This window comes from Chenopodium album, chromosome 10, assembly GCF_948465745.1.
Source record: "Chenopodium album chromosome 10, dcCheAlbu1.1, whole genome shotgun sequence".
In the NCBI taxonomy this organism is placed as follows: domain Eukaryota; kingdom Viridiplantae; phylum Streptophyta; class Magnoliopsida; order Caryophyllales; family Amaranthaceae; genus Chenopodium; species Chenopodium album.
Window position 1 is genome coordinate 27,897,445 of NC_137843.1, and position 65,363 is coordinate 27,962,807.

A 65,363-nucleotide genomic window follows, 5' to 3' on the forward strand; every position below is an offset into this window, starting at 1 on the left:
TACCCCAAAGTTGCGTATAGTATGATCTGGAGGTAGTAGATTGTAATGAACTTAAGATTTTTTGGTGGTTGCATCATGTTTCTAAGTCAAAGCGCAATGTACTATGCAAAGTAATTGAAATTTAGTTAACATGAGTTACATGACACAATGTAGAGGCTGCTGAAATTATACTTTACCCAACCTCAAAATTATAAATTTTGCAGTTTTATGCTGTATTTCATATAATATAATATGTAGGATTCTTATATTGTTTGATTTTGAATATTCCAGGCAATGTTATCGGTTTGCTCCACTCATTCTTTAGCAACCTTCCACAAGAATGGCTTGAAGGAGCCCATGTAATCATAAAGCAACTCAGGCCAATAACTTCCGTGGCTATGCTTAGGATAGTTTTCCGTATAATGGGTCCATTGCTCCCAAGACTTGCAAATGCTCATACACTCTTTAACAAGGTACGGACTTTATGCACTATTGTATATCCTATTTTGTGTCATCACCTTTTCCTGTCCATAAAATGATATATCTTGCCTAGCAGGTGCTCCCTATGACCCTAAATATAGTTTTCTTTGATATTTATTTATTTATTTGTTTGTTTATTTTGAGTGTGATATTTATATATTATGCTTAATTGCTTTACACTTATAGAGTTGTAGGAAAAATTGTCAAAAATCCAAGTATGTCTCATTGCTCGTTTATTCCCAGTTAATTACTAATAAATCCCAAGTTCAAGAAAAAGTCATTCTCATTTTCCTCCCCTTCACCACCACAAACTCATGTTTTCTCTTTTCCTCTTGCCACCATAGCCACCAGGATACCATCTCCCCTTCTCTATTAGTCCCTGGCCAATAGGGCCCAACAACACATTCATTCCTGCTCCCGATCTACATCTGAATATCACTCATTTTTGCTGAAGAGAGGGTAATAGTTATGGAATGGTATTGAAAATATGCTACATGTGCTTTTCTCTTTTTTTTTTGCTCCAAATTTTGAAGAATACCATAAAGAATGAATGACAAGTTCTTTTTGCTTATCATTAATAATGATGAGACGATGATGTAGCAGTCATCCTTGATCTACAGCAAAGGATATACTCTTTATCCAATATGGCATCCCAAGCTAGGTGATATGTTTTTTAGTGCAAGGTTTTTTAGCTAGAAAAAAAATAAAATAAAAAAGAAAGAAAGAAAAATATTCGTATAGATTTCTGTGACCTGTTTTCTTAATTATCCTTTTAAGTTCTAACTTTTGGACGTATACGTCAATCTAATCTTGCAGACTCTCTCTCTTCTACTTGGTGCAATGGTGGATGTCTTTGGAAAGACAGCACAACCTTCCGTGCCTGCTCAGGCTTCAGAGATAATCGACCTGATTGACTTCCTGTAAGAATAGGGTTTCATTATTTTCACCAGAATACGGCTAATCAGAATTTATAGCAAATTTTTTGAAATGGTCAAAACTTATTTGTGAATTGAACTTATATGAATTTATCGAATTTTATTACAACATTTCTAGTTTTTGGAACTTATTGGAATATGGAACTTGTCATAATTTATATTTCCTGCAATTCTTTTTGTTAAGATGAAATGAACAATCTGTTGTAATGGTTGCTAACCTTACATTTGTCTTCCTAACCAGTTACTGCTCTTTTTGGTTTCAGGTACCATGTTGTGCATTACGAAGGGCAGGGTGGGCCAGTACAATCTGCAAGTAAACCTAGAGCAGAGGTTTTGGTACTGTTTGGTAGAGCATTGGAAAGTTTGCGACCGGATGTACAACACCTTCTATCACACCTAACAACAGATGTAAATACTTCCATCTATGCCTCTACTCATCCAAAGCTTGTCCAGAATCCTATGTCATGAGCTTTCTCTTACACTTCATGATTAGCCTTGTGCAAATTGTGACATTTTATCACCTATAACCATTTTCTGATACCTGCATTAGATACCTGATGCCAGCCCTCAAAACTTGTCCCATTCAAATCTGAACATGATACTGCCCTCATTCTTTGGCTGAGCTATTCTGTTATCTAATCTTACAGCGGTAATCCTTAAATGAGGTTGTGGATGGAATAAGGGAACCACCGCCTTTCTCAAATGAACGGTGTACATATGATAATGTACTTTAATGGTTCTTTTAATTTTATTTAATTTTTTTTTCTTTTTCTTTGGGAATATTAATCAATGTATATACATCTTTTATTCTATTAATAGCTAATCGCTTTTGGTAATATTCTTGCTTTATCTTTCCTCATCACATGATTTCTAGTTATAACTTGTTCCTTACTATATATGTATGTCACTCTAATGTGTAACAATTTTTAAAGAAGGGAGGAAGTAGAATTAATTTGGATATGTAGATTTTATTATTGTTTATTATTACTACATGTTCAGAATACCAATAAGCTTAATTGTAATGTGTACTTATAACTTATTGGACTCTACTGTCCTAGTCTCCTCAATCTATTTTCAACTAGTCAACATTAGTTTATAGATAACATAAGTGTAATGTGTAGCGTATAACTAGTTAGACTCTGCATCAAATTATTTACATTGAACTTATTTAAAATTATTACTAGTAGAATAGTAGATCTAATTAGACGATTGAATCCTTTTGAACTTGTATGGACTTTACTAGACTAAATTGGATTCTATTTGAAGGTTTTATGAGCTTTTAGCCATTAGAATTTTATAATCTTATAAAGAACAATGGTATAAATTAACAATTACATATTGAGTTAGTAGTAATATAATTATTACTCCTTTTGTTTCTATTTGTTCTTAGAGCGTAATCATCTATTATCCTATTGAATGGTCGTTATCAAATTTTGTACCAATCGTACTCTCTTCCAACTCACCCATAACAGCATAATCTTGTAGGTTGTCCACAATTTTTTGGGCATGAGAGTGGGGGATAGCTCAAGTGGTTAGAGCTTCCCTCCCGATTTCAGTAGATTCTGGAATCGATTCTCACACCCGCCCTTGTGGCTCTCTAAAGAAAAAAAAAATTGGGCATAGATTTTCTCACTTCTATTTTACTCTACTATACCCATTGCAATTATTAAGTAAATGATAACAAATAATTATAATAATTGTATTTAATTATTGTAAATTAGACATAATAATTATTTATTGATATGAAGTGCTTCCTAATCAAACGTTAATTAAGAAAAAATGAGAAAATGCTATAATAACATACAATATAATAATACAATAAAAAAAATTACAATATATTTTTTTTTAATTTTTATTTGACAAAGGATACAAATAGATTACATATTAATACTAAAGCAAATAGAATTAACCACAACTTCTCCAGCTATTAGATGAGCTCTCTGAACACGCTGACGATCCGCTTTATGAATATTACAAAACCGAAAGGTTGAGCCAAGATGTTTAATCTTACGAATGAGCCAAAGGTAAGCGACATTACCTTGCCCCTTCCCTTGAAGCAGGGTCACAAGATTATATGAATTTGTTTAAACCGTGAGAGACATAACCCTCGATCAAAAGCCCATTGAAGCTCATACATGCATGCCAATGCCTCCGCATGTAAAGCTGGGGAACAAACCCCGTATTTACTACCTCAACTAATCCGATCATCCAGCGGGTCATCGTTATCTAAGCACCATCCCATTCCAGCTTGTTGAGAATCTTTGAACCAAGAGTCATCTATTTGAAGTGAAAGTAAAGCACTCCCATAGGAGGTCAGGCCATGTTGAGCTATGTAAAACCCAGGCGGAGGAGAGGCACCACCATCAATCGCCACAATATTAGGGGTGCTTGCAGGGATGTCCAAGTTGACAAAGATTGAATGTGTATCCATGACCTCCTAAAACAGTGAATCAAAAGGCCGGGACGCAGAAGAATCCCTAAAGATTTTGGAATTACGACATAATCACAAGCTCCAAAGCATACCCATGAAGGTACCTAAGCGAGTACTAGAAGGTCCATCCTGATTAATAAAAAGTCGGATATAATCTTGGATCCAATTTGAGAGAGAAAGGTCTCCATTAAATTATGAGCGGGTGCCGAGGCATCCACCCCTCCAGACTGATTGTGCACTAAAGCACATTATGAAGAGATGATGTAAATCCTTTGGTTTTGAACGACAGAGGTCATAGAACACGTCTTGAATCGAAACCCCTCTGTGATTGAGTTCCACCTTGACTGCAAGAGCGCGGTGTAGCAGTTTCCATAAAAACAACTTCCATTTAGGTTGTAACTGGAGAAACAAAAGAACCTTCCAGAAAGAGTCAGAAGCAAAATGTGTGGAAGCAGGAGAAAGTTGTTGTTGAAGCATTGCATAACCAGTTTTAACCGAGTACCATCTCAATGGGGTACTCTCCGAATAACGAAAATCATCCTGAGTCGTATCAGGTTCCTCCATTGCAAGGATTGCTGAAGCATTCGCAGGAACAAATCAGTCGACTACTTTAGTAATATCCCACCCTATTGTGAGGATTGATGAAAAAAATGACCGTATGAGGAGCTGAAATTGGCAAAGGAATTCATGGTTTGAACTCAGGAATGCAACCATTGATCCACTTAGCTGACCTAGCTAGAGGGGACTGGCCATTACCAAATTTCCAATTACAACCCTGTTTCAAAAGAGTGTCTGCCATAAGCAACCCCCGAAGGCCATACGAATGACGACCAGAATAAATTGGCCGACTATTATGGTTGTTGGAAAGAAAAGTCGTTCGCGCACCGAAAACTTTAGAAACTAGCAACTGCAGATTGGTAAAGGATGACAAGCAGAGAATGCCCAAGCCACCCAACCCACGACGAAGATGCATGGTATCCTTATTAACACAATACATGCCTTTATTATCCGAATGCGCCCAAAAGAAGTGCATAAGCAAGGAATTACTTTTCCCAGTAACAGAGACCGACAGCTCATAGCAAGCAAGCACATGGGAAGCCATTGCAACAAGGATAGAGTTAATAAAAATTATTAACTTCTGCGATTGTGAAAGCCGGATAGCATTTAAACAATGAATTCTTCTAATAATTTTGTCGATGATGAATTGGAAGTGGTCTTTCTCTTTTCCGATGAAGTCGATTGGAGCCCCCAGGTGATGATCGAACGCTTGAACATGCTTCATTTGGAATATAGATTTGAACCCTGCCTGAGAAGAGGTACATATATTCGGGCTAAACTTAATCAAAGATTTTGATAGGTTTAGCTCTTCTCCAGAAATCTTAGTAAACCTTTGAATGATCTGCATGATATTAGTACAGGAAGAAGCCGTAGGCAGAAAAAAGATGAGAGCGTCATCCGCAAAGAATAAATGGGAGATAGTAGGGCTTGTTCTGGATATCTTGATTTCCTCAAAAAGCCTCAAATCCTGTAATGCAGCATACGAGAAAAAATATCCATGCAGAATAGGAAAAGATACGGTGTTTGAGGTAGTACCGTTAACCAGAGATTTGTAAAAAATCGTGGCGAGGCATTGTTGGATCATCTGTAACCAACGAGCCGAAAACCCATAGGCTTTTAAGACTTGTAAAAGAAAACTCCAGTGAACTCTGTCATAAGCTTTGCTCATATCAATTTTGATCGAAGCAAGCCAATTAGTGCCAGTTTTAGAACAAAATTGATTTTCTCCATTAGTTCATGGCTCAGCAAAATATTATCCATCATAACACGACCTTGAACAAAGGCGTGCTGAGAATCTGAGATGAGAAGAGGGAGATACTAGCCCAATATGGCCACCTAGCATTTAGAAGCGCATTTATACACTGTGTTACAAAGGCTAATCGGTCGTAAATTCCCTATCTCTGTTGGGGTACCAATCTTTGGAATCATAACAAGGAGGGACTGATTCCATTCCAATCAAGAGGTACTCCGTTTGAAAGAAACTTTGAATGCCTAGTACCACCGATTCTCCCACAACGTCCCAGTGAAATTTGAAAAATTCAACTGTAATTCCTTCTGGACGCGGAGACTTACAATTCCCTAAAGAAAACATGGCTATTCAAATTTCAGCAACCGTGAAGGGACGTTCCAAATTAGCGAGTTGAGAGGGATTGAAACGAGGAAGATCTAGTTCACACTGGACAATATCAATATCCGGATCATAAGGTGTAATACCCTAAATTTCTGAGCATATTTAATCAACGATTTTCTAGTATAAACTTTTAAATTTATAATTTATTTTCAAATATATATTTATTATTTTCTATTTTTGAATTTAGTATAAAAAATAAAATAAATAAATAGCTGATTTTGGATGATTTACAAAAACTGATTTTGAAAAAAAATAAAATTGAAGCTGGTCCTTTCGATAGGAAGTTACAACAAACTCAAATTGAATTGGGTCTTATCTTCTGAATATTCCAAATCAATTCAACCTAAGCTTTCTAATCTCTATATATACACCTAAATCTCAAAGCTGATATGCCGTGTAACACTATAAAATACGGAGTAATACCCATCCCTTTCAATTATGCCCAAGTAGTCATCCCCAACTGATCTTTCATCGGTAAGCCATGAGTTTTCTTACTGTGATTCTCTTGTATTGAATTGAGCTTGGAAAATTCGAAATGACGATTGAACCTTCTCTTGATTTCTTATTCTACCTACTCAATTTCAAGCTTGTTTAAAGGGAGTCCCGTTATGCAAGAACAATTGCATAACGAGGGGTAAGACTGTAATTGCACGTAATTTAGTAATTGATTTTAGAGTAGTACCATTGAGTGATCAATAGTATCATTGGGTGATCAAATAGTACCATTGAATATTTCAGTGGTACAATATGTATGCAATTTATGCATTCAGTGGTACTATATATGCATTCAGTGGTACTAACTACGTGCGTATATAGTATCACTAAATAACTAATGGTATTATATAAACTTTCAGTGGTACAATTAGAAATGGTCCCACACATCTTTTCTTTCTTCCTTTCTCTCTTTTCCATGTGACTTAATATTTTAGTATTTGTTATGCATTTGCAAATGCATAACAACACTACACTAGTATTTCCTCCTCAATTTCTTTAATCTTCTTGCTCCTCAATGAACATCTTGAAATTTATGAACTGGAAGTGTTTTTTTTTTTTGTAAGAAAATGGGTTGTTTTCTTTTCTGCCAAAGTAGAAACCTTTGAAGTGTTTTTGGAGTTTTGTGCGTGGGATTTGCAGGCTAAGAATTGAAAAGTTCGTTGTGGACCACTTATTTATTCAGTACTCTACATTTCTAAATTTATGATCATAGTTGACTTATAAATAAAACAAATTTTTCACCAAATGCCCCTGAGTTATTTTTTAATTCATCATATACCCACGAAATTGTTCAAATTCACCATATACCCATGAGTTTAATAAAAATGTCATTAAATTCCGAAATGACTAACGGACGTTAACTCCGTTAGTCATTAAGACTAAATTTGCCACATGGCAGCATTTTATTGGTTGATATTTTAATTTTTTTTAATTTTAAAATAACTATACATTTAATTATCAAAAAATTAAAATTAAAATAAAAAATAAAACCACCCACCATAGCCAGCCCCAACCACCACCTTGTCCTCGCCACTCCTCGTCGGTGCAGGTGTTAAGGGAGAAATCCGCGCCGGTGCCACGCGAACTCGACAACCAAGGCCACCAGCCGACACCCCTCCCATGAACCACCCACGCCCCAATCTTAAAACCACATCCTCTCTCCCTCGAAAACCCCTCTTTTCCCCACCGCCGACTTCCAAAAACTCCTCATCGCATCGACGACCAAACCGCTCCTCTCCCTTGTCATCTCCACCCCATGAACCACCACCCCGAAACTCCAAAATAAAAAGCACCCCAAAATCAAAACCCTAGATTTTGATTTTTAGGGTTTTGATTTTTGGGTTTAAGGGTTTCCACATAGTGGTTTTTGGCTAAGGAGGGCGGCTGCTACGTGGAGGAGGTTACTAGGCTGTCGGCGAAGGGTTTCAGCCGGAGTGGTTGCCGGATGTTTGGCTAAGGTGGAAAGACAGTGAGGGGTTTTTACAGTTAACGAGGAGGGAGGAGGTCGGGTATGGTGGTTCAGCTGGCACTATTGCAGGGTTGAGGGGACGGGAGGCGTCGGCGCGGTGAGGAGGGGGTCTAGGCGCTGGCAGCAGAGATGCTGGGCTGGGTGGCGGTTATGGAGCGGTGGTTGGGCTAAGGTGGCTGGCTAGTGGGGGTTAAAAGATGGTGTTTTTTTTTTAAAAAAAATGAGGTTTTTTTATTTTTAAAAAATGAGGTTTTTTTTAATACTCCGTAAGAATTAATTAATTAATTAAAAAAATACCAATAATATGATGCCACGTGGCATATTTAACCCTAATGACAAACAGAATTAAATACCGTTAGTAATTAAGGGCATTTAATGACATTTTTGTGAAACTCAAGTGAATATAGTGAATTTGAACAATTTCGTGGGTATATGGTGAATAAAAAAAATAAGTCAGGGGCATTTGGTGAAAAATCCGTAAATAAAATTCTTCTTATTTCTCCAAACTTAATTATCAATACAACATATTACAAGAAGTTTCTTAATTACCCACATTCTAGTGTAATACTACTAACTTCGTATCTGCTATATGAGTCATACTGACTTAGTATTGTAGACGGAGGCTACTAGGTGAACGTTTTGGAGGTTAATTACCTTGAGTATTTACGCACCACCAAGGTAATTTTCAATGTCCATCATCTTTAGAATCCCGTTAGGAAATTGTTTTAAATTATTGTGTGCCAACTATGTGCTTATGTGACTATATGTAATGAGTGTGTTATCGTATGATATTATGAAATTATATCTTATACTAGTTTCTATATTTTGTGTACTGACGCGGGTGAAACCTAGGTCGTTGATTTCTAAGTATCCCCGATCAAAACCAAATTTATAAAACCAAACCCAACCCTAAGTATAAGGGTAAGTCTGGGTCGAACCCAAGTGAATGTGGTACAAGCTAAAGTCTCAAGTTAAGCTATTCCGAAGCCTAGGTAAGGGTTGGTCTAAGCAAACTAAACAACACTATTAAATGAACACAAGAACGATATTAAAGATGCTAGGGAATTAGGATCCACATGCACTCATGACAATCATACTAATTAGGCTAGAATTCAACCAATCAAACAATGTAAGAGAAGGTAACAAATGCAATCAAAATCACTTAAAGAGCTATTTCCTAGGGTCAAGCTAGATGTCTCTACAAATGACTTCAAAGGAAAATCGCAAAACAAAATCAATCGATAATAATAGCTTCCAAATCAATTTATCAATGAAAACTATTATGCAATCTAGCTTGATAGTTAAGGTTTATCGCTCCTCAAGATATCAAACACATGCACAAATTTCACCAACCAATTTAATCACAATGATGATTGACCGGATAAAGTCGTATCACCTAGTAAAAAATAATGCCTAAGTCCTCTAACTATGTAGATAGGGAAGAAGGGCCTAACTACAGGGAAACGAATCAATTTATTCCTAATTAAATTAAATAATCTAAATTATTAATTAAACTAATTATTTATAGGTATGTAAAGAACTAAACTATGAAGATTAAAGTTTTAGGAGAAAAATCAAGTAATAAAAGCCTAGGGTATAGGTTCACCAATAAATAATATTACAGGGTAAAACACATTAATCAATCATCAATGCATTAATTAATCTGATCATAAAGGGATTTCGCTACGTATTACAATCACAGAATTAATCCACCGGTATTAAATCGCATCTTTCGAATCTTGACTTAACCATTTATAAATTAACCTGCCTATTGAAACTAAGCCTAAACATTAATTCTCATCTGTCGAATCTCGAATCAATATTGCAAAACTCATACAATTAAACAAGGCCTAATCTAATTGCATAGCACTAAATCAATCAATAGGAAATTAATCAAGCATTGACATCAACAATAATAAATTACCCCTTCATATTATTTATGGATCCCCACAACCCTAGAAAATAATCTACTCACACATAATTAAATCTAAACAAATCAAAGCAATTAAGCAAAACATGATGAACAAAAGCAAATAAATTACTAAAATAGAAAGGGAAGAAATTGTTACCAAAGTTAACGGAAATAATGAATTGAATTAAACCAATAGTTGTAGAGAGAGAAACAAGAGAGAAGTTTAAGCTTAAGAGAAGATTAAACTAATGAAAGAGAGATAATTGTATCAAAACAACTAAAACGTATTTATATAAAACATAAAAATCCTAATTAAAATCTAAGTAAGAAAATCGCCGGAATCAAGCTTCAAGACACGCGCCCGGTCAGGCGCAATCTCGCCTGGACGGGCCCGCCTTTTCTCCATGCGATGCGTCTCTGATATGTCTATTATGTATAGTGTTTTACCCCCGTCCCTTGGTCATAATTAGTAGTGTTTTTGGCTCTTTAGAGCCACTTTTATTACTAATTGGTGTTTTCTAGTGTTTTCGTAGTTTTGGTTGAGTTTTGTAGGAAATTGCATCTTTGGAGCTTTTTCCCGGGATTATTGCGGTACAACTACGAGCATTTGAAGGCATGACCGATTGCATTTGAACACCGAGTATTCAAGACCCGAAGTGGAGATTCGAATTGGGCTAAGAATGAAGCCCAATCCAAGTCCAGCATATAGCCGGGCCCGATCGGGCGAGCTTTTCTGAGGAGAAGTTTAAGCATCGGGCGGTGCCTTGCCCGACCGGGCGCGTGTTTCTGAGGAGAAGTTTAAGCATCGTTTAAGTTGTTTTAACTTAGGATTTTCGAGCTTAGTATAGATACGCTTTTGTTAAGCGAGTTTATTATTCTTTTCTCCCTTCCCTTACTCTCTCTCTCTTTCTCTCTCTAACTTTTCTCTATCTCTCTCCTCTTAAACTCTAGTATTATTTTCTCTCTCTACAACTCTTTGTTAAATTCCATCTCTTGTTTCCTTCAACTTTGGTAACGATTTCTTCTCCTTTAATCTTAGTTATTTATTCTCTCTCTTTCATCATGACTTGTTTAATTGCTTTGTTTAGTTTATATTTAATTATGCGTGAGTAGTTTTCTTTCTAGGGTTATGGGGATCCATAAATAATATGAAGGGGCAATTTATTATTGTTAATTGTCAATGCTTGATTAATTTCCTATTGATTGATTTAATGTTATGCGGTTAGATTTGGCCAGATTTAATTCGTATGAATTTAGCAATATTGATTCGAGATTCGAGAGATGAGAATTGATGTTTAGGCTTAGTTTCAATAGGCAGACTAATTTATAAATGGTTAGGTCGAGATTCGAGAGATGAGATTTAATACCGGTATATTAACTATGTGATTGTAATACGTAGCGAAAGGCCTTTATGATCTGATTAATTGATGCATTGATGATTGATTGTTATGTTTTACCCTGGAATATTATTTATTGGTGAACCTATGTCCTAGGTCTTTTACCATTTGATTTCACCCTATTCATATTCTTCGTAGTATAGTTCCTTTAAATTACAACTTTTGGTTACTTAATAATTTAGATTATAATAATTAATTAGGAATAGAAAAACTTGTTTCCCTGTGGATTTGACCCTACTTCCCATCTATTATTAGTTAGCGGTTTTAGGAATTACTTTTGATTAGGTGATACGACTTTAGCCTTTCAAAATTTTGCACCGTTGCCGGGGAAACGGTTTTATTTTTATTTCTGATTGTCTTTATAGTCTAGATTATTCTCTTTCGTCCCAGAGAACGTAAGTTCTTTGGGACAGTACTCATATTTGTCGTCTAGTTCTTTGTTTATGCCCAGGTGTTCCAGATCAGGTTACATTCCTTTCGATCCTGAGATCGAGCGCTCTTTTCATAGACAAAAGAATTTATACAGACAAATACTGGCAAATTCTGGTGGTAATATTCCTAGCGGCCCTCCATCTGATTCAAGTGATTCAGAAGTACCTTCAGATTCAGAATCAAATATGACGGCACCTAAGAAGCTCAGTGATTATTCGCAGCCGATGCTTACAGATTTTCCACATCTTACTCCCACTCCGGCTCTTGATGGGGTACAATTCGAGATTAAACCCCAATTTATCACGATGATAGAAAGGAAGCAATTCAGTGGAGCTAAGGGTGAAGACCCAAATCTTCATATTGCGGACTATTGTCAATATTGTAATACCATCAGGAAAGCTGGGGTCACACAGGACCAAATCAGGGAGATTCTCTTTCCTTTTTCTTTATGTGGAAAAGCCAAATTAGGTATAATGGATTAAATAGAATTGCACTTGGTATAACTAACTGGGAGACTCTTATTTTAAATTTCTATAATAAATATTACCCTGCAGAGAGGACAGCTTTGCTAAGAAGCGCAATTCAAAACTTTGCCCAAGAGCCAGATGAAACTTTGTATGAGGCTTGGGAAAGATTTAAAGATCTGCAGAGGGAGTGTCCCCACCATAATTTGGCACAGTGGCAGTTAATCCAAGCCTTTTATAATGGGATTGGAAATTCATCTAGAACAATATTGGATTCTGCAGCTAGTGGGAGGTTTATGAACCTTAATGTTGATGATGCAGGTCAAGTTATCGAAGATATGGCAATCCACAATTCCCAATATGGGAATCCTAGAGGCTTTGATAACAAAGGGAAACATAGTGTCGACTCTGTATCCTTTTTACAAGCTCAATTAACCTCTATTTGTCAAAAATTAGATAATCTTAGTACTGCAAATATAGCTAATGTTTCTACAATTAATAATAATGCTAATGAGGCTTTCTGTGAAAATTGTGGAATTGTAGGTCATTGGGAGCAAGATTGCAAGAGTTCCGTGGAGCAAGTCAATGCCTTTCAAGCTTATAGGCAGAATGACCCATACTCCAACACTTACAATCCTGGGTTTCGGAATCATCCATATCTTTCTTACCGGAGCACCAATGTTCAAAATCCGCTACCTCCACAACAATCACAGGCGCCACAACAACCACAGCAGAAATATTACCACCCCAATGCTGGCCAGAAGAACCAACCACAACAACCCTCCTCATCTTCCGACTCTGCTTTGGTAGAAATTAGAGCGATGCTGGCTAGTATGCAAAAGCACATGGAGAGTAGAGATGCTCAAATTGATTCGATCATAGCACATAACAAAATAGTGGATAATCAAATTGCGCAGATTTCTTCTACTCTACAAGCCCGTCAACAGGGAGCCCTGCCAGCACAGCCAACCAGGCCTACGGATCAAGCTTTCGCAATCACTCTAAGGAGTGGTTCACACTATGAAGGGCCCCCTTTGCCTAGAGATGATGAACCTGTTTTAATGAATAATGCTAATCTTGATTCCATTAAACCTAACAATGTTGCTAATAGCCCTTCAAGGCTAAAAGGTTGTACTAATATTTCTGATGTTACATTGTAGGGTAAATCTCCAGGGAAGGTTGCAATTCAAGATAAGAGTAATGATGTTCAAAAGCCAACTATCAAACTACCATTCCCCAATCAACATTTGAAAGTTAAAGTGGATAAGCAGTTTGGTAATTTCTTGGAGATGGTGAAAGATTTGCAGGTAACAGTTCCTTTCACAGAATTAATTACACAAATTCCTGCATATGCAAAATTCATGAAGGAAATATTGACTAGAAAGAGATCTATTAGTGAGGTAGAGACAGTCGCTTTTATTGCAGAATGTAGTGCCGTACTACAAAATAAATCTCTACCTAAACTAAAAGACCCTGGTAGTTTTTCTATTCCTTGTCATATTGGTAATTTGAAGATTGATAATGCATTATGTGATCTGGGTGCTAGTGTTAGTGTCATGCCATTGTCTGTGTGTTCAAAGCTAAATATGGGTAAATTAAAATCTACTAATATTACTCTGCAAATGGCCGACCGTTCTTTTAAATACCCCTAGGTATTTTAGAGGATGTTCCCGTTAGAGTAGGTAAATTTTTTATACCTGTTGACTTTGTTGTTCTTGATATGGCTGAGGATTTGCAAACTCCAATCATTTTGGGTAGACTATTCCTTAATACTGCGGGAGCAATTATAGATGTACAAGGTGGCAAATTGACACTATCAGTAGGGGATGACAATATAGTTTTTAATTTGAATAATTCCCCTAAAAGCGCCATGATTGAGGAGAAGTGTTTAAGCATTGATGTGATTGAAAACAATTGTTCTAATGAGCCCCAAGTTCTTGTTAAAGATCCCTTGGTGGCGGTATCTTGTGTTGCATCTTCTACAAGTAAAACTAAGACATGGAAGGAAGAAGTGGATGTAATAGAACGAGCTCTATATTATGAAGGGCTTGGTTTTGATGATGAGGACGAGGAGCAAGGTGAACAGGTTGCGATAATTGAGCCCTTAATGCGAGTCCCACCTAATCAAGTAGTAGTGGCTCGGTCGAGTGGGGAACCAAGGCAATTTGAGCCTAAGGAGGTGCCCCTTGCAATTAATGATAAGAACCTCCAATAAAAGCTACGGAAGATCTGCCGGACCGGGCGAAGTCTAGCTCGATCGGGCGCGAGAAGAAGAAAGATTGTGGCCTTAATTTCGCCCGATCGGGCGAACCCCTGCCCGATCGAGCGGGAGAAGAGGTCCGTATACGACAAATTTCGCCCGATCGGGCGAGATGGCGCCCGACCGGGCGCGTGAAAGAACTTTATTGAGGATACAAAATCACCCGATCGGGCGAAGAGCCGCCCGATCGGGCGCGAGGTTAACGAGTTTATGTCCTTATTTTCGCCCGATCGGGTGAACGGCCGCCCGACCGAGCGCGCCATACCCCCCCTTTCCCGCTTTATTTTATTTTATTTTTTTTCCTTTTTCTTTCCTTTTTCTTTTTCTCTTTTCCCTCTTCACCTTGTCTCTTTCTTAAAACCAGATGACGTTTAGCCATGCTAGGCTAATTCCTAAGCCAATGAGGACATTGTTTGATTCTGGCTTGGGGGAGTTTTCGGATTGAGGTATGGTTTCTTTGTTTTATTTCTTTCTAGTATAGTTTTATTGCTTTCCTTTATGAAAAATAAAAAATAAAAAAAAATTGAAAAAAAAATCAAAAATCCAAAAATACGTTCCAATGAATTGTAAATCATGCTTCCTTGTGCCCCATACTTGAAAAAATTTGTTTTGATTCTTGGTATATGACGATGAGCATTGTGGATTTTTTTATCATGATTTGAATTTTGATTGCTTAGATATCTTAACATGCGTCAATTTTGTCCAACTACTTGTGAATATAGTGCTTGACTAGTTGATTTGGTTAGGAATGTGTGATAGTTCCTGGTATGTCAATGAATCTGAGTATTGACTTGTGACTATGAGTAATGTTTGTATAATTCACTATTATGCACAATGTGGAGGACGAAGGCCATTCTTTTAGGTAGCCTTCAGACGATATTAGATACATTTGTTCCCTTCTTGCTACCCATGTTGGTGCTTGTGCCCTTTTGTTGTTTATTAGCCACATTACAAGCCTTTTTAGCCCCATTGGTTACTAGTCCCAAGCTTGGCTTAGGGGAGCTTTTAGTTAGTGAGGTGAGGGAGTTGTAGTGTGCATATAATTTGCACAATGTGGGAACATAAGATGAGTAATTTGTTCTTTGGTTTTGTGATTGGAAAACATAAGAATTTGTGTTTCAAAGTTAAATTCCAATGTGAGATAAAAAGAAAAAAAAGAGCAAAAAAGAAAAAAAAATGTTTCAATGATCAAGTGTTCTATGTGAGGGTTATTCAAAAGAAAATAAAGAAAAAAAAAGAAATGAGTTCAAAGTTTGTTTATTCACTCTAGTTCTTTAATATCATATTTTTATGAGTGAAGTTGTAAGTGACGGTGATTTTGTGAAATGTTGATTTGGTTGTTTTGTGAATTTTTGTGGATTTGAGTTGTGTTGGAGATGTTTGGTCATTATTTATTTTTGACCTTGGGTTTTATTAGGATATGGCTTCCTTAAGCATGGCTTTGCTTCCACATTTCTTCCTAAATATTTCCTACCCTTTACCCAAGCCTTACATTACAAGCTTTGAAGACCTTTCGACCTTTGTGCATAGAATTGTGTAGATGTGAAAGTAGTTGTTTTTCAATGCAAGGGATGACTTGATGTATTCCGAGTCGACTATTTAAGTGAGTGCTAATCTCTTTAAACACACGAGTGTTGTGAGTTTGGGAGGGAATTGTTCACAATAAAGGGGTGGTTGGAGAGCGATCGAGTACATCTTTTACTCGCCACATAAATGAGAGTTGAGTGTGTGAGCACTAGTCTCGAATTCTATATGCTCTTGTGGTTTGCTCTATTTGACAATTGTTAGGGAGGACAAGTGATTGGATGGATGAGATTGGTTGATGTTGAAGCATGTTTATTATATTTGCCTTGAATTGTTTGTGCTTGATTTTGACTACTTGGGGTGAGGCATGCATTTATTTATTCATTGATGAGATCTTTACTTAGGGACAAGCAAAGGTTTGGCTTGGGGGAGTTTGATATGTCTATTATGTATAGTGTTTTACCCTCGTCCTTTGGTCATAATTAGTAGTGTTTTTGGCTCTTTAGAGCCACTTTTATTACTAATTGGTGTTTTCTAGTGTTTTCGTAGTTTTGGTTGAGTTTTGTAGGAAATTGCATCTTTAGAGCTTTTTCCCGGGATTATTACGGTACAACTACGAGCATTTGAAGGCATGACCGATTGCATTTGGACACCGAGTATTCAAGACCCGAAGTGGAGATTCGAATTGGGCCAAGAATGAAGCCCAATCCAAGTCCAGCATATAGCCGGGCCCGATCGGGCGGATGCCCAGAACGAGTGGGCAAAGAAAAAGGCGGGCCAGATCGGGCGGTGCCTCGCCCGATCGGGCGGTGCCTCGCCCGATCGGGCGCGTGTTTCTGAGGAGAAGTTTAAGCATCGTTTAAGTTGTTTTAACTTAGGATTTTCGAGCTTAGTATAGATACGCTTTTGTTAAGCGAGTTTATTATTCTTTTCTCCCTTCCCTTACTCTCTCTCTCTCTTTCTCTCTCTAACTTTTCTCTCTTTCTCTCCTCTTAAACTCTAGTATTATTTTCTCTCTCTACAACTCTTTGTTTAATTCCATCTCTTGTTTCCTTCAACTTTGGTAACGATTTCTTCTCCTTTAATCTCAGTTATTTATTCTCTCTCTTTCATCATGACTTGTTTAATTGCTTTGTTTAGTTTATATTTAATTATGTGTGAATAGTTTTCTTTCTAGGGTTATGGGGATCCATAAATAATATGAAGGGGCAATATTGTTAATTGTCAATGCTTGATTAATTTCCTATTGATTGATTTAATGCTATGCGGTTAGATTTGGCCAGATTTAATTCGTATGAGTTTCGCACTATTGATTCGAGATTCGAGAGATGAGAATTGATGTTTAGGCTTAGTTTCAATAGGCAGACTAATTTATAAATGGTTAGGTCGAGATTCGAGAGATGAGATTTAATATCGGTAAATTAACTCTGTGATTGTAATACGTAGCGAAAGGCCTTTATGATCTTATTAATTGATGCATTGATGATTGATTGTTATGTTTTACCCTGGAATATTATTTATTAGTGAACCTATGCCCTAGGTCTTTTATCATTTGATTTCTCCCTATTCATATTCTTCGTAGTATAGTTCCTTTAAATAACAACTTTTGGTTACTTAATAATTTAGATTATAATAATTAATTAGGAATAGAAAAACTTGTTTCCCTGTGGATTCGACCCTACTTCTCTATCTATTATTAGTTAGCGGTTTTAGGAATTACTTTTGATTAGGTGATACGACTTTAGCCTATCAGTCTCTCGCGCCCGGTCGGGCGCGAGACAGGGCAAGGGTTGCTGCGACTTAGTTCTTCCACCCTGCCCGGTCGGGCGCGCCTCAGGGCGAGGGCCTACCCTACCGGGCGGTGATACTTGGGCTAATTTGGACTAATGATTGGCCTTCAACTCTTTAGCCCAATCCGGATTTCCTCTTTGGGGCTTGAATCACTCGATCCATAGCCCCGACTTCTCATATGTTGAGCCCTTAATCACCGGTTTGATGACTCCAACCGGCCTTGGGCTGCGAAAGGTGGTCGTACCCCTCCAATGCTGGTAGTTGCTCCAAATAATCCCGAGAAAATGCTCCAACTGTGCAATTTCCTACAAAATGCTACCAAAACTACGAAGACACTAGAAAGCACACATTAGCAATAAAAGTGGCTCTAAAGAGCCAGAAATACTCCTAATTATGACCAAGGGACGGGGGTAAATCACTATATAAAATTGACATATCAAACTCCCCCAAGCCAAACCTTTGCTTCTCCCAAAGCAAAGAGCTCATCAATGAACAAATAAAACATACTTCACCCCAAATCGATCAAAAAGAAGCATAACCAATTCAAGGCAAATTGAACAAGTATGCATCAAAACCAACCAATCAAATCCATCCAATCACTCATCCTCCCTAACAATTGTCAAATAGAGAAAACCACAAGAGCATATAGAATTCAAGACTAGTGCTCACGCACTCAACTCTCATTTATGTGGCGGATATAAATTAAAATGTATCCGATCGCTCTCCATCCCAACCCCTTTATGTGAACAATGCCCTCCCAACTCACGCACTCGTGTGTTTAAAAAGACAAGCACTCAACCTAATAGTCGACTTGAAATATATCAAATCATTCTTTGCATTGATAAACAACTAATTTCACATTCACACAACTCTATGCACAAAGGTCGGAAGGTCTTTAAAGCTTGAAATGTAAGGCTAGGGTAGAGGGTAGGATAAATTTGAGAAAATGCGAGAGTAAAACCATGCTTAAGGGAGCCATAATCCTAATAAAACTAAGGCCAAAAATAAATAATGACCATATCATCTCCAACAAAACTCAACTCCACCAAAAATTCGCCAAACAATAATCCAATCATAACAAACATTCCCAACACTTACAATTTCGCTCATAACAATATAATAAAGTAAAACTTGAGTGAATAAACAAACTTTGAATTCTTTTTTTGTTTCAACTTGAACTTGAATTTTTTTCTTTTGAGTTTTTCTTTAAAACCCTTTTTTTCTTTCTTGAGCAACCAACAATTAGAACACTTGAACATTGAAATATTTTTTTTTTGTTTTTGCTCTTTTTTTCTTTCCTTTGAAGTTCACTTCTTTTTTTTTTCCTCTTTTTTCTTTCTTGAACTTCTTTTCTTTTCTTTTTTTTCACTATCATGCTTTATTTTTTCTCAAGAATTTCAACTTTCAAAAGTGTCAAAAACAAAACACAATCAAGAACAAAATAACTTCTTATAACCACCCGAATTATGCAAATAATAAGCACACTACAAACTCCCTCACCACACTTACTAATAGCTCCCCCAAGCCAAGCTTGGAACTAGTAACCAATGGGGCAAAAATCGGCTTGTAATGTGGCTAAAAAACAACAAATAGTCAAGGCAACAACATGGGTAGCAAGAAGGGAACAAATGTATCTAATTTCATCTGAAGGCCACCTAAAAGAACAAATGCCTTCGTCCTCCTCAATGTGCATAATAATGAGTCATACAAACATTACTTAAAGTTGCAAACCAATACTCAAATTCAATGACATACCATGAACTAGCACACAATTCCTTACCAAATCAACTAGTCAAGCACTATATTCATAAGTAGTTGGACAAAATTGACTCATGTTAAGGCATCCAAGCAATCAAACATCAAATCATAGCTAGCCTATCCACAATACTCATCATCATATACCAAGAATCAAAACAATTTTCATATGTATGGGGCATAGGGAAGCATGATTTATCATTCATTGGAACGTATTTTTGTATTTTTTTTTATTTTTTTTATTTTTCTAGTTTTTTTTTTGTATTTTTCAATTTTTTTCAAAGCAATAAAATCTATACTAGAAAGCAATAAAAACTATACTAAACACACCAAAAATAAAAGAAAAAGAAGAAGAAAGATATCAATATCCAAAAATCTCCCCCAAGCTAAGATCAGACAATGTCCTCATTGGCTCGGGAATTAGCCCAGCACGGCTAATCCTCGTCCTCATTCACCGGGTCAAATCCTCTACCGCTGCCACCTGCACCACCAGAAGAACTACCACCAAAATAGTTAGGGTTATAAGTCCCCCCCAGAGGCCCCCCAAAAGAAATGTCTTGGCCATATCCATGAAAGGCCGAATAGTCCGTATAAATGCCATGGGAGGTCGGATCGACGTATCCCTGAGGTGGTGCCTGAAACCAATCGGGGTAGAGAGCATCATCGGGAATAGCATCCCGACGAGCATAGTCATCAAACATGGGATATAAAGCTCTACCTTGGTTTCTTTCAATGTACCCTAACTGTTGGTCTATAGAACCAACCATCTGCCTAAGCTCCCTATAAGACCCCTTAATACGGCCTATGTCCTGTCCTATACTCTGCAAGTCCCAAACGGTCTCGGGATCGTGCATAGGGAGGTGGAGGTGCATGATGTGGTATGTGAATCGGTGATGGTGGTGCCATATGCTCGGGCTGTGGCACATGGGAAGATGGTGGTGGTGGTGACGCTCACCCCTGGGCATGGGCAACTAAAAGATCATAGGTATACGTCTCTTGCCTAAGGGGAAAAGCGGTCAACTAAGGGCTAGGTAGGGGATTTGCTATTATAACACACCAATGGGGGATTTGCTGACAATCTAGCTCAATCTAATCCAAACTCTGTAAATACCTAGTGGTCATATAAGTATCCCCCCTAAAGTTAGTGAAACCCTCAACCCTAGTCTCACTAAACCCGACTTTTTTAACCGCTATCCTAGTAATAAGGCCTCCTAATCGAATAGGGGTCCTAGTGGTGGTACTAGAGGTGGCATGTCGACTCAAATGGTGTATAATGTACCTACCGATGTTCAATTTACCAAAACCAAACACATAGTGACCTATTATATCTAGTTCATTGGTTTGAGCGTTATGCGGTTCATACCTACCTAAAAAACAAGCGCTCGCAAATCTTTGCCAGATTTTACGGACGGGATGGTGAATAGGTCGGGCACTAGCATGTTGGGAGTTTGGGGCCGGTAAACCAGTTAGAACACGATAAATATCTTCCATTTTGTAATTTTCATGCCAAGTGGTGGGGAGTTCCGATTCCAATTCAAAAAAATTGCAAAATTCAATATAAGTTAAACTAATATTTCTATTGTTCAACCTAAATTGAAAATTAGGACCATTTTTAGTATTAACAACATTCAAAGAAGATAGGAATTCACATGTTAGTTCACGATATGTAGGATAATGCATATCAACAAATTTTTCTCAATCCTATATCATTCATGAATCGTCTAACATGATCATACAAACCTAGAGATTCAAGAGAGGGTCGGTGAAGCCACCGAGAAGGAATTACCTCGCGCTCATAGAGCTTGATGAGCCGTTCCCGTTGGGTTGGTGTTGTAATACGGATCGTCAGCCATTCCTCGAGTTGTAATTCCGGGTCATATGCTTGGCTTGAGCTTGAACCACGCCCCCCTTGAGTTCTTGACCTCTTTGATGCCATTGTTAAGAATATTGAGTTTGAAAAAAACTTGTTCAAAAGTGAACAAAATTGGTATAGAAATGTAGAGGGTGAAGAGAGGAGAATGAATATGTAAAAATATTTGGATTTGGATGAGAAATGGAGGGAAGATCTTAGAGAGAAGGTAGAGGTTTTTGAGTTTTTAGAGAGAGAAAGAATAGAGGAAAGGGAAATAAGGAGGAAAGAAAGAAGAAAGAAGAGGAAGGAGGAAGGAGAAAAGGGGCGGCTGATGTCGCGCCCGGTCGGACGGCTGCTCGCCCAGTCGGGTGATCTAACTTTGAATATGTTGCCGCTCTTGCGCCCGGTCGGGCGCCATCTCGCTCGATCGGGAGAGCCAACCCTTAAAAAATTTTCGACTCTCGCGCCTGGTCGGGAGAACAAAGTGGTCCATACTCGTCAACTCTCACGCCCGATCGGGCGCGCCTTCGCCCGGTAGGGCGAAATACATGAAATTTATCTTCTTCTCGCGCCCAGTCGGGCGGTGATTCGCCCAGTTGGGCGAGAATTCTTCTTTTCTTGGCTTCCTCTCCCGCCCAGTTGGGCGCACTACAGCAAAGAGGGTCCGATTTTTTTTTTTCTTCTTTACTCCAAATTTGGTTAACTCTTTTCTCCAAACCTGTATAAAAACTATGAACCTCATTAAATTCCCTCCACTCTCCTCTCACAAGAAAAAGAGAGAAATAAAACTAAACTAAAAAGCGAGAAAATATGGGTTGCCTCCCGCAAACCGCTGGTTTATCTAGGTCCCGCACGACCTTCTTACCATATGTTTATCAAGATGGGACATGATCGATTAGGTGAAGTAATTCAACTGCACCAATTGTAGCCCCCTCGTGGTATAGCTTGAGTCTTTGACCATTTACCTTAAATACACTACCATGATCATTGTATAATTCCACAGAATCGAACTTATTTTCCCTTTTTACTATAAAAGGACCCGACCACCTTGACCTCAACTTTCCTGGGAAAAGTTTAAGTCTAGAGTTGAATAACAAAACCTTATCACCCTCTTTGAACTCTCTTGGAAGGATCATCTTGTCATGCCATCTCTTGGTCTTTTCCTTATAGACGCGTGCACTATCATAGGCCATCAACCTCAACTCATCTAATGATTAAGTTGTAGGAGCCTCTTTTCTCCCACTAGCTTAGCATCCAAATTGAGCTCTTTAATAGCCCAATATGCCTTGTACTCTAATTCCACTAGGAGGTGACATGCTTTACCATACACAAGCCTAAAGGGAGTAGTACCAATTGGGGTCTTAAATGCGGTTCTAATTATCCAACTTATCACTCCAATCTTTCCTAGATTTTGCTACCACCTTCTCTAGAATGGCCTTGATCTCACGGTTAGAAACTTCAACTTGGCCACTAGTTTGGGGATGGTAAGCTAAACTTGTCATATGGTATACACCATACTTCTTGAGAAGGGTGTCTAACTTCCGCTCATGAAAGTGAGATCCTCCATCACTAATTATCGCTCTAGGTACTCCAAATTTGGGAAAGATATATGGTTTTCTTGAAAAGCCTATGGACCACCTTGGCATCATTGGTAGGTGTGGCAATGGCTTCAACCCACTTGGATACATAATCAACGGTGATAAGTATATATCGATTCCCTCGTGAAGAAGGAAAAGGTACCATGTAATCAACACCCCAAACATCGAAAATTTCAACTTTTAATATACCTGTTTGAGGCATCTCATACCGCCGCGAGATGTTGCCAGTCCTCTGGCAAGAGTCACAAGCTTGCACAAAAGAGTTAACATCCTTGAACATGGTAGGACAGTAGAATCCCGACTCATTGATCTTAGCCACCATTTTGGTGAGACCATGATGTCCTCCATAAGGTGAGTTGTGACATCTATTAAGAACACCGTGAACTTCCCATTTGGGAACACACCTGCGAAATAATCCATCTGCACGCTCATGAAGCAAAAAAGGATCATCCTAAAAATAATGTTTAACATCAGAAAGGAATTTCTTTTTCTATTGGTAGGAGAAGTCAGGAGGTAGAGTACCTCCCGCCAAATAATTTGCAGAATCGGCATACCAAGGATGTTGCTCTACGACTGCATACAAGTGGTCATCAGGGAAAGAATCATGTATAGGAAGAGAATCCTTACCTTCATCATACCTAATTCGTGACAAGTGGTCTGCCACAACGTTCTCTGCACCTTTCTTATCTTTATTCTCCACATCAAAGTCTTGGAGCAAGATAACCCAATGGAGGAGCCTAGGCTTTGATTCTGCCTTGGCTATCAAATATTTCAAAGCTGCATGGTCAGTAAAAACAATAACTTTAGAACCAACTAGATATGATCTAAATTTTTCTAAAGCATAAATCACAGCAAGAAACTCTTTCTCCGTAGTGGCATAATTAACTTGGGCTTCATCCAAAGTTTTGCTTGCATAGTAGATAGCATGCAAAACCTTGTTCTTTCTCTGTCCTAGCACGGCTCCTAATGCAAAGTCACTGGCATCACACATGATCTCGAAAGGGAGATCCCAATCGGGAGCACATATGATAGGTGTCGATATCAAAGCCTGCTTAATCCTGTTAAAAGCCTCAAGACACTCATCAGTAAAAATAAATGGGGCATCCTTGAGTAAAAGCTGAGTTAGTGGTTTAGCAATTTTAGAAAAATCTTTGATAAAGCGATGATAAAACCCCGCATGAGCTAAAAAACTTCTAACCCCCTTAACATTAACTAGAGGAGGTAATTGTTCAATCACAGAAACTTTAGCTTTATCAACCTGTATACCCTTATTAGATACAATATGACCAAGAACTACTCCCTCAGTCACCATATAAAGTGACACTTTTCCCAATTTAAAATCAAATTGCATTCTTCACATCTTTTCAAAATTTTAGTGAGGTTAATGAGACATGCATCAAATGAAGAACCATACACTCTAAAATCATCCATAAAGACTTCCATGATAGACTCTATGAAATCAGAAAAGATACTCATCATGCAACGTTGAAAGGTGGCAGGGGTATTACACAAACCAAAGGGCATTCTACGATAAGCAAAAGTACCATAAGGGCATGTAAATGTAGTCTTTTCTTGACCTTCAAGGTGAATTGGAATTTGGAAAAATCCCGAATACCCATCCAAATAGCAAAAGAACTTATGATTAGCTAACCTCTTAAGCATTTGATCAATAAAGGGGAGAAGGAAATGATCTTTTTTAGTGGCGATATTTAATCTACAATAGTCTATGCACATACGCCACCCTGTAACAATTCTAGTAGGAATTAATTTATTTTTGTCATTTTTTATAACAATCATCCCACCTTTTTTAGGAACCACCTAAATAGGACTTACCCACTTTGAGTCAGAAATAGGATAGATAATACCTGCATCAAGTAATTTCATAACCTCTTTCTTGACTACTTCTTGCATATTGGGGTTCAACCTCCTCTACGATTGAATGCATGGCTTATAGTTGTCCTCTAGATGTATCCTATGCATACAAAAATCAGGGCTAATACCCTTGAGATCATCAATACTGTACCCTATTGCCCTTTTGTGGGTTCGAATAAACTCTAGAAGTTGGGAAGTTTGTGGGTCATCAAGTGCAGCACTAATGATCACAGGGTATAATTCCTGCTCATCAAGAAAAACGTATTTTAAATGAGAAGGGAGAGGTTTTAGTACAGGTTTCTTGACCTCTGCAGGTTTTGATTCCTGAACTAATTTTACTACCTTCTTGCTCTTTATAGGATCAAGTTCTTCAATTGCGAGAGCTTTTTCTATGGCGTCCACCTCTGTACTCCAAATACTCGCATTACCTGTAGTTAATTTCCCACAAAGAATTTCCTCCAAGGGATCTCTTGCAAGTACCTTTGGTAAGATTTTTTCACAAATATCATCGATTATATCAATCACATCAATTAAACAACAGTTTTCCTCTAGCATAGGTCCTTTCAAAACCTTCCCTAAATTAAAAGTGATATTATCATCTCCAATAGAAAGGGTTAGTTTTTCATTTTTCACATCAATTATGGCTCCTGCAATGTGGAGGAAAGGCCTACCTAATATAATGGGAATTTGTGTATCCTCAGCCTCGTCTAAAACAACAAAATCTACAGGGTAAAAAATTTACCAACTCTGACAGGAACGTCCTCTAAAGTACCTAAGGGGTATTTAACAGAATGGTCTGCCATCTGTAAAGTAATGTTAATAACTTTCAAATCACCCACATTAAGTTTAGAACACACAGAAGATAGCATAACACTAACACTAGCACCCAAATCACATAATGCTTTATCTTTGAAGGCATTACCAATATGACAAGGGATAGAAAAACTACCAGGATCCTTTAATTTAGGAGGGAATTTATTTTTCAATAAAGCACTACATTCCTCTGTAAAAGCTACAGTTTCTACCTCATCAAAGGCCCTTTTCTTAGTCAAAATATCTTTCATAAATTTAGCATACGCAGGAATCTGAGTGATTAAATCAGTGAAAGGAACTGTTACTTGCAAATTTTTCACAACCTCCAAAAACTTACCAAATTGCTTATCAAACTTACTCTTCAAATTTCTATTTGGGAATGGAAGTTTGATGACTGGGCCCTGCACATATCCACCTTTATCCCGAGATTTACCCTGCAAAGAAACATTAGAAGGATTAGTTTTCATTTGTAGCCCTGCATGGTTAGTAGCATTAGCATTTGGTACAAGAGAATCAGGATTAGCAATAGGTTCATTATCCTTGGGCATAGGAGGCCCATCATAATGTGAACAACTCCTTAGAATCATTGCATTAACATGATCCGTAGGGTGGATTGGTTGCGATGGAAGGGCTCCCTGCTGACGGGTTTGTAGGGTAGATGAAACCTGCGCAATTTGATTATCCATAATTTTATTATGATCTAGAATCGAATTAATTTGTGCATCCCTACTCTCCATGTGCTTTTGCATACTTGATAGCATCGCTCTAATTTCTGACAAAGCAGGGTCAGAAGATGAGGAGGGTTGTGATTGGGTTTTCTGGCCAGAGTTAGGATGGCAATATTTTTGCTGTGGTGGTGGTTGTTGTTGTGGTTGTTGTGGAGGTGGAGGATTTTGTACATTGGTACTTTGGTAGGAAAGATATGGATGGTTCCGGAGGCCAGGATTATAAGTGTTAGAGTATGGGTTATTTTGCCTATAGGTTTGGAAGGCATTAACTTGCTCCATGGAACTCCTACAATCTTGCTCCCAATGTCCTACAATTCCACAATTTTCACTAAAAGCTTCATTAGTATTATTGACACCAGAAACATTAGCTACAGAATTAGGAATAACAGTACTAAGATTATCTAATTTCTGGCAAATAGATGTTAATTGAGCCTGCACAAAGGATACAGAATCAACATTATGTTTTCTTTATTAGCAAACCCTCTAGGATTCCTATATTGGGAATCATGAATTTCCATATCTTCGATAACTTGACCTACATTATCAACATTAAGATTCATAAACCTCCCACTAGCTGCAGAATCTAGAATTGTTCTAGATGTGTTTACAAGCCCAATGTAAAAAGCTTGAATCAACTGCCACTGTGCTAAATTATGGTGGGGGCCTTCTCTCTACAGATCCTTGAACCTTTCCCAAGCCTCGATCATATAAAGTTTCATCTGGCTCTTGGGTAAAGTTTTGAATTGCACTCCTTAGTAAAGCTATTCTTTCTGCAGGGTAATACTTATTATAAAAATTTAAAGCAAGAGTTTCCCAGTTAGTAATACCAAGTGCAATTCTATTCAAACCATTAAACCACAATTTAGCTTTTCCACATAAAGAAAAGGGAAAAAAGATCTCCCTGATTTGGTCTTGCGTGACCCCAGCTTGCCTAATGGTATTGTAATACTGACATAAATCTACAATGTGAAGATTAGGGTATTCACCCTTAGCTCCACTGAATTGCTTTCTCTCGATCATCGTGATGAATTGGGGCTTGATCTCGAATTGCACTCCATCAAGAGCCGGAGTAGGAGTGAGATGTGGAAAATCCATCAGGGGCGGCGGCGAATAATCGCTAAGCTTGCGAGCTGGAGGAGGTGGTGGTGGTGCCATCTCTGATTCAGGTTCTGAAGAAACTTCCGAATCGCTAGAATCAAATGAGGGTTCCAAAGGTGGATTACCTTCAGAAGTGTCTCGTACCTGAATTAGCCATGAATCCCCCAATTAGCCATGAATTATCACTCATACATGCTTCACCATATCCCTAACAAGTAATCTACTCACTACACATTGCAAATTTGAATAACAAAACTAAACTAATCACCAATTTCATCATCAACATTATATTCAAAATATACTCAAGCTATCAAAGATCAAATCAAATAAACAACAAGTAATTCAATCAAATATCAAGAATCAAAAGCTAAAATTGCATTAAATAGTAAAGAATTCTTACAAAAACTTTGATCAAAATCAAAGAGGAAGAAGATTGAAAGTAGCGTTCATCAAATTCACCAAGTTTCTCTCTCTAGAATCTAAGAACAAAAGTTTCCCCAATTTGAGCTTCTCTCTCTAAAATTCTAATAAAAATCTAATTCTAAGCTAATTCTCTCTCCAAAAATGAAGAAATTCTATATATAGTAAAACTAACAAAGGAAGAGTTAGTTAAACGTCCAAAAAGAACCCCAATAGGCGCGCCCTCTCCTCTACATGCGCGATCTCAATGAAATGGGTACGGAACAGGGGGAGGAAGGCTGCACGCTCGTGCCACTCTCTTGCGCGGCTGCGCTACAGACCTGCGCCGCCGCGCCACCCTCGTGCGCGCCCGCGTCTGGGAGCAGGGCACCTCCTTCTCGTGCGATCGTTGATGCTCCCATGCGTTCCACTTGATACATGTTGGGGGTGACAGTCTCCAAAGGTCTTCACGATGGGTTCAACATCGATTTTGATGTCCACGCAGCTGAGAGCGCGGCCTTGAAGACTTGGCTTTTGCACTCCTTCACCTTGAGCTTCAAGGGGAGGAACCGGCTTGCACCTTAAGCTTTGAAAATCCCGAGAGAAGGTCATTTGGATCCTTAGACGTCACCAATTTCCTAAAATCAAAGAAAGGCAAACAAATAAAAGAGAAAAAGCAAAATAAACCAAGAAATGTAAGAAAATAGGAAAACAATTAAAGAAAACACAAAGTAGAGAAATATCAAGTAAAACTAAAGAAAAAGAGATAAATAAGACATAAAAACAATGAAAATTCATCTTACAAGAGGCTAAATGAGTGCCATAAACGACACTCATCATGTACCAGTATAGGTATTTTCAAAAATCTGATTAATCAATATTGTATGAGTTTTTAATATGATTAAAATCTTGGGAATTGGATTATTGATATCATTGAATTGATGGTCTCCAAGGCCTATTGTGAAATGAGTTGTAACTGTTATGTCGTGTATAATGACTATGTTCTAATCATACTGGAATTGAAATATTGTTACTAGGGATTAAATTGATTTGTGCAATGCGTATGTGCAATGTGATCGGACAATTTAATCTATTAAAATGTACATTAAATCTAAGAAGGGAAATGAAACCCGAAAGGGTGAAGAAAAGGTTGCCCACTAGTAGTTATGGTTGGAATTGATGTTGGTTGAACATGAAATATTATGCAAGCATGTGAGTATCATATTTAAAGCATGATACATGTTGAATTTATGTGAATCATGGAAGTATGTTTTATTTTTGAGTATCAAGGAAGCATGAAAATAATAAGCAAGGCTTATGTATGTTTAAAAGAGCTATAATTAGAATTATTGAACATGATTCATGAATTTTATTCTCACCCATTTATTGTTGGTGTTGAGTCAAGGAAGTTAGTTTATTTATTTGCTCACTCAAGTAAGTTGAGATCGAGTCAAGAAAGTTTATTAGTACATTCTATGTACCAAGGTAGTAATTGTGCAATTTTGTGCACAAAACTAGACAAGAAACCTTAATTAAAATAAACAGTATGTGCTCACTAACTAATTCAAGAATTAATTGGAAGAATGTGTTGATTATTATTATTTTCATTCTTGATTGATTGGTTGGAGTGTTCACATGTTAAATTGATAAATCACGTAAAGTGTAAGAGGATACGCACCAAAACTCTTGGAACGTATATACTTTGAGTATGAACATATGGGGGGGAGTTATGGGGTTTTATATTTAACCATAACTTCTATAGGGGTACGGGATGCTATACTTTATTTTATTATTATTATTTATGCACTGGAATTCCGTCACCAAGGTGTGACATAGTTGGTGCCAATTGGGGTAGTTTCCTGGAAACTCCATTTTTAATGGGCTATATTTTTAAGGAAGGAAACCCGTTCGATCGTAATCTAAAGATATTAATTAATAATTAATATTGTTGGTTATGAGTCAAAGGTAAGTTGACTGTGATTGTATGGCAAGCATGTTTTATTACTATTCTTATTAATAGGATATTCATGTTAGTGTGGTTCATATGTACTCACCTTTTGCTGATTTGTACTTTTGTGTTTGTGTTTGACTTTCCTTTGGTTGGCCTTACTATGACCCATCTATATGGTGAGTATACGGTTGAAATAAAGGGGAAGTGACAGGTACTTGAAGCATGAAGAGCATGATGGGAAAGAGTGTCGAGAGTTACTTGTTATGCCTTCCTAGTTTTATGTTTTGAATTATTTTATTATGGACTAACCTTTATGTGTTATTTAAAGTTGGATATTTAAAAGAGCCACGTTTGGAATGGTTCTAACTTGTGATTTAATTATTTTTATTTTGTTTTGAGGTTGTGAACTCAAGTTTTATTTTGAAATTTGGTTTTTAATTTAGACTTCCGCTGTGTGACTTTGAAAAATAGTCTTAGCCGTAATCACGGTTGCGGTAATATTTTGGTTATTTCCTTAAAATAGTTTTAATTAGAATAAAAAGAGTAATTTAAAATAAGGGAATTTCCGGGGTATTACATAAAGTGTTGTGTGACAATTTGATTTTGGTTTAGTATTATAATGTTTATGAAACTGTATTATGTATAAAATGTTTTCGAACTAAAATTATTTATTTTACGGGAAGGAGTTGGAATTACTCATTTTATCTGTTTTTGGGAGTTTTCTCTCTTTTCTTGTTTCTGATTTATTTTGCAGGTTGGTAAGAGGGTACTCGGTTACATGTGAGGAGACGATAGATTAATTGCATAGCTAAGACAAATTAGTTTAATTCCAAACTTATTTATTTTCCATTAATTAATATATGTTTTTAAATAATTTGCAGTTATGATGTAATGACTATTTTATTTTGCCACCACCTAGACCACTTAGTTTATTAAATTGTATTTTGTTTTTATTTGCATTTATTTTCTACGGAAAATAAGTGTAGTAGTAACACTCCCACAGATCGATGGTTGGGTTTGAAATTTTAAAAGATTACTCTTATTGTTTTAAAAAGACTCAAATTTTGGGGGTGTTACATAAGGAGGCATGCAATCAAATTTAAAGGTTTTCTTAAGAGATAGCACAACAACACGCTGAACATCCGTCTGCCCATGTTGGAGAACTCCAAGATCATTAATTAAAGAACAAATCTCATTTTTCTTCTGCCTACTCTTGACCTTTGAGAACAATAGTCTAGATGGGCAATCACCTTTCAGTATCCAGTTTTTCTTGCACCGTTAGTTGTCTCCAAAATTATAGCTGCAACAAAATACACTCTTTTGAAGTCACTATATTTTTCATGTAGAGAGAGGAATCAGTAACTGAGTGAAGTGACTCTCCCTCATTAAAAAGATCCTTTGAGAAATTTTTCCAATCAATACCCCAAAATTTCTTATTTTTGAGAGACCAATTCCTGCCTAGTGACTTTACATGTTCCAGATTCTTCGAAAGGATGAACATTGGTGAGCTAGAGATGTTTGTTAGCCAAGTAGTGAGGACAAAGTCATGTATCTCTTGAAAATTTAGGCACCAGATATCCAGTTGATAAGGACGATTCGACTGCATTATAACGGAGAGTCATAAAAAAATAGCAGCATGATCAGAAATGAGAATTGGTTGATTGAGTAATCGACTATCTGGATGGTTATGAAACCAATAAGAGGTCATGTAAGCCCGATCCAAACGTTGTTGTTTAGGGTAAAAATACCCCAAATACGTGGTCTAGTCCCATAGAGACACGTGGCCTAAATTTAGAGGCAACACGTGTCCCTATAGGAAGATGACACGGTCAAGCATAAGAGCACCTGAAAAAAGAGAACGAAGGCCTCCTTACATCAGGAGGCCTAAGATCCTAGACAACCGCAAAATGGCGCCCCAAGGGAACACGTGCCCTCTCCTGATTGCGCCGCCAATCAGAGCACGTTATCCTACGTCACTAACCCTAAAGGGGCACAATTTCCCACCCCTATAAATACCCTAATCATTTATGATAGGAGGGGTGGATTGTGACATAACATTCAATAGTGCATAAAAACAACGCCAACTTCTCTCTACTTTCTCTCTCTAGCTTTCTGATTTTCGGTTACTAAATTAACCGTCGAAGGCGAATATTCTGGCAACGGAATATTCGTATTTTGCAGGTGTCCGAGCCACTCTGTCCGAGGAGCGCGACCAATATCCCAAAGGATTCCAAAAGAAACCCCAGAACATTTGGCGCCGTCTGTGGGGATACTCATCTGTTATGGCAATAGATGGTCAGACACCTAACACAGGTCCTGGTCCTGGTGAGGACGGACATGTAGAAGATATAATCGCAACAATCAATTCTAGTGATCCTTTGACCGCTTCATTTCATGAGGCGAAGGATCCTCCGATGACTGCTGGTTCACTTAAGCTCGCCTTGAGTAAACTCCGAAGGGAGCTTAAAGGTAAGATGTCTTCTTCTTCTTGGCCGCCGCCCAGAAGGGGAGGAGAGGGCACTCAAAATAAGACCCAGAGCAAGGTGATCAATGCTGAAGATGCTGGGAATACCCCATTCCGCTGACATGAACGTTCACCGAGGGTGCCGCGGACGGATATGTCTAGGCTCCTCGAGAAAACGCAGTCGGCTGGGGGAAGACCAGATAGCCTCAGAAGGAGATAACTGAGTCGGCTTGGCATTGGAAGGATGCAAGGGAGTACATTCGGCATAAGCAACGTGAACGAATAGCCTATTCGGACACCGCCTCTACACCAACTATGCCGAATGATTTCTCAAACCATACCCCCTCCAAGCATACCAGCTTAGCCAATACCAGTAGAAGTCAAGATCATCGTACTCAAACTCCAATTCCAGTTCAACTGTTTTAGTATCAGACCCCTCAGAATTTCAATGCAATTCTACCGCCTAATCCCCCTATCTTCGGACAGTACGGGCATTATGGCCAGTCGTTCGACCAGGCTACATACCTGGCCGGACCGGCCGCATAACCTCATCCCATTGATTGGCAAATGCGTTTATTGAATCTCGGTGACAAGCCGCCTCCGTTTTCTCAGGAAGTTCTTAACTCTCCTCAACCAGCTAAGGTCAAGAGTGTACTTGTGGGTGCCTATGATGGTACGGGAAACCCCGAATAGCACGTCTCTTCGTAAAGAAATCTGATGTATTTAAAAAGTGTGGATGATGCCACATGGTGCAGATGCTTCCCGGCCACCCTTAAGGGCGTGGCGCAGGATTGGTTTAATAGCCTGATAGCCGGATGCATCAATTGTTTTACCACTCTCAGTCTATTGTTTGTTGGAAACTTCTCGTACAATATTCCCCCAAGGAAGACTAGTCTTAACTTGGCTATGATCGTCCAAGGGAAAAATGAGGGGTTACGTTCGTATGAGCAAAGGTTCAATCAAGAGAAAGCCCAAATTCATAATCTGCTGCATGAAATGGCCTACTCTGAATTTCTCCGAGGATTAAGGCATAATGGTTTTAAGTTTGATCTAGTCAGAAAAAAGGTGTGGACGTACGTAGGCGTGCTACGGGAGGCCGAAGCCTACATTGAAGCATTAGATTTTTGTTCCCTCACTAAAGCAAAACAACCAGCCAAGGGGGCTGAGAAGAAGCAACCTTCTCAGCAAGACTCGGCCGGGAAATAAAAACAAGGAAATAACAAGCGAAAGGAAGACTGGGTGGCCGACTGCCAGCAGAAAAAATCAAAGAAGGCCAAGACGTACAAACCTCAGTATGAGTTCAACAAGGATTGTTACTCAATCCTGATGGAAATCAAAGATAAATTTGAGTTCAAGAAGCCCCAACCACTAAGAGGCTCGGCCTAGTACCGCAACAAAAACAAGTACTGTCATTACTACAAGGATGTGGGACATGACATGAATGAGTGCATCAATTTGAAAAGATTGCTGGATAAACTGGCCGAGAAGGGCATGTTGAATTCGTACGTCTTGAAGTCAAAATTCACGTACACTCGGACAGACAACAAATCCGAGAAGAAAAAGCAAAATGACAAAGAAGATGATGGGAACATCTCTGATTCTGGTTTTGTGGTCGTCATCTCAGGCGGCTTTGCCGCAGGCGGCCCTACCATGAAGGGAATCAAGCAGGATACTTGGAAGTTGGGAAATGTGATGCACACCGAGGGGGTGAAGGACAAGCCCTTCCCGGAAGTGAGGGTTTGCGAAGCGGACCGAGGCGAGATAAAATCCCCTCACAATGACCTTATGGTGTTTATCATGAAAGTAGCTAACTTGAAGGTCGGTCGGGTGCTAGTTGATATTGGTAGCTCGTCTGACATAATCAGGTTAGGACGTTGGAAAAATTTGAAGTTTCCAGAAGATTCCCTCCAGGATATCTCCCATCCACTTGTTGGATGTGGTGGGAGTATCACTCACCCATTCGGACGAATTGATTTGCTCGTCCGATTTGGGAAGAAGGGAGAGGGAAGAGACATGGTCTTTCGCTTCCCGGTGGTCAAAGAGCTTACAGGCTACAACGTCATTCTCGGCTATTCGACTTTAACAGCAGCCAAGGCAGTAATTGTACCTCACTTAATGCTGATGAAGTTTGAGCGGATGGACGGAAAAATTAGTACCATTCATGGTAACCAAAAAATGGCTAAGGAATACAATCAACTCGCCGTGAAGCCAATAGCAAGAGGACGACCACGATCGTCCGGGCCAAATTCAGATGAAGGGTTACTCCAAGCACAGCAGATCGGCCAGAAGCGCATCAAGAAATTAAAGAGTAGGCATAGCAGCTAATGGTCGTCGGCCGGCCAGAGAAGTTAAGGCCACAGCCGGCTGGCGATCACACGGACATAGTGCTCGACCCGGATTAGCCTGATCGGACGGTCAAGGTTGGTACTATGGCTGTGGGCTTGCTTGGGATGGCCTGATAAAGCTGCAGAGAGAATTTAAGGATGTTTTTGCATTTGAATTACATGAGATGCCGGGCATAGACACAAGTCTGGCCATCCATAGGTTGGCGGTGAATCCAATGATGAAGCATGTCCGGCAGAAGAAGAAAAATCATAGAAAAGAAAGAAATTTGGCGGCCGCAGCAGAACTAAAGAAGCTGCTGGACGCCAGTTTCATTCGGCAATGTTACTACCCCAATTGGGTAGCAAATGTAGTCCTTGTGAAAAAGCTGAATGAAACATGGAAAATGTGCGTGGAATATACCGACCTCAATAAGGCATGTTCGAAGGATAGTTTCCCCTGCCAAAGATTGACCAGCTGGTCGATTCAATGACCGGACATGCCCTTATGAGTTTTATGGACACATACTCTGGATTCCACCATATCCCCTTGTGGGAAGAATATCAGGAAAAAACTGCGTTTGTGACCGAGCAGGGTCTGTACTGCTACAAAGTCATGTCATTCGGCCTTAAGAATGCCCTCGCTACCTTTCAGGGACTTGTGAATATGGTCTTTAGAGATCAGATCGGGCGGAACATGGAAGCCTATATTGATGATATGATTGTCAAATCAAAGCAGTCGGCCGACCATCTGAATGATCTCCGAGAAACCTTTACCGAACTCAGGCGGCACAAGATGATGTTAAATCCAAAAAGGTGTGTTTTTAGTGTTGAGTCCGGCAAATTTCTCAGATTTTCGATCGATCAACGTGGAATTGAGGCCAACCCTGAGAAGATTCAGGCTGTTTTAAACATGAAGTCGCCGAGAACAATCAAAGAAGTGCAAAGACTGGCCGGCTGTTTAGCTGCGCTCGACCGATTTCTGTCTAGGTCAGGGGATAAGTGTCGATACTTCTTTTAGAAAATCAAGAAAAAAGCCACGTTTGAGTGGACGGGAGAGGCCGAGGAAGCCTTCGTACAACTAAACAACCATCTGCATACACTCCCTTGGCTCATCAGCCCACTCAAGGATGAAAAGCTATATATGTATCTTGCCATTTCAGAACATTCCTTAAGTGTCGTCCTACTTGCTGAAAGGGACAGCCATCAGATCCCTATATACTTCATTAGCCACGTACTACATAACACCAAGATTAGGTATTCCCCCCATTAAGATTTTCGTCTTAGCATTGTTCATGGCGTCAAAGAAGCTACGACCATATTTTCTAGCCTATTCAATCGTGGTCTACACAGACCAGTAGCTTAAGAAGCCATTTGCAACTTTGGAAGCCAGCGGTCGGATGCTTAAGTGGGCCTTAGAACTGAGAGGTTTCGACATCACGTTCGAGCCCAGGAAAGCGATTAAGGGGCAAGCCTTTACTGATTTTTTGGCTGAAATGACTCGAGCGGATTTGTAGTCGGTAGGGGACCAAATCTGGAAGGTTTATGTTGATGGTAGTGCAACAGCAACTGGATGCGGCGCTGGTATCATATGTCAGTCCTCCAAAGGGGACAAGTTTGAGTACGCTATGTGTAGACACCTAAAAATGTCTCCACAAAACCAAACCCGATGATGAACAACCTTTCACCATCATTAATGGTCGGGTTGAGTATTTAATCTTAGAATGCTTAAATCCATATACAATCCCAATACATTTCATAAAATAACCCAATTCCTAGCCCATTTCCCCAAACCATAACTTATTTTCCTCTTTTCGTGGCTTTAAACCCAAAATAATTCATTTCGTGTCCCTTAAAATCATTTATTTCGTGTCCTTTTATAAAAACGTTTAGACCAGTTTATTTTGGTCCATAATATGGGTCTAATGATTTCATAGTTGGATGGATCTTGAAAAGAGCTTTCCAACGATATCTTATAAGTCCAAATCCGAGTTATAACGAATAAGTTATGGTCAAAATACTAAACTGAGCCTAAACCGAACCTAAGCCCACCTTACCTACGACCCAATGATCATGTGGAGGGTCCAAAGGATTTAATCCCACTCCTAAACTAATAAGGATTAATTGTAAGTTTCTATAAGTTTCTAAAAGATCTTAATTATCCTTTATGAAAAGATAAGATTAAAAAGTTTGAAGTTGAATGAAACTCCTGTTTTTGAAAGTCCTAATTTTATTCAAATTGAAAGAAATTCAAAGATAGTCAGATATGATTTTTGTACCTCGTAGTTTTTATCTAAATATTAGATGGTTGGATAGCTCTTGAAATTATCTTTTTAAATGATAGATTATAATATTAATTCCGAGCTATAACGAAAAAGATATAAAAGAAATATGAAACTCTATCCAAACTGACACCGTCCCACTATTTCGGCCATATCTTTTATTCTACAAAAGATTTTAATCTTATTCTAATTGGGTTAGAAAGTAGACTTCAATCCTTTCCAATAACTTATTATTTATCTTATTCCGATTTATGGACCAAAAGATATGATAAAAACAAAAACCGTAAAAATTGCTGCCTATCGCAAGAGTTTTAATCCAATTCGAATTTGGATCTTCTCTTGTTTCTTCGACCCTTTTTTTTCTTTATAAATAGAGGTCATATTACCCCTTTTTCAATCATCAACAAGCTTGATCACAAAAAATCATTCTCTCTCTCGTTACACCAAAAATCATTCTCTCTCTCCTTACACCAAAAATCATTCTCTTCTCCCTCTTTAGCCTAAACACTAGCCTCCCTATTTTTCCACCATACATCCCTTAAGCACTCCAAGGAGTTCATACTTGACCCGAGGTTCCGTCCTTAAACCAAGGCGTGAAGGGTATAATTAACTGAGGGTTTGGACCAAATCAACTCTACTTTTTTTTTAATTTAATTGTTTCAATTTGATTTATATATTTATTGAAGTTACTAACAGTTTATTCATAATTTAGCGATTCAAGGAAACGCAGAAAGTGAGTAATTAATCACTTAATTACTCTTATTTTATTCTTGTTGCTAGTATCATGATTAGATTTATTATGATTTGATTTGACTAACAATTTATTGTTGAATTGCTTTCAATATTAATGTTGATTTTTATTATATTTGTTGATCACTATATCACAATTTTCAAGGGAATATGTAATCGAAAATCACGCCTAATAAGATAATTTGGACAACCGGTTTAGGTTCCTTTTTAATCTTGCTGTTTAATCAAGTGATCACAAATATTTTAGAATTATATGTTAATATTCAACCATTTTAGCATAATAATAGTTTGGAGCGAATTGAATATTTTGTTTGTATGCCTTTGAGATCGCAGGAATCACTTTTCACTATAAGAATCGAGTAGAGGCCAATACGGGCGAATATGACTCCATGACTCACTTCATACCATCATCCCCGGTCCTCCTTTCGTGGTTACGAACCATATGGAGTTAGTAATCTCATGGATTATGAATGGGGTGTAACCTTCACGGGACAATCGTTGTTGCCTTTCGTTGTCCCTTTATCGTGGTTGCCTTTAATGATCCGTGAACGGTTTACAAGTTCCTTAAAAACTTGTTGGCGGCTCCCTACTTTTCTTGTCCCTAATCGCATTATATCAATTCCTACTTCCTATGAGTGCCAAGCATATTCACACATGCTTAACGTAAGCGCACTTCGAACGACGCCTACACTATGAGATTGAAGTTTCAAGCCTCCAACAATGAGGCTGAGTATGAAGCTCTGCTGGCCGGCCTTAGAATGTGTAAGGCGGCAGGGGCAACAAAAACTGATGCAAGTTCGGACTCTCATCTGATAGTCAGCTAAATGAATGGTGATTATGAAGCCAGGGAGCCGGCTATGATGAAATATCTACAGATGGTAAAAAAATGAGGCCGAGGGCCTAGAGAATTTATCTTTACAACAAGTTCCCCGTTCAAATTATCATCAAGCGGACGCGCTCTTCAAGTTAGCATCCTCGGCATCATGTGATACTCCCAAATCGGTATTTTGGGAAGTAAAGGAAAAGAAGAGTATTGATGCCAAGCCCATACAAATTATTGATAGAAGCTCCACATGGATGGACGGAGTCACCTCCTACCTAAGGGATGTGATACATCCGACCGATCCAAAAGAGAGTTGGCTAATGAAGAAGAGGGCGGCCTGGTTCGAGATGAAGAGTGGGGAATATTTAAAAAAGCTTTTGTGAAACTGTATCTGAAGTTTATCTCCCCTGAAAGAGGGTATGATGTGCTGGACAACCTCCACCAAGGGCAATGCGGGTCGCACATTAGAGGGCGAGCCTTAGCTGAGAAAGTTACCCACCTGGCGTTTTACTGGCCGAGTATGAATGCGGACGCCATGCAAATGGTAAGAAATGTGATAAGTGCTAGAGATTTGCAACCCTAATTCACTGCCTGGCAAATAGCCTGTCGGCCATAAGTAGTACACTCCCCTTTACAAAATGGGGCATGACCATCTTAGGGCCGTATACACCAGCGTCCGGTCAAAGGTGATATGTATTAGTAGCCGTGGACTACTTCACAAAGTGGGTTGAAGCTGAGGCCATCAGAGGAATCAAGTGGACGGACGTATCAACCTTCATCTGGAAAAATATCATTACTCATTTTGGGGTACCACAGTCTAAGGTATTCGATAATGGACCACAATTTGAAACGCGTCAACTCAAGGGCTGGCTGAGTGACCAGGGCATCACTCACTGTTTTGCCTCGGTCGGCTGCCCCAAGCCAACAGCCAAGTTAAGGCCTATAACAAGCTGATCTCTAACGGCATCAAGCGTAAGCTTGAGAAAGCACGCGGCCTGTGGGCAGATGAGTTAGTCTACGTGCTATGGTCCATACGTACAACGACAAAAAGTTCAACAGGAGAAACCCCCTTCTTTCTAGTGTATGGTGTCGAATCAGTGCTCCCAATTGAGATGTACGAGCCTACTCTCCGAGTAATGTTATATGATGAATTGGCCAATTGGGAGGCCATGAAGACTGCCCTGGAATTTATTCCCGAAGGCAGGGGCAATGCGGCACTCAGACACGAAATCTATCGTCTAAGGATGACAAGGGCATACAACCGCTGAGTGTTTAAGCGGCCGCTAAAGATGGGGGATTTGGTCTTAAGAAAGATGGAAGCGGTAGGTCGAGCCAATGAAGATGAAAAGTTAACCCCGAACTGTGAAGGGCCTATCGAGTCAAGGAAGAAGTGTGAGATAGAACTTACCGTCTCGAAGCCTTAGATGGTCGTGCTATTCCTCGTACATGGAATACGGACAACTTGAAAAAATACCATGTTTAAAAGCTTATCAGCCAAATGTTGCATCTAAGTCTGAATGACTAAGTAGTGTAACCGAGCCTTAATGGCTAAGCAATGTAATTAAGCCGAACGGCCAGAAACAATGTAAAAAATTGACAATTATCAATGAGAAGTCAAGCATTGTTAGTAAAGTTCTTTGTTATTTACTGTTATGAATGTCTATATTGTTAAGCTCAAATGTTGAATGAAAGTAACAACAAGGTGGCTCACAACAATGCTGATCGGCCACCCAAAAATAGACAAAGCAGCAGCCTGAAAAGAGACACCGATGCTGCTTACAACATAGCAGCTCGGTAGCCTCAAAATAGGGCATAGAGTGGAGGCCGAGTAGAAACTCACCAAGAGCATGTCAAAAACAAACCTGCTTGGCCACACCTAGTCGAACAATGATGAACTATACATCGACCGAGTAAATGCTAAGCAAGGGCTTCCCTAGCAAGGCAACTCGGTCAATTCCCAACGGCCGAGTGGAATGTTAAGCAAGGGGTTCCCTAGCTAGGCTACTCGGCCATGAACTATACATCGGCCGAGTAAAATGTTGAGCAAAGGCTTCCCTAGCTAAACAGCTCGGCCATGAAGTCCAAACGGACGATCAAACGTCCGGCCTACGCCAAATGGACCGTCCGTACTAAGAAAGTCCTCCAAAGATGCCGACTACAAAGTGTAGCAAGGGCATAATTTCTTCAACCACTCGGCCACTTAGCTTAAAAGGTCAATCTTATCATTCGGCCCCACCAGGCCAAAGTAAAGAAAAAACAAGAAGTTCTAAATCTGCCTAAGGTATGTATTACCCATTTAGGATGGAGACTTCCCTAGGCGTATGAGCCTTGTACAAGCAAGTTGAGAGAACACTTGAAATTCTTGGATACGTCTGAGCGATAGCTTTAACGGACGACTCAAACAAAGCCAGTAAAGAGACCATATACTTAATATTGACTCGGCGTTCACCTAGTCCAAGGGCAATCATTATATGATTTGATTAACTTACTAGCTGTCATACCCTTCAAGGTATAAAATCTATTAAGTTAATCAAACCACTCGGAATATGGACTAGGCAAACGCCAAAAAAGGGGCATACCCCCAGTGTTCGTACAAAAAGCAATAAAAAGCATAAATAAATAAGATTTGCAAATTGCTAAGTATGAAAATGCATAAACTGCTCAGAAGGCGGCAAAATTAAATAAATTAAAACCGCTTAGAAGGCGGCAAAATATCTTTACAACCCACTCAAAACAGGCGGCAATGAGAAGCAAAAAATGTTTAGCAAAAACAGAAAAAGATAGAAGACATAACGCTTAAAGTTGCAGGGGAGGGCTCTTCACTTGGCCGCCTCCTTGGCACCGCCACCAGCATTGGCCGACTCATCAACGTTGGCCGCATTGTCAAATACTGCACCATATCTATTTTAGAAAAACAAACATCTATGTTCATACTGCAATTATCTAATATACCCTTATTAACACTTGTTTATGTAGTTATCCTTACAATCACATGGGCACTTGCACTTATGATGCAATATTAAAATAACAAAGGAAGTATATAAGTATACAAGGTTGAATGAAATGGAAATATGTATATAAACCATTTAAAAGCACCTTCTTAATGATTAATAAGCACAATATTAAAATAACAAAGGAAGTATATATATATATATATATATATATATATATATATATATATATATATATATATATATATATATATATATATATATATATATATATATATATATATATATATATATAAACCGCAAACTATTGGGTGCGTCCACCTGTACCCAAGTGTTTGTGCGTCCACCCACACTCAAACCATATCAGACAATGACAATGAAGACAACGATGACGATGACAACAATGGTGGATGACGACAATGACGATATCGGCGATTGAAATCCTAGATTGTGGTGGCTCGTAGCAGGGGAGGGGTGGTGGCTCGTAGCAGGACATCAACAGGGGAAGGTTCGTGGTGGCTCGTAGCACGGAAACAGCAGGTTAGGGTGGTGGCTGGTTGGGTCTTGAGTTGAGGTTAGGGTGGTGGCTGGTTGGGTGTTGAGTTGAGGTTAGGGTGGTGGCTGGTTTGGTGTGGCGTGAGGTTAGGGTGGTGGGTTAGGGTGAGTGAGGTTAGGGTCGTGGTTTGTTGGCTCTTGGGCGGTGGCGTGAGAAACAATGGCATGAGAAACAAAGAGAAACAATTGCGTGAAAAACAAAGAGAAAGGAAAAAAGAGGAGAGAGGAAAGGGAGAAAGAGGAGAGAAAAAGAAATAAATATAGTAGTATCATATTAGCCAACATAACTCATATCAGCCATCAAAATGTACATATCAGCCAATTGAGGTATGATATCAGTCAATATTAGGGACATATGAGGTATTAATAAAAACGTATCAGTCAACACAAGAAGCATATCAGCCAACAAGAGTAAAATATCAGCAAACAGAAGGTACTTATCAGCCAAGGGACGGAACATATCATCCAACAAAAGAAGCATATCAACCAACAAAAGGATAAAATCAGTAAACAAAAGGTACAAATAAGTCAACAGAAGGAACATATCAGCCAACAAATAAAGCATATTAACCAACAAATAGATGAAATCAACAAACAAAAGCAACAGGTAAGCCAACAAAATAAACATATCAACCAACAAAATAAAACATATAAGCCAACAATTAAAATATACATATCATCCAACAAAATAAATATATCAGCCAACTAAAGAAACATGTAAGCCAAATGATGTCTGATATCATTCAAAAAAAAAATTAAAAAAAAAAAAAAAAAACATTTCAACCAGCAAAAGGAATATATTAGCCAACATAAAAATCGTATCAGCCAACACATGAAACATATCAGCCAACAAATAAAATATATCAGTCAAGCATCCTACACCAAACAATTCGTGCGTTCGTACGCACGCAATACCTTCTCTAAAAAAATTGTTTGTGTAAGTTATCAAAACAAATATGTAGTACGCTCATACAATAACTACTTATTTAGAATAGTAACATATAAATCGCTTTTTTTATTAATTAATTTTTTTATGGTAGAGTGCTCCTAGTGGGGATTGAACTCCAACCTAAAGTTCAAAAGACTTCGGCCTTGTTTAGTAAAGAGATTTTTGGAGAGATTTTAGCTTATTTTGCCCTATTAGAGATTTGACTATTTTAAAAGGTTTTTTTTTTTTTTTTTTTTTTTAATGAAAGGATTTTAAAAAGTTAATATAGGTGTTTGGTAAATAGCTTATTAAAAGAGTTTTGGGGGTTCAAAAAGCTCCTTTACAAACATCTCATTATAAGAGCTTTTTGAAATGAGCTTATTGAACAATTAGCTTTTGGCTATTAAATATACTAAAACAACTAACAATTAATAGCTATTTATGAAACACTTATACACAATCAATTATTTACAACCAGCTAGTCAAACCATCTAATATAATCCAACTAGTCATATCAGCTAATTCAATCAATTATATGAAGCAACTAGTAGCTAATTACCAAACAGGGCCTCAATCTTTTATCATTAGGCCAAACTTGTTGCGTATTGATACTCTCTACACTAAGACGTACATCGATGAATAGGTGTTTCAGTTTAGATATTCGAGTACGACCGAGTTAGTTTTGCTGGGTCTACGGTGCCGATATATCTATCTAGTATCTACCGGTCTACCCATCCAAAAGCAACATTGCAAGCTTGTGTAGAAAAAAATGTGGAGAACCAGCAGCAGAGAAGTGGGAGCACTTTCAAGTTCAACCTTCTCTCGCACCTACATTCGTCCATTCACTTGTGCTTCTTCGAATCCATCTCGTCTGGTGCCGCACCCACCTGACCTCCTCAAATGGGTTCGAAAGGAAGGTGGGTTTGTCCATGAATCTATCAACATTGCTCAAGTTCCTTCTTATGGCCTTGCTCTTGTTGCTTCCCATGAAATTCCTAAAGGGTCTGATCTTATTGCTCTTCCTCCTCATTTACCCTTGAAATTTGATGATTCCATTGATGGGTCTGCTTCTTCGCCTATTTTGACTGAGTTGGCTCGCCAAATTCCTGGTATTTTATCTTATTTTCCGCGATTTTTGTTGGTTCTAATGTTATGCACATTTTGTTGTGATAAGTGGTTGTTTTCAGATGTTTTGCTGTTTTTTGGTTTATAAGGGTTTTAATTTTTGGCTTGACTTTGCTATAATCTGAGATGAACAAGTGATGTGGGAAACGACAATGTTCTATTTTTTGCAAGTTTAATTTTCTATAATTTGAGATGAACAAGTGATGTGTGGAAATGTGGAATTGGTAAAACTTGGATTTCTCATTTACTATTGGAGTATGTTCGTCGGATTGGAAGTTTGGAACTAACTAGCTAAAATATCGAAATACAAACAAGGAACTGAAAGTAGATAATTAGATATACATATACAGATATATCCAAATCGATACGTGTTGTTAATAAGGCTAGTCGCAATTGAGATAAGCAATCATAACAATTTTCTTGTTTGGAAGATCAGTATACTGGAAATGTTGTCAAGGCCAATCCTGACATTATATGTGGTTATTTTTAGTTGCAACGTTGTTATTTTCACGAATTCACGCTTGACTGTGCTATATTTTGAGAAGAGCCAGTGATGTGTGGAAATAACAATGTTGTATAATTTGCAAGTATACTAGTCAATTGGTGTAGGCTGTTCTGTTTATTGGAAACCAACTAGCTAGCAAACTAAAACAGGAACCAGTAATTGAAACTTGATATGCATATACTGTAAATCGATATGCTGGTTTTACGGAGAGTAGTCCCAGTTGGGTTATGCAATCATAATAATAATTTGTAGGGAAGATCAAAATAATGGAAATGTTATGGCGGAGTTTGGAGTTGTTGAGTTATGCTCCCTCAGTTTATTTTAAGTTGCAGCATTTCTACTTTCATGCTTGCCAGTGTATAGCTTCAATCATTGATAACTTTTACTACCATAAGTAAAATTATATAGAGTTGATATTTTCAAAGTATACATTGAAACAAATCTAACAAGATCCCACGTGACTATATTTAAGTTTAATTATCAAAGATAATCAAAACTATGTGTGAATAACATAGAAGTTGAAAACTGCAACTAAAAATAAACAGAGTAAGTATGACATATTTGTTTGTTATTAGCGTATTATAAGCTGTTGTTGTTACGTGGCATGTACAAGTCTTCATGAGGTGAAATCTGTTGGTGAATGGAAGATTCGCCAACTATTGTTGGATGTACTTTGGTGAAACATTTCATTGGGAATTAATAGTCTTTTAAATAATGAACTAGCAATTTTAAGACTAATTCTAGACTAAGGGAGTATATCTTTACATTTAACCTGCCCACTTTCTTATCAAACATAACATTTTTCCTTTTCACAGTCATAGGCATGCTTCTGGACACATTTGTAACTTGAAACATTCTTCCTTCAAATGCCCTTTCATGCCACAATGCTCACATTTTTTGGCTTCTTTCTCAAGTTTCATCCTTTTGCAATCTTTCCGGATTTGCTTGTTTTCAGCCAAGGCACTGACTTCAGTGTTTGCATTTGCTTCACTTTCTGCTTTTCAACTTGTTGGACAAGCTCTTTTTTGTTTGTTCCCAGGAAACAGTGGATCCGACAATCACTTATTCACAAACCTCTTGTGGGGCTAATAGTTTTTATTTCCCATCTCATAGAAAACCCTTTACGCTCCGCTTAGTCCCCTATAGCTGACTGTAAATTTTCTAGGATTTCCTTTAAACTGCAAACTGCATTAGGTAGTAACTATTTTCTGAAATTAGGCTGTACTGAATTTTGAAAATGAGTAAATTGGACACTGGAGCATTTGGCAGAGGAGCTTTGGGCTATGAGGTTGGGTCTGAAGCTTCTTCAAGAAAGAGCAAAAACTGGGTCTTTTTGGTGGCCATACATCAGCAATCTTCCTGAGACATACAGTGTTCCAATCTTCTTCAACAAAGAAGATATACAAAATTTGGAATTTGTTCCTCTAATAACTCAGGTATTGTTATTGGTTGTAAGTGAAATCTATGCCATGGGATGCAGAAAAATTACTATTTATTCTTGTCAACTGGATCCTTCTGAAATTTACAATTGCTTTCTTCATTTCTTTTGCTGTAACAGGTAAACAAGAGATGCCGATTTCTTTTTGACTTTGGGAAGCAAGTCAAAGGGGCTATTGCTAACGTGAAACCTGGGGATCATCCATTTGGGGGTCAAGATGTTGATGCATCTGCCCTGGGATGGGCAATGGCAGCTGTTTCATCGAGAGCATTTTGCTTGCATGGAGATAAACTTTCTGATGGGATCCACAAATCTGTCCCTATGATGTTGCCTCTAATTGACATGTGCAATCACAGCTTTAGTCCAAATGCTAAAATTATTCAGGATAAAGGTGCTGAAAATACTAAGATGCTGGTTAAGGCAAGTTACTACCGCTCAATTAACACAGTTCAGAACTATTTTTTCATCTTTTTTCTTTTCTATTGTAACTTGATTTAACAGATACTAAAAATGCTGGAAGTTGGTCTTATCTGTGTGAATTACTTGACTGATGCAGGTAGTGGCAGAAAAGCATGTACAGAAGGATGCTCCTTTGGAACTCAATTATGGTTGTATGAACAATGACATTTTCCTCTTGGACTATGGATTTGTGATAGCTGCAAATCCTTATGACTCTATTGAGCTCCGATATGAGCCATATCTTTTAGAGGCTTCTAGTGCTGCCATTGGTCTCTACTCCCCAAATTTCTCTTCACCAGCTTCATGGCAATCTGAAATCTTGTCGGCTTTAGAACTAGATGATAAGAGGGCTCTATCTAAGGTTTGTTCTTTTCCTGTTTACCTGATTGGCTTTAATGTTCATAGTATGCCTGGTTATTTTGGTAGACCCTTGACAATATGTACTTTATATGATTTTTGAACTACTCCCTCTGTATTTTGAACTGCTTTCAACTTTGTTCTGGGTGCACTGTTCTAAGAATGTACTTCCTGCATTCTCTTTTGGTTGTCATGTTTTGACTTTCACACTTGATCATGCACTGCTATGACCATTAATATCATTAATAATGTAATACTAGTTAACTGTATAAAAATTGATATTATGGAAATCTGCATAGGGACTAATATCTTTTACGAATTAGCGTTGTTAAAGTATTAGTATAGTAAATATAGATTGAGCTGGGTGTATAAACAGTGCAAAAACAATGCGATTATAAGAGAATAGAGGAAGTAGGAGTGAAGAGTGAGTGAGTTTAGCTCCTCACTTTCGAAGAGAGGAAATCATGGGTTGGTGAGGGCCTTAGGGGAACGTGTATTTGGTGCCACCCAAACAGTGAGGACAGTAAGACCATTATAATGTAAATTATAAGTAGGAAATAGATAAGAGGGAAACCCCAAAATAGAAAGTAGGAAGTAAATTGGCAGAGACCCCATACTGAGTACTTTTGTGGCTTTTTTCCCCTTTTAATTGTTCCCTAATCTAAAGAAATATTCTAGTATGAACCTTTAAACTGATTGTTGAATTTTATATTACTCTAAATTGAATGCCAATTGTAATAGCCATCAGCCCACACTATTTGTATTGACATATTAGTGATACTAAAGGTCAAATTTAATCATTCTATGATTGAAAGTATTGTTTCGCAAGAGAAGATAGTCAGATCTTTAGTGAAATTAATGGTACTTAAGAGTTCAGAAAGTGTTGCGTCTATAATTTTAGGTTGTTTTCTATAACTTCCATAAATCTAAGATAATTTCTTATTGCTAGAGCTATTACTATGGTATTTAAAGCTTTTGCTGTCCCATCTCTTGAAAGGTAACATTGGGTGGGCCAGATTTGGTTGATGGTCGACTCTTGGCTTCTTTACGTGTACAGCATGCAAGTGATGTGGAAAAAGTACGTGAGCATGATTTGAGTACCCTTCAGTTGTTGTCTGCTGAAGCTCCTCTCGGAATCCAAAATGAATTGGCTGCTCTTCGAACTATAATTGGGTTGTGTGTGTTATCACTGAAAAATTTTCCCACACAAATGGCGGAGGATGAGGCCTTACTAAAACAGGGTGTCTCTACCTTCTCAGAGCTGGCTATCCAATTCAGATTGGAAAAGAAGTACATGATTGTGAATGTAATGAGGGAGATGTCGAAACGGGTCAAGCTTTTACTAGCCAAGGAATCAACTGCTGCTGCCTAACCATTGCTACAACCTACCAGAACTTTATGTCAAGGATTGATCTTCACTTCACCATTAGCCCATTAGGCTTTGCAAGGAAGTCTGTTGTGAAGCAAAGCTGCATTGTATTTGGTGTAGCTTATTTGGATTGATCACCATGCTTAATATGTAGGTTGTTGACTATTCTTTTTCCTTTTGTTTTGTATGGACTCACTGATAAGTGATAACACAATTATTTATATGCTATATTTATCCATTGCTAGTCATTTTTACCTCATCATATTAATTTTTCAAAGCTATTGTTTTATGTTTGTTGTTCTGCTTATGATGATGACATATTGAGGGAGTTGGATAAGATTACCGCTTGAATTTTTTGTTACTCCTTTTAAACTATGTTAGTGCCCAAAACAAAACTTAGTTTGTTTACATCACTTTTTTCAAAGAACTAAATGATTAGCAAAGCAAGCAAGAAGTGGAAATGTTGCAGTTTTGCACTTTTGAACATTAAACTATCGGAAATGGTGTAAGGGTATTAGTAGGGATGTCAGTGGGGCGGGTCAAGTAGGAGACCCGCCCCACCCCCTACTGAGGCAAGGGTGGGTCTTGGTTTGGCGGGTGGGGGGGCGGGGATAGAGATAAAAACCATACCCGTCATGGGTGATGAGGCGGGGGTGGATTTTAAGTTGTACCCACCCTATCCCTGCCCCGCCCCACTTCGTACCCGTCCCATCCCCACCTCATACCCACATCTATATATTTTTTAAACCAAAATTATATACGTTTATACTATTTTATAAAATAATTACGTGAAATAAAATATTAATTATAATATTTTGTACTACACTTATATTGTAAACAAAACGTGTGTAATATTAAGAATGTTTTTTTTTTTATTATTGTAATCCATATTAATTATGTTGGATTGTGTATTTAAGAGACGGAGATTAGGTGGGTCTTGGGTGGGGATTAGGTGAGGGTGGATATCCAAGTGGGGGGTGGGGCGAGAATGGTTTTAGACTTGTACTCGTCGGGACAGGGATGGGGATGAATTTTGGATCCGCCGTGGGGATGGGGATAAAATTGTTAGGTGGGAATGGGGATGGGAAGACCAACATCCGCCCGTCCCATTGACATCCTAGGTGTTAGTACATATTTATTATTTGTCAAGGTACATATTTCATTCAAAACTTTGCAAGGGTACACAATGCATTTTTTAAAACCTGAAGGATATATGGAACAATTTACCAATATATATATATATATATATATATTAAATGTAGTTTTCGAGTTGTTCGCCTGCAAACTTTTGCGGATATGAAGCAAGTCTTAGTAGGTCATACCACAATAGTTTTTTACCCAAAAAAAAAAAAAAAAAAAAAGAGCTAACAAACAAAAACAGAACGAACAAAATAAAGAAACTAACTACGCCAAGCACCAAGAGCTAGCCAATGAGCAGATGAAACCCAAGCACGAGGCACCTTGCGAATAAAGCAGGCGGAAAGGTCCTGGATAGCAGCTCAAATTTCCCGAGACAACCAGAAAGCAGACATATCAACCGAGCAAGAACCCCCAAGAAAAGCAGGTAAGGAAGAGCAGTCAGTATTGATAGCAAATTTACAAAACTCTCGCCGTTGGGCCAAATGAAAGCCCAAAAACAAGCTTAGAGCTCAGCTTGCAAAGCAGACAGCCAGGAAAGCCCGAGACCCACCTCCCAAAACCAAAGAAGAATGCATCTCACGAAAGATCCATCCTGCCAGTAGTGTTGTTATCTGATATCACAATAGTCGAATGTGAGTACATTGACAACTGCCAAAGAAATGTCACCCTTTACATAAGAAGAAAGGAAATTTAAGACTTTACGAGTAATACAAGACTTGGCCTTTTAAAGTTTAGTTTAACAGTAACTCCAATGCTAGTAGAGAGGTATTCAGAGTTAAGGCATTATAACCGATAAGGTTTGTTCAACATCATTGTATTGGTTAGACAAATATTCGACACTTTTAGCAACCTAGGACACTTCAGTCTTAGTTACTAGTTAAAGGGTCGGTCTTAGTTAAATGAAACTAAAAACAAAATTAAATACTAATCAAACGGTAGAAATAGGCTAAGTTCCTTAACTAGATGATATAAACCAGACACCAGTTGAATAAGGAGTATTTTGTTTCTTTACCAACCAAGAGCAGGCATGATACCTTAGCTTTCTGAGATTAATTTCATTCTATTTAAAACTAGATTTACATAAAGCTAATAGTTACACTTTACTAAGTTTATACAATACTAGGCTGAAAATCAGATATAAAGTGATATCAAAATTGAATTCATGGTTCACTGTGAAACTTAATAATCAGTAATAAACATATTCATGTTTGACAGCTACTAGGGTGATTGCACATGTCATATGTAAAAATGCTAATATTTCTTGTGAGGGAAAAGGGGGAGAAAATAAAGAAGAAACTAACCAGTTCAATAATTTAATACACAAAAACAACTCGACTTCTGTACAGGAGAGATGGATGTGGCTGAAAGCCCTCATTATAACACCAATCATCAAATCCCTTCAGTGAGTGCAAAGATCCGGCCAGCAAAAGCAGATGGCAATCTCAAAATGGCTTCTTCAATTTCCTGCCAAAGCTGCATAATTAATAGCTGGATTTTGGCATCTAAATAGACAATAATTACAGTAAGTGAGAGTAAACAATATTGGCAGAACAGTTACGCAGCAGTAGAACTCGATTTAAGGGGTCAGAAGATGTAACCCAGCTAAAGTTTACTTTGCAATTATAGGTACAGAATTAAGAATCACTTTAATAATGGAGCAAATGAAATTTAAAATAAATGGCTAAGCAAAGGCGAAACTGAGTTCCTGTAACATTCAACAAGAGAGAACACAAATCAAAATCAGGCTGAGTTTTTTTTTTTTTTTTTTTTTTTGACAACTAGTTAATTTTTGCTCCCAAGTGAAGATCCAAATATTTTCTCCCTCCTTATCTACATATTTGGAGGCATCAAGATCTGCCCTTTACATATCTACATATTGGAGCAGAGCAGAACAGAACTGATTGGAGCTGAACTGAACTAATTGGAGCTGAACTGAACTGAGGTGAGGTGAGCTGAAATGAATATTTTATGAGAGAGGGAAATTAAGAACTGAACTGAACTGATTGGAGCTGAACTGAACTGAACTGAACTGAAAGTAAGTAAATGTAAACAAGCCCTAAGTGGACAAGGATGAAAACCACATTTGTGAACAAAGAAGAATTGACAAAAGGAAGCAAAAGATCCAAATATCCAAGTCATCTCCTATCTGCCATGCACTTATTCCAGTGAATATACATTCATATGCACAAACAATAAATCAAAGAATAAACAATTCCACAGCCACTAGAAAGAAGAAACAAGGCTGGATATTTAAATCTCTTACCTCTACGAAGTATCTTGCAGAAAAGTGGATCAGAAGAATTGCCTTATTCTGAAACTTATCAGCATACTTTACAACCTGCATGATGGTTAAACAAACATCTATAAGAAAATGCAGCATCATTGTACAAACATCAGATACAAAAGGATAAAAAAGAAACCTCATCCAGATGTGTATGTCCATAATCTCTTGCATGCACCACGTCAACTGCTTTGTCTAAGAAGGTGCACTGCATGACAACATAAAAGACAGAACATGCCTATTAATCATCTGAATCTCAAGGAAAAACACAGCTATTTTTCTCCTAAGAAGCTACCAGTTGAGAGAGTAAATTGAGAGCGAAACAGTACTTGATAGAGAATTCCAGCAATCTTAGACATACAAGTACCGCAAGGTCTACAACCCACTGAAGTCCCTGCCATAATGCCGATAATGTGTTTGGGGCTTTGTGTATTGAGGAAGGATAAGATGATTACAGCTCTAGACCCAAAAACAGAGGCTACTTCTAAAATTAACATTGATGTTGTGGTGAGCAAAATTCAGCACTATTAATGAGCTTATGCTATGCACATCTAGCAAACTCACAGAACAATATTCCAAACTCAACACTCTCTAAACACAAAAACATTTGTTGGGAGGAAGGGAATTTTTTGGTTTTAAAATAGTACTAAAAAAAGAAGAGGTTGTGCCATTTCCATAACCATTCAATTTCAAGTTCCAACTAGTGTTCCCCTGCTAAAACTCTTCAACAAAGGACAACAAACAGAGAAAACTCGAGAACCCTTGCTAAATATGCGAATTTCCCTAATACCCATTCATAAGTGTTTATCCGAGAGTTTTAAGACTGAAAGTATTCCTTCTCCCCGTAAAACTTGTAAGAAGAGCATGATAACGCAAGAGAGGGTTTAAAAAGCAGGTCACATGGATCTTACATCACAAATCATCAACACAAACATCATATACATCCGTTTTGCAGATTGAACAACCAGAACACAAACAAAGAAGAAGGCAGAAGCTCAAATAAATTAAAATTATCAGGAAACATCATTGATCGAACAAGTAATAGTCAATAAATAAATCTGAAAAATCAAGCGCTCATGAAGTGAGTTACCTCCATCACAAGAATCTTTGCCCTCAGCACATCAACATTAGCTGGATCAACAATGAAGTCAGCTGTTGTGTCTCCAGTAAATGCTATCTCAGGTGATGTAGTTGTTGTGGTAATCTGCCAATTTAGAACCAATCCATCAGACAGAAATATGCAGAAGGCAGCAGAATCAAATGCATAAGAAAGAAGTATGCTAAGTTGCTGTCCACTTATGCATTTGCATAGCTAGTGTTTTGAAACTATACTAGCTCTACAGGGTTGGTAATGGGGGGAAGGTGGAGGGGGGATACAAGAAGCAAGAAGAGTCTACTCCTAAGACTTTGAAAGGCACAACACATCACAAGAAGGCGTCAAATATGTACCTTCAACTGCAGCTGTGACAAAATGTGTACAATTTATCAAATTAGGAAGGACTAAGAAAAACGATTCCAGCTAAATTAATGCTCTAACTGAACCTTAAGATACCAAGTACCAACTACAGAAAAAAGAGGACCACAAGAAAGTAAGCAGTCAATTAAATTAAATTTATAATTCAGAATGATATTATGTTTGTCTGTCAATCACTAACTACATCCATCTGGACATATGACTGAATGGTTGCATGGAACTCAATAGATGGATACATCTAAAGTAAGGAAACAATTCCAAAACAGATACAAAGTATCATTTATTCGTTACATAGTCCAAAATTCTCTTCCTATCATATATTCCAACTAATTACAGATATGAATCGAGAACAGGTAACTTACTGTCTCATAAATGAACAAACTAACTTTTTGAATAACAGTCTACCCTATCATCATATATGCAACAATTGTCACTTTGATAACACAACTACCAAACATACCTCCACACCTTTATCCTTCAAAGCCTTGATCTCTTTTCCAGGAAGACCAATCAAATCCTGCTTAAGCTTGTGCTTAACTGAATAAACTACGTATCCCTGCACCATATCATATAAATGAACAAATTATACTTGGTTAATAGCTCGAGGATATCTTTGACCCGCACAGATGAGGTGATAAAAGGGGATATAACTAAAAAGGGAGTACTTCGTACCTGACTGGGAATGATATGATATGTCTTAAATGCTTTAACTTTAAGATCCCTCCTAATATAGAATTCTTCTCCTGAAAATCATAAAAATAAAAAGTGAAAGCAGAGTAATTTAGTAGAAACAGTTAGCATGATCATTGAAGAGAACAAGCTTGGAGGTAGTTATATACAATGAAAATATGGATCTAATACGAACATTACCCACATCTAGACCAACTAAATTATTCTTCAGCTCAGATTGGTCCATTGCTCTGTGTACATCAAAAAGCCTTTCCACATCCTCTTTTATAGCTTTAGGCACAAAAATTGTAGGAGGTTTCATAGAGAACAATCCACGAGTAGCAACATACATCGGTAATCCTCCCTGATATACATATCACATTACACAGTACATTTAGTATTTAGGAGATGGACACAGCTCAAAAATACTCCATAGTAGGTCTACTTGAAAGAGCATTTGGCTGTGTCAAAAAAAAAAAGAAAAAAACACACACACACACACACACACACACACACAAAAAAAAAAAAAAAAAAAAAAAAAAAAAAAAAGAGCATATAGCAAAAAAAAAAAAAAAAGAGCATATAGCAAAAAAAAAAAAAAAAAAAAAAAAAAAAATTTAAAAGAGAAAACAATCATTTTCAGAATTCAGTATCAGCAAAAGAAACTATCTATTACTTTGTTTACTTATCAACTGATGATTGAAGAGACAATCTGTTCCATTTGTTATACAATTACTCGAACGACCGAGGGATGGGGAAGGGAGTAATATACATTCTTAAAACAGAGCACAGTAATTCAGTAAACATTTTATAAAAAATCTCCACATCACTGTTACTCAACTCAAGAATTTCATTGAAACTCGTATAAAAAACCAAATCAAGATTATGGCTAAAAGCCTAAAACTCAAGAAATAAAAGTCGACAAAAATTAACCAAAGATCAAAAAAATTCAAACACAAGAAAAAACCCATGAAATACAACAAAATAAAGATTATATAGAGAGCAGAAGAGAAGACATACAATGTGGTCCATATGACCATGGGAGATAAAAAGGAAGTCTTGAGAAATGGCACGTTGAGGGCACCTTCCGATATCGAAAGCGAGGTTGAGAGAAGGGAAGATAACGCATGTTTCTTGGCCAGCAATTGATAAACCCTCAATTTGATAGCCTTGTATATTTATTCCTCTTTTCTTCTTCTTTGTTGCAGAGTACGCTTCCGAGTTCGACTCGTCATTCTTCGGCTCCATTGACATATTTGATACTATTCAACACCTTCTTTACCGCCGTTCCAAGGCTCTCTCTATCTCCTCCCTTCCTCTACTTCTTCCGCCACCGTAGAAAAGAGTGAAGATAAAATTTGGGTACTGAACTTTAATCAATGTTGCAGATTGGGTACTGGACTTGAAAAAGAACAGAATGTCAATAATGTTGTTGGGAGAAGACAAAGTGTATCAAAATTGAAAAGTAGCCTTACAAATATTGCAACCATATAAAACTGAATATATAACCAAAACTGCAGCTATCTTCAGCAAAATAATCAAATTGTGACCCTAACCTAAATTACCAACACATTTTTCATCAAAGTTTCAATTTTTAACACAGAATCAAAACGAAAAGTATCAATTAGGTGTGAAGCTCGAGAAAAGCAAATTGGCAATGAAAATTCAATATAAAAAGCTATTAATTGTAACCTCCACCATAAAATTGAATTCTCAACACAAATTTCAATTATTTTTTTAATAAATCTCAAATTTTATCAAGAACAAAATTTCCGGAAAAAAATAAATAAATAAAAAGACACTAGAGCATTCATAACCACCATAATTATACTAGTCTAATCATTCACAGGAAATCAAATTACGAACATCAAATTGACCAACATAAGTTCAAAACTATCAATTATAACAAAAAATAAAAAATAAAATAAAAAAAAAATCAATATTACACACAAAACAAAAATCCCAATATACACAAATGAATTAAAAACTACGGAGTATCAATCATCAATTAAAAAAACCCAACAAGCAAGAATCTAAGTCTGCAATCAATAATTCAATTATATTTCAAATTAGCAATTATCAATTAGATTAAAAACTAGTAAATTGAACTCACAATGTGCTGCCGGGCAGCTCGGGCTCAGGTGAGTGGGCGAGTATGCGTCTATGCAGCAGGCAGCAGGACTGCCGGAGGCGGCGGTCGCACACTGCAGTTCGGTGTCGTGGGCGGCGCGTTGAGTTCGGAGTGTGGGGCAAAATAAGAAATTGGGAGTAGTAAGTTTATTAACCCTGTAATTTGAAATGAGTGAATGTCTTAAAAATACAATTGAAGCTTTGAGCGATCGAACCGCTGATCTCCAATAACCTATTACAACTGAGTTGCGCACCAACATCTTGTTTTTCTTAGAGGTGATCAATGGGCGTGCCGAGGCAATAATAAAAAAAAATGGGCATTTATCGGGCCGGGCCGGGTCGGGCCAAACTTTAGGCCGTAATATGTGTTCCCAAACACACCAAACTAGACAGGCCAAGCGGGTTTTCGGGTCGGAAAAAAAAAAAAAAAAAAACAACAACAAAAATCACATAAAATTGATTTTCCAAGCCCATCCAAAATTTTTCAAAAATCGGGCCGGGCCGGGCGCGAACTGATTTCGTGCCGAAAAAAGTTGTCCAAAGCCCGCCCAAAATCACGTCGAGCCAATGGGTCGGGCTCAACTTGATCACCTCTATATTTTCTCAACCCTTCAAAAACCAGGGTATGAGTTAATGTGCTACTGCTCAAAGGAATAGCGTACTCCCAAAATTACCCTCAACTGTTGATTTGACGAAATTTCCCCTGCGATCTTGGTCAGCTTCTTAAAATTGACTTTGAACAATGAGAAAGTTGCTTAATTTCTTCCTCTTTTTTCTCCCGAATTTCCTCACAATCATTCATTTGTTTTACTACATTTCCCATAGAGCGATAGAGGTGATCAACTACGGTCCGCCACACTAGCCTGGCCTAATCTGCAGTTATTAATAGCTAGTCTCGAGACAAGCTATATCTATATAGACCCTCACTATAAACGACACTGTTTAATTATTTCAACATCAACACGTGACGTCAGTCAAACACATGTTGTTAAATCATATATAACTATCTCTATTAAAAGAGGGAAAAAAACCATTTTCCATTCTCAAAAACTGTCATACACACTTTCTCTCTCTCACCAAAATTTTTTCTCTCTATATCCTCTCAAAACCACCATAATCTATCAAACTACAAAAGCTTAAAGATCAAAATGACATGCATAAACATGGATATTCGAGATGAAAGTAGAGCAACATCTAAAGAATATAAAAAACGACCTCGGAAAAACGGTAATTTTGCAATTTTCTTTGTACTAGTAGTATAATTGTTTGATTACAAGCTAGACTATTTGTAGCAATTTTATTTGATTATTATGGAGGAATTTTACCAAAATTTGTTGCAATTTTGGTTGATTTTATCTACATTTTCAACTTTGGTTAATTAATTACATCTGATAGTATGAAAATTGTAAACATTCATAATATAAGAATGAACATCTGATATTATAAGAATGAACATCTGATAGTATAAGAATGAACATTTGATATTACAAGAATGAATATTTTGCCAAATTGTGAACATTGATAATGTACATTTGATATTACGAGAATGAACATTTTGCCAAATTGTGAACATTAAGAATGAACATTTTGCCAAATTGTGAACATTAAGAATGAACATTTTGCCAAATTGTGAACATTAATATTATAAGAATGAACAACTGATAGTATATGAAAATGAACTTTAATATTGTAAGAATAAATATCCTATAACAAGAAAATGTTCATTTTTACAGTATTATATTAAATGTTCATTTTCAAAATGAGGGACCAGTCAGAATTGGCTGGACTCGGGACCAGCTAAAAAATTGCGCCTAATGTGACTTGAAAATAGGGCGGGTGGGGCATGCCTAAAAACGCAATTTTAGTTAAAAACTCGAATCCGACCCAAAAAGCTCGCTTTGGCTTGACTATCCTACTACTTTTTTTGCAGGTTTGGACACAAGATATAATGTTAAGGCTCGACCCAACCTTGTAACACCTCGTATTTATATACCCTTAATAAATTAATTTTTTTTAGTATATACTCTATCTGTTACATAATAATCGCAACACTGTCACCGGCACATGTATCAATGCTTAACTTTGACCCTTAATAATTTTAGCTATACTAGGGAAGCCTACGCGTGCGATACAGCTAGCTATCGTAGGGGAGTTATAAATTTGAACCTCAAAGTTTACGTACTTTGAGTTGCTGTTGAATTATACTTGTCTTAGGTCGATCAATAAGAGATTATATCTTAATTTATTTAATTGTAGAAACATGTTTTGTGTTATGATTATTTATTTTGAAAATGATCATATATATTATAACTCGCCAATGTACGTATTACTATATAAAAAGGCAATCAAAGCTATTGCATCATTCTATAACTACAATAGGAGTGTTATGGAGAGGACAAAACCCTCGTTGAACACCCTGGCACAAAGGCTATGTGAATTAGTATATTTCCCTGCAATTAGATAGTCTTTGGACCATATAATGGAGGAGATAGCATTTATGAGCTACGAGTATTTAACTGATGATGTATGAGTACATCTTAACTCTTTCCTATAAACATAAACTATACGCTTTTCCTAGGATAAAAATCGAGACAATGACATAGTAACTAAAGCAAAATACATCTTCAAATAGCCTCTTAATCAAAAGCATAAGACTATAGTACCTCATATGTGAGACATAACTGCTACATTCCGTAGAAGACTCATCAAAAGAGTTGCTTTGTTTGACTCCCCTATAAACACAACTAAAAGAGATTACATCAAAAGTATTACTCTTTTTTTTTTATTTTTTATTTTTCTTTTATCATTTTAATGGTATCCAAGCAATTACACTCCACCACTACGAAGGTACCATTATTGCATTCATCCGTCAACTCCACCAATCTTGAGCTGTCCCCAACTCTAACCGGATACGGGCGTCTCCGAATAGCATGCTTATTCACCTCTTCGTATAACATAAACAAATAGATTGCACAAACTTTACATTTCCTTTAGTATAAAAAAATAACCAGCAGGGTCATCATCCTTATAGAATTATCGCGGCGGTGGGTGGTGACCGGGGGTACTAGCTAGAATGGAAACTGACATGTTAGCAGTAATTTTCAACAACCAGAAAAGGAGTTCATGAGAAAAGAGGAAATTGAGAAATAAGGAGTTTTGGCCTTTTCGGTGGAATGATAAGAAGGAAGATAAACAAAAGAAATAGAGGACAAAAATACGAAAGGTTAAATACTTAAATGCATCAAAATTAATTTTAATTGGGGGTAAATATGTCAATTAACTTTTTTAAGGGTATAATAGTCTTCACACTATTCATAAGAGTATTCTCCCACTTTTTATAAGGTAGGGATGCTATTAAGAAGTATAAAAGCTTGATCTAATGAAAATGTACATAAAAACTAATCTAATATATTTTACATGACAATAAATGCTATATATATATATATATATATATATATATAATATATATATATATATATATATATATATTAATAAAAAGTATACTCAAAGTAAGCATGTGAATAGTGCAAAATTCAAAGCCCCGATTATTATGAAATAGAGGGACAAAAGGTATTTATTATTTTATACTAGAACTTTTGTAACATTTATTTATATTTAATTAAGTTAGCATCACAACCAGACCCTCAATTCTTACATTTTTCACTGTTTGGGTACTCCATTTATTTTTTTCACTCTTTGGGTACTCTAACCCAAAATATGGCCAACTAACTCACCTCTAACTCACCATTAACTACAAGTAATAAAATACTATTAATAAAATTTAATAAAAAATGCATTAATTAAAGTAATCTGTTTTTTTTAAAAAAAAAAAACCTAGCCGTTGGAGTCTATTAAAACGAGTTAACAACAGCAAAAAAAGCCATAAAAATATACTTGCAAACCAAAAAAAAAAAAAAAAAAAAAAAAAAAAAAAAAAAAAAAAAAAAACCATAACAGTATGCCAAAATTCAGAGCAAGATTTCCCTAAAAAAAATCCAGAGTAAGAATTTCAGAAAAAGCAGCCTAGCTTGTTCCTTTCTGTGTTGAAGACCTGCAAAGAGCAAAGTCAAGTTAGGATTATGGACTTCTGCCACTGTAACAAAAGAGTGCTGCATAGAGTTTCAAGAACAACCAAACATCCATTCATGAGGTTCAAGATATGTGAGAATTACAAATGCTTCAATGGATGCAATTATTTTGAATGGGTTAACATGCCTCATCCAATAAAATTGAGGAGTGAATGGGGCAGTGATGATTAATAGCAAAATGAAAACAGAACAGGATATGCTCAATTTGAAGAAGAAGATTCAATATCAAAGCCTTGTAATCATTTTGCTAATTAGTATTGTCGTTGGATTGAGTGTGTGGGGTGTAACTTCACAGTCTTGTAATTGTTTTAGTTGAAGTAATTGCTGCAAAATTAAGGGGTTTTCCTTTTAGCTTGTATTTGCTGCTGCATTGAATATGTACTGAATTAATTTAATTGACTGAATAAGAAGCAAAATTTTAACCTTATATGACTTATACATACCCCTAACTGTAATCCCCCGTATTTTTAAATATTTTATAAATGAAATTTTATTTTATTTATAATATTTATTTGTATTTTTTCGGAATTTAATCTCAAAAATTTCAAATTATTTTTGGGTTGATAAACGATTTTTTTACAAAGAAATTTTTATGAACCATCATTCTATAATTTATGCCCATATAAACAAAGCTTAGTCCATTTTTATTCCTTAATTGGCCCATTATTTTTATGAGGCCCAATATTCCTACTTACCCTACAACTCTCTCTCCTATAAATACCCCATACATCCCCAAAATTTTCCCCACACAAAAGGTTAGTCTTATTTTCTTTCTCCTTTATTTTTTTTTCTTTTCTTTTTCCTTTATTTCCTTTTTCTTTTTTTTTCTTTCTTTTGCTCTTTACGTGAGTAAAACTCATTGCCGCCTTGAATTCCGGCGCACCACCTGTCGCCGGCGACCTCCGGTCAGTCGACCACCAGCCCGGCCACCATGGCTGGCCTTCCTTCCCTTCTTCCTCCCTTGTTTCATCAACTTTATACAATTTTAATGTATTGATTTTGGATTTAGTTTTAATTTTTTGAGTTTTGATTTTATAGTATAAAGTTTATGTTTTTAGTATCAAAATTATATTTTGAAGGTATAAAGATTATAGTTTCAGATTTATAATCATGTTTTAATTTTCAGATTTTATCAATTATAAACCTAGGGTTTTAATTTATTTAAATTGGGATTTTAGGGTTCTAATGAGTAATTAAATTGGGGCTTTTGTTCCTATTGTATTTCTATTGATGAATTAAGCATAAAAACATGTTTTAAAGGAAGTTTTAAGGAGTTTTAATCAAATTTATATTGCTGGAAATTTGTTTAAGTATTAATTTATAAGTGTTGGTTGTTTTCTAGGAAGTGATTATTCCCTAGGAGACTTTTAAGTGATTAAAAGTGGCACAAAGGATTGTTTATACGAGGTACGTACATGTCTACTTCGTTCTAAGTAGTATCATGTTTAGGTACCAAAAGGAAGGAATTTAGTTTCACGTTTATAGAACAATTGGATGGAAATTGTTTGGTTATACATTTAAATTAATTCATGTGCTTATGTTATGAGACATATTTTTGTGGAATTGATTACGTTTGTATGGAATTATGAATGCAAGTATGTTGAATTATATTGGATTAATTGTTTGTATGGAATGTTGAAACAAGCATATTTTTATTGGATTGGTTTGTTAACCACATTTGGATTATTGAAGGATTGGAATTGAATGGTTTAAGTGGAATGAATTTATTAATTATTCCACAAGGTTATTAACATTTTATTTATTACTCAAGCATGACTTGTTAGTATGTTGAGTAAAGGTGGATTAAGCCGAAATGGCTAAGTGGGTTGACTATGTTCAACAATTTTGGATATTTTGGAAGTTTAATGGAATTAAAGATCAATTTGTGATGTGATCACCATTGTCCTAAATAAGATTAAAAGTGAACTGATGTATGATTGTTATGTATGGTCTACTTGAATGAGTCGACTTTTAATTAAAATTGTAATCACGTAAAGTGAAACATGGATGATCAATAAAACTCTAGAAAGCGTGCACTTCTAGAGTATTGACAATTATGGGTTGGGGTACACGGGGGTAGCCTGTGGCTTTCCGAGTCTTGTTTGATCAACATGTCCTTTTCTCTTTTGGTATTTACATTTTTATTTTATAATGAAAGTTAGATGGGATCCTAGACTAACTTTGTGAGAATGAAGTCACGCCCATTCTTGCATCGCGCTAAACTTTTATTTTAAATGGTCTTTTGGGACCAAAATGATTTGGTGGATTGGACAACCTCATCTATTGCTTACTCCAAATTAAATTAATTAAATTAAATATATAAGAGTCAAGTATTTGGAATTGGTTAGTAAGTATGTTGGGTTAATTGAATTGTTCAAGTATGGAGTCTTGATTAATGAATTCGTGTTGTATGTTTATTTACTTTAATTAATTGAGCATGTTTATTTACCCAGCTTTGCTGATTGCGTGCTTTTGTGTGTGTTTTCTTTTGGTCATGGCCTTCGCCTTTCAGTGACCCTATGATGATCCAATTATTACACTTGTATTATTGGGGACCAGTATTGCATATGTTAGCTTGATGATGTAAAGTTCGGGGACTTGGCATATGCATTATCAAGGGATTGGTGTGATTGAGAGTATTCGTTCTTTGTGTTGAATTTAATTATGTTTTACTATTTCATTTATGTTTTGGGATTTTGAATATTGGTTTGGTTTTAATAAGGGCCTTTATGGTTCTACTTTGTAAGCTTTGACTTATTGGTTTTCTAAATTATATTATTTCAAGATTTAAGTTGGATTTTCCGTTGCGATACTTTGATAAAGCCTTAACGTTTTAACACGTGGCGGTAACATGTCAATGGTTCTCCTTTACTTTATTTAAATTAGGTGGTTTGGAAAAGGGAGAATTATTAGGGTGTTACACTAACGGTCTCCGAAATCCATTTGGATAGGTGTAAATACAAATACCCATGTTATGCATAGCCACATAAGCTTGTGATTCTTATGTTGGGACATGCTGCCTTGGTGTTGAGGAACTTCCTTGTGCAGTCTAACTTTGCTGAGTTTGTGCTAGGACATTCTACTTTGATGTTTCTGTTTGTGTTCTCCTTTGGTTAGGCTACTTTAGTGGCTTCATACATGTTGTGTTTTTATGCCCAGCTTCTCCATAGTTGCTTGATAACTTGTTATTCAATATGATTTTAGGGTGACTTTAAACCTTGTTTACTTGATAAATTGGTGTTTTGGTTCGCTTTTATTCTATTATTATGCAATTTTTGTGTATCCTATGCTTCACGGGTTGTTAGTATTTTTGTTGAGATTTAGGTTCAAAGACAACCAATTGAAGCACATGGATGACAAACCGAGGTTAGAAGCAAGAAAATGATGGAAAGAAGCCAAGACAAAGGAGCAAAACCGATGAAAAGGTGAAGAAAAGGGCCTAGCAGACCCTACACGACCGTGCCAGATCTTGCACGTCCGTGCAGGAGTGTTCCAGCAAAGCTAGAAGTTTCTGCCCAAGAGTTTTAGAGCATGCACGGCCGTGCAGAGTTAAGCACATCCGTGTAGCGTGATTTTGCATAACAAGGCATGCACGGTCGTGCTTAAGTTAGCACGTCCGTGCAAAAGAGGCTGCACGTCCGTGCCATACTTGGCACGACCGTGCTGAATTTCCATCCTAAATCAGTAGCAAAATTGTTTCCAACTCTCAAGCTCTGCACGGTCGTGCACAAGGTGGCACGTCCATGCACACCTGCAGACGAGCCGGACTCTTGTTTTCTCCGTCCTTTTTATTTGGGGGTCTTATAAATACCCCCTTGAGCTCATTTGTACAACATCCAAGTTTTTAGAGCTTTTCTCTTAGTTTGTAATCTTAGAACATCAAAACTCTCAAATCATTAGTTAGTTTTAATTATTAGCTTGGAAATTTCAATCTCAATCATTGTAAAAGACAAGTTCCACCATTGTTTTTCAAAGTTTGAAACTTCTAGTAATTATTTCTTACTATTCTCTTCCATTTCACTTGCTTTAATTGTTAATTATTTGCTTAATTCTTGTATGCTTAGATTGTTATTTAGCTTAATCCTTAGTTTGAATCTATTCATGAATTGCTTGAAATCTTTAATTGCTTTATCTTCCATAGATAGTGAGTAGTCTAATTTTCTAGGGTTTGGGTAAAACCCTCAATGTAGTCACTAATTACTTGTTGCATGTGCAAATTTGGTAATTGTGGGGGTGTTAATTAGTTGGGCTTAAGTGGTTTTATTGTTAGTTCTTGCATTTGGCCAATGTTAGGACTATTTATCCAAGCTTTCTCAACAAAGGATCGAGAGATGAACTTGAGTTAGCTCCCCTATGCTTAATTGACTTGAAATGCCATGAGAATAGGAATTTCCAGTTAAGGGAATATTTATGTCATCGTGATTATGCATTAACACTTGCTTTATGATTTGTAACCACGAGAGTAGGTTGTATTCATGATTCAAGTAGTCTCTCTAGCTTGAGAGAGTAGTTGGGTGCTTTAGATGACTTTCCCTAAATTATCCCCTTAATTTACCTTGATTGTTACATGCTAATTGTGATTTGTGATGAAGTTGAGTGGTATAACCCAAGCCCTAGAATCCCCTAAATATTGTTAATCTCCTCTTAGCTTTAGTTGAATTAAACTAGTAGAAGTTACATAAAACCAAACCAATTTCGACTTCATTTAACTTATTTAAACGGTAGTATCTCGGTGATTGATTCAACGCCTCTCTTGAGTTCGACCCTTTCTTACCCTTGCTATTAGTTAATGAGACAAAGATAGGATTTGGCAGGCTCGACGACGGCTTATCATTGTTGTATTTGTGAACCACACCTTTTTTGCCCAACCTGATGCCCTCATTTTCTCCCACAGAAGGCCTTCTCTTAGTGGTTGGTCTGTGGTTCACTTTTTTCAGCACAGGTGGTATGATTGGTACCTATGATATCTGAGGCCATTCATCTGGGCCATTCAGGGGCTCTAATGGGCATTGGTAAGCCTTTAGGTAAGTTTCCTTGGTGAACCAGTGGGAAACATAGTGCTCATGTTGCTTCATAGCTTTCCAAATAGTTATGCCTGCATGGTGATAAGGAACACCACTTAGCTGCTAAGCATTGCAGCTACATCTACTTTCAAGCAAGCTCACCACATATCTTGTTTGAGTTCCCTTTCACCTGACCCCATAGGAGAAATGCTCATCCCAGTACAGTATGCAACCCAGGCCCTTGCATCAATTTTGGCCTTCTCAAGCTTCTTCTGAATCCTAGGACAGATGGTAATGTCTTTGTTATGAATGAAGTCCCTCTTTTTGTTCATCCTCTCCATCAAACCCTCTCTTATATCTTCAAACATAGTAATCACTAGTTTATGTCTTGATGATAAAATATATGCAATAAACACCTCTATGATGTCT

The 65,363-nt window shown here is 37.4% G+C and overlaps 4 protein-coding genes across 8 annotated transcripts in view; 2 read left to right on the forward strand and 2 right to left on the reverse strand.

Moving 5' to 3' along the window:
* LOC145562385 (mediator of RNA polymerase II transcription subunit 23-like) overlaps positions 1-2,232 on the forward strand; it is a 24,246-nt gene extending 22,014 nt beyond the window's left edge. For both annotated transcript variants that reach the window (XM_081622644.1, XM_081622645.1), the window contains exons 19-21: positions 271-452; positions 1,276-1,379; positions 1,658-2,232. In XM_081622644.1, the coding sequence (XP_081478770.1) occupies positions 271-452; positions 1,276-1,379; positions 1,658-1,862 (491 nt within the window). In that variant the 3' untranslated portion in view covers positions 1,863-2,232. The remainder of the gene's footprint in view (positions 1-270; positions 453-1,275; positions 1,380-1,657) is intronic.
* A 41,391-nt stretch (positions 2,233-43,623) lies between these two features.
* LOC145563857 (uncharacterized) lies at positions 43,624-48,411 on the forward strand. Of its 2 annotated transcripts, none has more exons than XM_081624267.1 (5): positions 43,624-44,005; positions 45,796-45,962; positions 46,085-46,388; positions 46,525-46,784; positions 47,778-48,411. In XM_081624267.1, the coding sequence occupies exons 1-5, from the start codon at positions 43,666-43,668 to the stop codon at positions 48,150-48,152; spliced, it is 1,446 nt and encodes a 481-aa protein (XP_081480393.1). In that variant the 5' UTR covers positions 43,624-43,665; the 3' UTR covers positions 48,153-48,411. The 2 variants fall into 2 exon arrangements, with proteins under 2 accessions (XP_081480393.1, XP_081480394.1); XM_081624268.1 differs by having other exon boundaries at positions 47,838-48,411.
* A 974-nt stretch (positions 48,412-49,385) lies between these two features.
* Positions 49,386-56,060, reverse strand: LOC145563858 (nuclear ribonuclease Z-like). Of its 3 annotated transcripts, none has more exons than XM_081624271.1 (10): positions 55,827-56,060; positions 54,734-55,109; positions 53,915-54,077; positions 53,717-53,787; positions 53,505-53,600; positions 52,661-52,774; positions 51,710-51,778; positions 51,553-51,627; positions 50,591-50,753; positions 49,386-49,900 (listed from the first exon to the last, which is right to left on the reverse strand). In XM_081624271.1, the coding sequence occupies exons 2-9, from the start codon at positions 54,965-54,967 to the stop codon at positions 50,679-50,681; spliced, it is 897 nt and encodes a 298-aa protein (XP_081480397.1). In that variant the 5' UTR covers positions 54,968-55,109; positions 55,827-56,060; the 3' UTR covers positions 49,386-49,900; positions 50,591-50,678. The 3 variants fall into 3 exon arrangements, with proteins under 3 accessions (XP_081480397.1, XP_081480396.1, XP_081480398.1); XM_081624270.1 differs by having other exon boundaries at positions 54,734-55,114; XM_081624272.1 differs by lacking the exon at positions 49,386-49,900 and having other exon boundaries at positions 50,625-50,791; positions 54,734-55,114; positions 55,827-56,057.
* A 9,292-nt stretch (positions 56,061-65,352) lies between these two features.
* Positions 65,353-65,363, reverse strand: part of LOC145565115 (uncharacterized) — a 9,031-nt gene continuing 9,020 nt past the window's right edge. Inside the window, exon 3 of the mRNA XM_081625210.1 lies at positions 65,353-65,363. This exon is cut by the window's right edge and continues 182 nt beyond it. Coding sequence (XP_081481336.1) covers positions 65,353-65,363 — 11 coding nt within the window.

Coding starts and splice junctions, on each gene's coding strand:
- LOC145563857 (XM_081624267.1), top strand. CDS start 43,666: ATGTGGAGAACCAGCAGCAGAGAAGTGGGAGCACTTTCAAGTTCAACC. Junction 45,963..46,084: donor TTGTTCCTCTAATAACTCAG/GTATTGTTATTG, acceptor TTGCTGTAACAG/GTAAACAAGAGATGCCGATT. Junction 46,389..46,524: donor TAAGATGCTGGTTAAGGCAA/GTTACTACCGCT, acceptor TGATGCAGGTAG/TGGCAGAAAAGCATGTACAG.
- LOC145563858 (XM_081624271.1), bottom strand. CDS start 54,967: ATGTCAATGGAGCCGAAGAATGACGAGTCGAACTCGGAAGCGTACTCT. Junction 52,775..53,504: donor TGAAGGATAAAGGTGTGGAG/GTATGTTTGGTA, acceptor CTAAATTGGCAG/ATTACCACAACAACTACATC. Junction 51,628..51,709: donor GACATACACATCTGGATGAG/GTTTCTTTTTTA, acceptor ACCATCATGCAG/GTTGTAAAGTATGCTGATAA.